Raw genomic sequence first — 72,089 nt, forward strand, 5'->3', positions numbered from 1 at the left:
CAGCCAAATAATGTGAGCATTTTCATAAATTAAATTTCTTCACATCTCATCGAATACCTATCACAACATGACCACTTAATTAAATTTCGATAATAGCGCATAGAGTTGATGGGCAATGCTCCTAAACAAATCATCCAACGAAGATGTTGAACCTTTATCTAAGTTTTTGTCCTCCAAATCTAAGCATACTTAGGTTCAATCCTCAGAATTGACTCCCAACGAATGGTAACTAGAAGATGCGTTATACTTACCATTAACATTATCACCCCAAACTAGTGAAAATGGGAATAGGTTGGGCAACAATCAGGTTCAGCACATCCACGAACATAGGAGTATAGTATACACGAATTCCAACAGCAATTGCTCCGGATATCACTGACCTTGAACCAAGTGTCTATAATACGAACATAATCAATCAAATTACAAAGCTTAACTTCTTCCCTTCAATGATCATACCAAGGAGATATTGAGCTTGTACCTATCCTCCATTGCAATCCCTTTTCTAACATATCATTGCCTTAATAATCCCTCTCCGAGTATGAGAACAGTTACTACTAGCAACTTCTGCTTATCTTTAGGATGTGTGGTGTTACGTTCGTATACAAGGTTTGTCCTCATTATTATTTTGATTTAAGTAGCCAATTGCTTAATGAATTAAATTTGTTTTCAATTTTCATTCCTAAATCCCAACAATGGGTGAACAAAACATAAACAAGTTGGGGACAGTGACAAAAAAATTAATTGAATTTTGCCTACCATTAGCATTAGGTGATCATAAATGAAGCACATCTTGTATCCTTCAACCAAGTAATGATAACATGACTCAGTCCATCATGTCTTCTTACCCTTTCAATAAGATCCATACATTTTGACCAACTATAATGATGTGCTTAGCATGTGTTAACAGTATCCCATGTTTTATTTCACCAAAGTCACGAACTCAAATCCCCTCTATTAGAAATTTAAGAACAATTTTCAAAACAACTACCAAAATATGGTACAAACAATTTTAATTTTGGTGAGTTAAAACAAATTTGGTGTGAACATTTATGTTTTCACTCATGATTTTCGAACTACCATGAGTTTCATGAATGAAAGGGTCTTTTAATTACTATGACAAAACAAGTATAACTTCACACACAAAAAAGGTACACATCAAATTAGAGATAATAAACGGGGGGGAAATCTTAACTACTGGTTAACCCCATTTTTAAAATATGCAAGCTGGACAGAAAAGTTACCAAAATATAAAACTCGGGCACTTCAAGTGCATTTTTCAAGCATAAACAAAATTTGAGACATTCAAATCCTCAAAAAAGAAACATAAGCTCATATAACTAGGTCTTCCCACTCAAACAATGGCATTGGCTGCACTAGCAATCCTAGGCCACAAATCAGCACATTCCTTTCCAATAGGACCCGTAATAGCAGAACCTACATTTGAAGGTGAAATAACCAAATTAAGAACGAAATATGAAAAAACAGATAAAATCAGCAATGCAACTCTGAAGTCCAGTGGCAAATATAAGACTGACAAGGGTAGGTTTCATATGATAGAAGGAGAACTGTAATGAACTTGGGGAAAAGTGTACAAGTAAAATAATTAAATAGAACATCAAGTCATAACATCCTACATACACTTAAATTGTATAATATCATTCTAAAGTAGTTACTTTTAAATATTGCAGTCATTCAAAATTATAATCTTAGGAGTCAAAGAGAGATAGTCAAAATATGAATCATATTTAGAGGTTATATAAGAGTCTAAGGAAAGTTAGCTTATTTATTCAAGTGATATCTCTATCCAGCCAGACAGACACTAAGCAAACCTGCTCAAATATGAAGGCAGTGAATAGGCCAACAAAACAAATACAACTTGTATGGATACTTAAAAACTTGGTAGAGAGAAGAACCATTTTTATTTCTTCAACTATGAAGAAAGGATATTTCAAAACAGGAGCAATGAGATTCCCAATGGTGATATCATTTGACAATTTTTTTCTGCAGTGAAGCCCTTTAAGGACTCGCCGGTACTATTTTTGTTGTAGTTCAAATACACTAAGTCACATGGTTAATAATATATTTGTGATCACATATGAACAACTAAACACAGAAAAAGAATTAAAGGATATATGCATTTAACAAATAAAAAAATGCATATGACAGAAGATACCTTTCATTTCACCCTTGGGATTGACAATGACACCAGCATTGTCTGCATAACCCAAATGTCTCAAATCAAAAATTGCTCACGAAAACATATAATACAGAGAAGGCATGAACAAAAAAACCAGATCAAAGAAAAATTAAGCAACAATAGCGACAACATGCCTAACAAGCAGAAAATATAGAATCTCACAAAAGTTAAATTTGAGCATTATTTCAGCTTTAAAACAAAACCAAACAAAATAAACAAACGTGTTATCTTTACACAAAAACACAAACCAAATTGAGATTAACGATGTCATTTTCAGAGTTTTAAACATAAAAATCAGTAGCAACAAGTTAAAATACAAAGGATTAAAAAGATCATGATGTTAAAACCTAGAAATTTATTACCTCCATGTTTCTGAGTATTTATTGAAAATACCAAAACGACACCGAATCCAAACAAAAGATGAACTACATTACCTTCAAAGTACATAAAAACACCGTCCTTTCGGCGCCATGGCTTGCGCTGACGAACGATAACAGCTGGAAGCACCTTCTTCCTGAGATCGGGTTTCCCTTTCTTCACAGTGGCCATCACCATGTCTCCGACACATGCTGAAGGCAAACGGTTCAACCTACCCTTGATTCCCTTCACTGAAATGATGTACAGATTCTTGGCACCGGTGTTGTCGGCGCAGTTTACCGTCGCAGCCACTGGAAGACCCAGTGACATGCGGAACTTGTTGCCGGCAGAGCCTCCCCTTCCTCTCTTCGACATTGTTGCCCACTCTCTCTCTCTCTCTCTCTCTGGTTTCTCACTCTTGTTGTGTTTTTTGTTTATATAGGTAAGGTTTTAGGGTTTACATGGGCTCAAGCTAATATTGTTGGGTCTGAGAACAAATGGGCTTTCTTATGAGGTGGATAGTTTCACTTCAAAATGTGAAATGGATATGTAGAAAGATGAAGATGTATATGCACTTTTACTAATTCCATTAAATGTTTTGAGGCATACGGAGAGAAAAGGTTTAGGGTTATTTTTAATGTTAGATCTTTTGTCTCAAGATATATATTACTCGATATACTCTTCCAGTTTCATTCATTAAAATATATAAAGTTAAAATATATTTTACTTTTTTGACTAATGATAAATAAGAAGTGCATGGAACGGTATAAAATTTGGGATAAAAGATGCAATATCTTTGATTAAATGGTTGGAATTCAAAAAAATATATTTACAAATAATGTAGTCTATTTTACTAAGAAATCATAAATTCCACTTTCATAGGTTATTTTTTAACATATACAAAAAGCATAAAATATGAAACACTTAATTTAATTAAGAATCAATATAGTATACATTTCTTTTAGCATGATTGTTTCATCTGAATGTTAGGATCGACAAATACTAGTCGGAGATTGAGAATGTGATCAATAATTGAACGGATAAGATCTAGTATACACGAGTGTCAAACACCTACCGCAAAATTTTGAAATGTAATAAATCATGATTAGATAATAAGTATACTAAAAAAATTAAGAAAACAAAATATAGTTAATTAAATATATATTTATTAAAATGAGTCGTTTATCATCATGGGCCGTAAACAATCCAGAAAGGCTTCTGCCCTGATAGAGTGGCAATTTGGATTAAAGTATTTGGGTTGCTCGTTCAATAGTATAATTCGATTGTGCTTCATTTTATTAAGATGGGATTAGATGTTTTCATTCATGTTTTACTTGTCCCAAACCAATAATAAAACAAAAATTATAAAAACAAAAATTAATATTTTAATATTATTTTTTGAAGTTTGATTGGTTTGGGACATAAGGAAAAGAAAATTATGGGACAGATCATCTTGGTCCCATTGTATTAGGGTCAAGATTGGTCAAACTGTTCAAGTAGACAAAAACACATTGTTGCTAGACTGAGAAAAATGTGCAATACTATATAGATATGATATGAACAAGCCCCATTTAGCCATGTATGATGCCAAAGAAAGGTATTAAAAAGTAGAAAATGAAAGACTTCATTTATTGTGCCTTACTTGTTGGGACACAATACATCAGATTGTTCGAAGAAAGCTTCTAACACTTCGAACTCTCGCATGTTACTAAAGATCCCACAACTGCTATAGGTCTTTGAACAAGTGAAAGCTAGCCAAAATGTTCCTAAGCCACGGAGTATGGTGTGAAAAGGCTAGCCACCAAGGAATAGAAAAGGATATGGAAGTAACCCCAAAGATTATTTCAGTGAGATCAACATTGGTGAACAAGGTTATGGCTTCTTGTTTTTGCTTGTTGGAGAAATGTTTGATAGTGAGGGTTGAGGAGTTGACTAGATAGAAATTGGCAACTTTGTTATTTTATTTTTATTTATTTTATTGCACATTTTTTCCACTTAAAACTAGTAGGATACCGGTGTATTCGCACGGGTGGTACTGTGTATTGCATGCATTTAATGGAAGAGCGACAATATAACTAGTTAATGAAAATGTTATTGAGGATTACATATTAAAACATAGTTTGTAGTAATTCATTGTTGATGTAAACATGTTGAAATAATGAAATGTTATTGAACATGTAATGTTAAAAAAGAAAATATGTTAGGAAGAAAAGTTTAGAACATAATGTAAAATAAGTTGTAGAATACATGTTAAAGATTTTGAAAAACTTCTTTGTAAACCACATTTGTTATTGATTTGAGTGGTTTACCATCTTTGTCATGTATCAATATTTTCAATCTATTTTTTGTTTGAATTCTTGAAATAGATACATACAACTGATCATGACTGAATACTAGTCTTGGTAAATACAATCTCACACTTTCTAATGTCTGACCTTAAGATTTATTAATTGTCACTTCATACGAAACAATTATACGGAATTGTATTCTCATAAGCGTGAAAGGTCATGGAGATTGTGATGGAAACATTGATAGCCGATGAATATATATAATATTTCTAATGTTCTTTCCAGATATGATCTTCGCTTCAAGTATATGATTTGTCATCTTAGTAACCACCAACCTTGTACCATTACATAATCATTCAGACTGATCTAAATTCATTAAAAGCATTACCGGAGTTCTCACTTTCAACTTAATCTTATGATTTGGAAGAAGTCCTGATGTTGCAAGTGAATTTAGAAATTATGGAATTAGTATGTTAAATGTTTTACTTTAATTAGCATTAGACATATCAACTAAATCTGAACTCAGGTATTCCTTTTCGTCACCTATAAATATAGAATAGAACATTTATTAATATCAATATAATAAATCTATTATCTTTAAGATAATGATTATTAAAAGAGAACTGAATAAAATTTACCTAGAATTTTACTCAAAATATACTCATTGATTTCATCAACAATCTCAATTGTAGATTGTTGATGCAAGTGCTCTACTTTGAAGAAATTGTCCATCATTCTAATGATTTTGTAAGTTTGGGTAGGTGCTAGATACTATGGCATCAATCGGGTTATCATAATCTAGAATTAGAAGTTCTTCTGGAATATCAACTTCAACGCAACCATCATTAGACTCATATAATTTTTCATCTCTCATCTTTAGTATCCATTCAGAGAATTGTCTGATATCGGTTGCATTGTTATGATTTTGTAGACGCATGTTCTGTGTAAAAGTAAGTATTGTACATTGATATCAAAGATAAGATGCATTAATTTTTGCATGTACTATATATGAACGACACCCTCTTGGAATCACTTGTAAGATTTGTCTAAAATCACCTCCAAATACTACAACCTTTACTCCAACCAAAATTGAGTCATTTTTTGTTATACCTATTACTACGCCAGAATAGCAAAACAATAGCGCTTAAAATTGTCATTTAACAGCGTTTTTGTGGCGCTTTCTATGTGAGCGTAGTAATACATAAGGTTATATTCAACAGCATTTTTTATAGCGATGTAGAAAGAAGCAAGCGCGGTTAAATGTCTACTTTCTAAATAAGACAATATATCTACCAAACATTCTATCAAAAACATGACAATCATGTCCAACTCCACCATATTTACAATATATTTGTTAAATCACCAACAACTTCAACTACATTCAACCTTAGCAGATTCCAATATTATAAAATAACATATGAGTAATGAGATCTTACGCAAATTGTTCATTTTTTCTCCTCCAATGTTCTAGAACTTCATAGCTGCATAACTTCACAACAAATAAAGATCACACTATTAGTGAATAGAGAAATAAATGAGCTAAAATAAGATAACGATTTACCTTATGCTTGAAGAGAAAAACCAAAAATTAATAACTTCACCGTAGCTGCATAACTTCACAACAAATAAATATCACACTATTAGTAAAGAGATAAATAAATGAGCTAAAATAAGATAAGGATTTACCTCATGCTTGAAGAGAAAAACCAAAAATTGATAACTTGTTTGAAAAGAAAAACTAAAAACAAAAGAGGAAAAAAATGTAACTTATGGAGAAGAAGAAAAGTATGAGAAATAACAAACTCATTGATACGTATTATTGTGTGAGGTTTTGTTTTTGAATTTGAAATATTCTCGCTCACTAAAACAAACGTTTAACCATGCTTATCAAAGAAGTGTTATTAAATATACAAAGCTTTAACAATGTTTGCTTCAATAAACACCGTTAAAGATAACACCTTTAACAACGCTTATTGAAGGAATGTTGTTAAATATATGAAGTATGACCTTTAACAACGCTTGCTTCAATAAGCGTTATTAAATATAACACTTTTAACATCGCTTTCTTCAATAAGTATTGTTAATGATAACAATTATAACAGCGCTTATTGAAGAAGTGTTGTTAAAGCTCATACTACATATATTTAACAACGTTTTCTTCAATAAACATTGTTAAAGATAACACATTTAACAATGTTTTCTTCAATAAGCGCTGTTAATTCTCTTCCATATTACATTTAACAGCATTCAACATATAAGTGTTGTTGAATGGACGTTGTTAAATATAAATTCTAGCGTAGGGCATTATGTCTCCAAGACTTTTATAAAGTGCCTCAAAGCAATACTTATGTGACATTAGGGTTTCATCCTATATAATTAACTTTGTTTGTTTCAATAGGTCTGCAAGTTCAGACCCTTGATGAATGTTGTAAACAAAGTTGTCAAAAGTGGGTACATGTATTTTGAATTTAGAGTGTGTTGTCCTACCTACAGGTAATAAGAGAGAAGTATATCACTTAAAGCTACATTTAATACAATATGCTTTTGAGATCTTAATGCAAAAGTTAGAGTTCGTCACATATGCGTTTTTTCAGTTCCTCTATAACTAAATAAGAAAAACATGCGACCTTGTTGGTGGTTAAGAGCTTGAGTGATATTGTGTAATATCTTATATTGTTCTTCTACATAATATGAAATGAATATGTAAACATTCATCTTATTAGTAGATATAGATTAATTAAAAATAAGAATTAAATATATAAATAACTAACAAAATAGAATTACATGTTGTAGAGTTAAAAAGAATATTGAATTTCTCTTCAATTCATCTGTATCATGGTTAAGTTCTTCATATATAAGTATATTGCTTAATTGACTTATTATATATCAATTTGGGTATGATATTGAAGGATAGTCTTTCAAACTTCTTCGATTTACTTCAAGTAGTTTTTCAATCTTCAATAAAGTTAGATTTTATACTTGTTCATCTATAAGCACCAACCCTAAAAAATGAAAAAAAAAAGTCATGACATGATATAAAATATTTACATTATGGTGGAATTTTAATAATGTATTGTAATGTGATTATTCTATACCTTGATTATTGGAGATAGTTCTTTGGTTGTAAAGAATTCCATCAAATAACCATTGCTATGTTTCCTCCCAAACATGCTTTGGTTTGTTCATGGATGTTGATAAGATCATTGTGACAAATAATTTCCTCAAGTAGTATCCAGAACCCCAATTATTTGCCTCTCTTAAAGCTTCAATATATACTATGTCATCCTTAAGCAAACCCGTAGCAAAACATGCATGCCTAAATGTTGGATATTCAACATTTGAAACAGTTCTAATATCTTCATAACATGTTGGTCCTTTAACCACTATCAACATCATCATAAGATAATACAGTTCACTACTGCATAGAGAAACCCAAATTAGTCTACCAATTGTATAACCTGATTTTATTGGTTTCCAACACCTTTTTTTCTTGACATAAACAAAATTTGAGACATATTGGGCATAACCTAGAGTTCTACCTTCTGGATATTGTTTATTAGTTTTCATCAAGGATGTAAATATTGATTCTGATACTGTTGGTCTTGAAAGAACATTATCAAAGTCCTCGTGATCATTAAAGTATTTTGGTTGCTCTCTTGGAAGATGAAAGTACAATCGTTCAACTGCAGGTTGTCTCTCATGAATTGGAAATTTAAAAACTCTCCAACATGCTTCTGATGGTGATACATATCTACAATCAAGATATTGTTTAAACTCATCAATGTTTCCTCGAGTTTGTGACCCACCATCTTCTGTTGGTTCAATAACAATGGTGATCCTATCATAGCCTTTGTTTATATACTTGAATAAGTACTTAACTAAAGTAATTTGGTTACACCATTCCATATTAATGTGAGCTTGATATTTTCTTAATAGTTGTGGGTTGTAAGGAACAACATAATGATTGTCAAGAGAAATACCATTTTTTCAACAATGTTTCCACCATCTCTTCTCTTATAAACTGGATAGTCGTCTTGATCAACAATTATAGATTGTTGGAAGTGCTTATGAAAATACCATGAACATTTACCATCCTTCATACATGGAGAAGACATGTTGCAAGAACCACATGGACCACGAATCATATGTGATTTCACCAACTTGTATAATTCAAGATCATCATTCTCACATGGAATTTAAGTAGGGATAATTTTATCAATATCATTTGAAGATGGATATTTGTACATGGATGTAAGAAAATAAGCAAGTAGTGTACATATCTGAAACATTAAATGAAAAAGGATTATAAGCATGCATATTTAATTAAATAGTAAAATATAAGAGATCATTTAAAAATTATATGGAAAATATACTTACACGCAATTACTTTACCCAAAACATGCATTTTCTTCAAATCATGAAGTAATTCTTCAAACTTAATTTTGATAACCCTTGAGATGATATCTAGCTTATCATGTAGCTTCAAGCCAATAGGGTTAAGAAATATTACAATTTTTGGCCAATTAGGATTGCATGTCATTTCAAGAACAAATCAAGAAATTCCAATGAACTACAAATAGTCATCCAATTAAAGTATAATTGATCCATGTATCTGCGACTACCAACAAATGTTGAAGGTAATATTACTCTCTTTCCAATATTTGATCCTTGACTTTGGTCATTTGTTTGAGATTCATTCAAATTTCTGTATTTATCAACCCTTAGCTTTGTTCAAGTTGTTTCCTATAAATGTAACAAAATTGGTTCAAAATAACACACAAAATTTATGTAAAGATAACATAAATTTACTTCAGCTGATGTTCGAGCAGTAATTTCAGACATAATGTTCACCTCAGATTTATACATAAATCGGTCATCATCAGATAAGTTAGTATATTGTGATCATTGGTTGTTACCTTGGTTCAATGAGTCACGAGAAAGACTGATGGTAGAAAAGCTACAAAAAAAAATTATTCGGCGGATTTCAGTATGATACCAAAAACACAATTGTTATTTTAGGTCTAATTTCATTGTACATATCTTTATATTTTTGAATGTTAGAAATGTCTTCACCAGTCAATATTTTTTATCCACACCATAAATTGTGGATACTTCCCTACAAAAAAACAATGTAAATTAAAAAAATGTAATTATGAATTTATAATACATAATAAGTAATGCTTAAAAGATAAAAACTACATTGTCCTTCCTTGACTCTAGCATGAGTTAAAAGTATGATCATGGATTGACCGGTAGGTTGGTTATTATAGTAGTTAAAAAACTTTATGGCATGGGATTCCCATAGGGTACGCGTAATAACATCAACACTAATTAAAAATTCCAAGTGCAAGAATTGTGTCAAAAATGTAATTCAATCTTCACATACATAAAATACAAAAAACACAATTGACTCACATAAAATCTGTCACATTAAAAATAACTTTCTTCAAATTTGCTTGTGTCTACGAGAAAAACAGTTTGTCAACCGCTCCAATGACATCTAATTCAATCATATAAAAAAGATGATTCAATAATATAATTGAAATAAAAAATATGGATATTACATCTATGCTAAAAAACTAACCTGCTAACAAATTAGGTTGAAAGTTCCCAACAAGTATTTCACCAAATTTCTTAAAATCATATTCAAATTGAGGAATATCAGGAAAGTCTCTCTTTTAGGGTTGTACTTGCATGAACTGTATTTTGTACCATGATCACATGTCTTAAATTGTAGATCATTATGCATCACATTGAGATTGTGCATCACATAGGTGTTATTCTCCACCAACTTTTCTCTACAATCATTGAACTCGTCCCTTTTAACATACACTTGAATTTTTTCCCCCTAAATTCATTTAAAAATATAAAATTAATATGCAAACAAATATGTTTTTACATAAAATATATATTATTACCTTATAATCCATCAATATCATTTCTAGATGTCTGGTTTTAGGTGGTAATTATACCTACCAAATTTTATTAACTCTAACAACAATCTTCCACAAGTGTTTTAAAACATTCAAATCTTTTAACAGGTCGAACGAGCGTGTTATTAACATTATGCTGGTTAATTGTATTATGACTAATTTATATTAACAAAATTGAAGAAAAATACTTTATTAAGTTATAGAGAAAATGGAATTTTTTTTTTTTTGTTTCCCACAGGTATCCTCGCACTAGAGGCAATCCTGTCCGAGCCGGGCACATCCACAGGTAAGTGGGGCTAACTCTCCCAACGGATATTTTTTCCATCCACAAGACTCGAACCCGGGTTCTTGCTTAAGGGGAATCAAGCATGTACCACTTGAACGAACGCCCGTTGATAGAGAAAATGGAATTAGACATAAATTAAGCAAATATTGAGTAAAAAATGAATATAAGTAATATATGTTACCAAATTTGAATTCAATCATATAAGATCATTGAGAAAATGAAAGAAGGCTATTGAACTTACATTATATGTTAAGGCCATTTTTCAGTGGTGAATTAATAAGTAAACTCCCATATAATATGAAGACCTTGTTTTTATTTTTGAAGACATGACTCTCTCCGTAAGACTCAACTATATTCATCACCAAGAATGGTTTTTAAAAAATTGGGAAATAAAAGTATTTACAGAATACCATAAAAAAAATTGAAGCATAAATGATAATATCGGTGGAATAACAAACTTATCCTCAATAAAAGTAAACCTACAAAATTGAATATAGTAAATTATAGACATTAATTATTAAGAATATCATATAGTAGATGTAATGAAACAATATACATTGGAAGAATATAACAAATGATAAACAATGCTTGTATAGCTTTCATTAATTATTATACACATTGCAGAACTTGATTAGCCAAACAAATAAGACAATTATAAGGAGCTATATACAATTCAAGAATATAACAAATACAAAAAAATAAACACAATATATCATGAAAAAAGTAAAGAAACATTATTAAAGTAAACAAAATATTGCAGAACTTTATTCACCAAATAAAAAAGTCAACCAACACAATATGCAAAAAAAACATGGACAACTTGAAGATAGTCTTTTAAAAATAAATACCAAGCGATGGTGGACATGCAAAGAGTCAACTTCAAATATGTTAGCCCCATGACACTTCAACATTCACATACTGACCATAATAACTCAATAACTCAATAAAAAAATATTTAGCTAAGATAAGAAATTAGTAAGCTCAAAAATTATAAAATGAGCTCTAAAATGTAAAACTGATCATGCAAAGAATAAGGTAGTAAGGAAATAAAATTAAAGTTATAATAATGTAAGTCAGTAAGGAGAACATAAATGACAGATTATCACTGTAAACAGTAAAGATGATAAGACAACAATTTTGAAGACAACATTATACATAAAATGAAATTTCATAAACCTTGCATATGTTATTCAAGTGTAATCATAAAAGGCATATTGTTTTATCTGTAAGTGCAATCTTTTAGAATGATAGATAGTAGAACAGTGAGAACTGTGTAGAAAGGCATATTATTTTATCTGTAAGTAAAATAACATTTATAACCTGTATTTTAATGTATTTCAACAAGTAATAGTAAAAGTAATAATAAAATTGTTATCACTACAACAAGTAATAATAAACGTTTATTTCTATAGCAAGTAATAATAAATTTGTATTAGCAAGTAATAAACATGTAGTTTATTTCTTTAGCAAGTAATAAACATGTGTATACAATTAAAGTTATTATTGTTTAATATAATTATTAGCTTAATATAAGTATTAGCTTGTATAGGGATTGTGTATATACACTTAAATATAAGTGTTAGCTTGTAATGTTACAAGTATCTTGTTTAGTGATTTGAGAAACTGCATCACATAAATATTCATCATTTCATTGTCTATATACACTTAAAGTTGTGATTATTTAATGAGAATAATGTATCTCCTCATATCATGAGATAATTTGTCTCCTCTAACTAGTAAAAATGTGACATGTGTGCTATTTAGTTTATTTTTAAAAATATTTTTACAGAAAATTATGAAACATGATACATGTCATGATTTCACTGGCAGAAGGAGATAACTTATCTCCTTATATCAGGAGATACTCACTAATTTCATTGGCAGGATCTACTTATTTACTCCTCATCTTAACCATTAATTCTAGGGGCATTTAATGGTTTAGATTTACTCACTAATTCAAACCATTGGATTTCCCTAGAATTGATGGTCAGAGTGAAGAGTAAATTTAAAAAACTTACACTTAGATTAAGTAGATCCCTCCTCTATAAGCAGTGGCGGATCTTGACCATAATTTTAGAGGGGGCAGCATTATGATTTATACATAAATAACATATGAAATAGTAGAATATATATAAATTTTTAATGTAAAAATGAGTTATTCTTTCATGTTTAAATTTCCAAGAAACATGATAAAAATATAACATAACAAATCTATGAAGAAATTCCAAATATTCCTAAGCACAAATAAGTTCATTATCTCTTATAAACATTATATGTATTTTAAACTCAGAAGAATCGAGCATAAAGTTAGTTTTTCAATCCTTTCAAATAGAGAATCAAAATAATGTATGCTTGAGATTGATACAAATAATTTTTTAAGTGAAAAATATATAAAGATAGAAATAACGAAATCAAGAATATCACACATAGCAATAGAATAACCCAACTAAAATTAATTAATAAAAAAATAGTTCACTAACAAAGAATAACAACGTCCATGAATAAAATTTGATGTAAGAAACAAAGAAATCATAAGTAATCACATGAAAAAAGCAATTGAAGAAAACTGATTTATAAAGAGCAAATATGACATTTTTAAGGTGAAAAAATAAATGGGTTTGAGTTGGAGAGTTATCTAAAGAGATATTAGGAGAGAGGAATATGTCATGTGATACTAAAGAGAGTGAAACTTCATAAAGGGTGAGAGTTTTGAAGAGAATGTTGAATTTTTTTATTGTCCAATAAGTCATGTAGAAGTATTATTCTATGAGAGAAGAATATATGCACTAACAATGTATGAATTTTATATTTTTTCACTTGATCACCTACCATTCATATTCAATCTTTATTAACTCTTTAAAAAAATTAATCTTTGAATGATGAATGATGTAGTGAATGTGTATAAATATTACACTCTTATCCTTAAATTTTGTTGTTAAATTTTAAAATATACCAAAAACAATATCTCTATAATATTTTTTTTAAACATTTGAGGGGGGCAACTGCCCCCACCTATCCTAGAGAAGATCCGCCCCTGCCTATAAGTATTAGCTTAAATATAAGTATTTGCTTATATAGGGATTGTGTATATACACTTAAATATAAGTATTAGCTTGTAACGTTACACAGTAACTTTTTTGGTGATTTGAGAAAATGCATCACACAAAGATTTATCATTTCATTGTGTATATACACTTAAAGTTGTTACATAGTACCTTTCTGGACAGTGTATATACATAATTTTATTGTATTTTTAATAACTAAAAAAATGAAAAATAGCAAACTAAAAATCAAGAGGAAGAAGAAAATGTTGCATTTTTAACCAAAAAAAAACTCAAAGCATGCAACCACAAACCCAAAAAAACCCTCATCCTAAAACATAAAGTTAAAGCCATGAAAAAGTAAAAAAAAAAATGTTGTATTTTTAACAACCATAAAACAAAAACCAGCATCTGGAAATCAAGAGGGAGAATAAATTGTTGCATTTTTAACAAATAAAATTTAAGCATGCAACCACAAATCTGGAAAAATATTAACAAAAATGTGAAGTCAAAACCATGAAAAATTAGAAAAGTGTTGTATTTTTAACAACCATAAAAGAAAAAATAGTAAATGACAATCAAGAGGAAGAAGAAAATGTTGCATTTTTAACAAAAAATTAAAACATGCAACCAGAAACCCTCAAACTTGTTTTTAGCCATAAAACAAAAGTGGAACCATGCTGAAAGATGGATTACTTTCAGCAAATATGAATACTGAGGAATTATAGTAAAGATAAATTTCGGTAATGAATAAATATTGATACCTTAAAACTATGTGAGGAAGAGGAAAATAATAGTTTGATAGAGAGTATAAGAAGTGAAGATAAAGGGAGAGATAAAATCTTAATATGAATGTAAAGTGGAAAAAGGAACTTTGAACCCTGTAATACGAATGCAAAGGAACTTTGAACTGTATAATGAAAAGTAAAAAGTGGGAAAAGATGGGAACATGTAATAATGACTTGAAGTAAAAATACATTTATAACCTGTATTTCAAAAGTCTTAAGTTCGAACACTATATGCAATTTGGTAATATACACAATGTTGTAAAAAGAAACGTTAAAGTAAATTATGTTAGAAATCAGAAGAAGAAGAAGTCAAGAAAGAGAATAAGATGAAAACAGAGAGTGAATAGAAGATGAGTGTTTGTATGTGTGAGAATGAATGGAATCAATGAATAAATTTTTCTTACTTCAATAATGCCTCAATCATAGCTTTCATACAAGTTTCTATATTTGGTTAACCAACTTAACCAACTATCTATAGTTAGAAACTTCTAACTACTCTTAACTAACTTCTTGATTACTCATTTTAACATCCTCCCTTAATCAATAAGCTACTTCATTTCTAAGTAAATGAAAAGAAACAGAAACAGAAACAAAACTTATACAACAAAGAAAAATTCATTCATTGATTCCATTCATTCTCACACACACAAACACTCATCTTCTATTCACTCTCTGTTTTTACCTTCTTCTCTTTCTCGACTTCTTCTTCTGATTTCTGACATCATTTAGAAACTAAAGACATTCAACATGTCTCTTAACTTCCTACATCTATCACTCTTCATAGCATTTGTCAATACATCATCTTTTTTAATTTCTGTTGAGCAATGCACCATCTTCACTTTTCATTTTTCAACTTGATCTCTCAAGAAGTGAAACATTGTTTCTATGTGTTTGCTCCTTCCATGGTTTATAGGATTCTTTTCCAAGTTTATTGCTGACTTATTGTCCACTCTTAATTCGAAGTTATCAAACTCCCCATACCTTAGTTCTATCATCAAATATATCAGCCAAAGTCCTTGGCATGTAGCATTACAAGCTGCAATATACTCTACTTCACAGGTTGAAAGAGCTACCACATCTTGCTTCCTTGAGCTCCAAGATATAGGTGCACCAAAGATAGTGAACAGATACCTGAAGTACTCATCATATCCTCCTTATCTCCGTGTCTAAATAGCCCATGAAAATCGACTAACACTTCTGCTTCTGATTTGAAAATATCACCCCATAACATAAGGTTCCTTTCAAATATCTAATAATTCTCTTTGTTACAATCATGTGTGATTGTGTAGGATTAACCATGTGTTTTCTTATCATCCCTACTCCATAGGTTATTTCAGACCTGCTGTGGCAAATGAACCTAAGGCAGCCAATAATTTCTCTAAAAGATGTTGCATCTGTAGGGTTTTCCTCACCTGTGTTGCTCAATTTCTGGTTTCCTTCAACTGGTGTTGATGCAAGCTTGCAACTCAGCATTTGAAACCTATCTAGTACTTTTGTTATGTACTTCTTTTGATGCATCATTATTCCTTTTTCTGTCTTTATAAATTCTATGTCAAGGAAATATGCTAATTCTCCAAGATCAGTCATGTCAAACTCAGCCTTGAGCTTTCCTTTCAACCTTAGAATTTCAGTTTCACTACTCCATGTGATGACTAAGTCATCCACATAGAGACAGATTAGGATTAGATCACCTATGCAAGTAAGATTCACATACACACCATGTTCTAACTTGCACTTGGTAAAACCAATGGATTTTACGAATGAATCAATCCTTCTATTCCAAGCTCTTGGAGCTTGTTTCAGGCCATACAATGCTTTCTTCAGTCTTAGCACTTTGGTTTCATCTGTTGAAGTCTCAAATCCAGGAGGTTGAGTTATGTAGACTTCTTCTTCAAGAGGTCCATTGAGGAAGACACTCTTGACATCAAGTTGTCGTAGCTTTCAACCATTCTAACTAGCAATGGCAACAATCAATCTAACTGTCTCAAATCTGGTCATTGGTGTAAAGACTTCATCATAGTCATATCATTCCCTTTGCATGAACCCCTTAGCCATGAGCCTAGCTTTGTGCTTAGAGATACTTCCATCAGGTTTTAACTTGACCTTATACACCCATTTGACTATTATAGGCTTCTTATCTTCAGGTAATTCAGCATCTTCCCAGGTGTCATTCTTTTTTATGGCTTTGAGTTCTTCCTCCATTGCTTTGAACCACACGTCCTCCTTTAGTGCCTCCTGGAAGGTGATTGATTCAGTTTCTCCTAAGAGTGCTAGGTGAATCAAGTCACCTTCATCTGTTATTACATCATCAACAAACATCTTAAACTCACTAAGCCTCAATGGTAGATGTCGTGCTCTTGTAGGTCTAGTTTCAGCAACCTTGATCTCATGACTCCTTGTTCTTGGATCATGATTCAATTCTTCTGTGACTTCCTGATCTTCTTGTATTGGTACTAGAGTCACTGACCTATTTTTCTCAAGCTTACTAAGAAGATCCTTCCATGAGCTCATTTCATCAAAGTAGACATCCCTGCTAAATGCCACTTGTTTAGTTGTAGGATTCAAGAGTTTGTATGATCCTGTTGAATTATAGCCCACAAGAATCATTAGTTCACTCTTGTCATCCGATTTCTTTCTCACTTGGTTTGGAATATGCTTGTAGCAGGCTGAACCAAACACCCTCAGATGCTTCACTGATTGTTTCTTTCGAGTCCAAACCTCTTCAGGAACTTGTTTGTCAAGAGCTTGAGTTGGACATCTATTGAGAACATAAGTTGTTGTGGTCACAGCCTCACCCTAGAGATTATGAGGCAAGCCTTTGCACTTCAACATACATCTTACCATATTCATAACAATCATATTTCTCCTCTCAACCACTCCATTGTGTTGTGGAGTATATGGAGCAGTGACTTCATGAATTATGCCATACTCCACACAGAAATCTTCAAGCTCTCTTGAGGTAAACTCACCCCCTCCATCAGTTCTGAGAATTTTAAAAAGCCTTCCTGATTGTCTTTCTGCCAAGGCCTTAAACTTACATAGGTGATCAAATACTTCACTCTTTGCTTTGATGAGATATATCAATATCTTCTTGCTATACTCATCAATGAAGGATACAAAATACTTGTTTCCTCCTAGTGAAGGAACCTCAAAAGGCCCACATACATCTGAATATACAACATGTAGTAAGTCAGTAGCCCTAGTTTGAGTATGATTACTGAATGAATTCCTGGCTTGTTTACTAGCTAGACAACTATCACAAACTAAGTTTTGTGGTTTTATTTATGGCAGACCTATGACAATTTCCTTAGTGCTTAGCAATCTAAGATCCCTATAATTGAGACGATCATACTTACGTGCCAAAGCCAAGACTCATTTGAGGTTGTTTCTGCATTCAAGCATTAAGAGTCCAGAATTCCCAACTTGACTTGGAATGTCTTGTTGCTTGATAGTGGAGCTTACAGGATTCTCCTCTTTGAAGTGTCATAGACTTCCATAACTTCATTATTCAACTCCATACAGAAACCTCTTTCATGTAACTGGCCAAGACTGATGAGATTTGTTTTCATTTCAGGGACAAATAACACATCAGTTATGTATGTTTTTCAGCCATTCTTATTGGCCAAGACTGATGAGATTTGTTTTCATTTCAGGGACAAATAACACATCAGTTATGTATGTTTTTCAGCCATTCTTCATCTTGAGAGGAATATCTCTTATCAATTCTAGGCAAATATAATATTTTAAATCTATTAACTAATTCAAACCATTAGATTTTCCTAGAATTGATGACTAAAACGTGGAATAAATTTAAATTTACTCATAAAGTAAGTGGATCTTGTTACAGAAAGAAGTCCACATTTACCCAATTTCTTATAATAGTTAGGGTTTAGAGCAAAATTTTATTTATTTTGTATATCAAAACATAATAATGCTTACAATATCCACCTCCTTTGATGTTAAAATGGTATGAGGCATTGACAAGTCTTTTTGATGAATAAGAAAAATGAGATATTTATGAATGAGAAAGACAAGAAAAGCTTAAAGCTTGGAGGAGGAGGAGGAGGAGGAGGAGGAATGGAATTAATGAATGAATTTTTCTTACTTCAATAATGCCTCAATCATATCTTTTATACAAGTTTCTATAATTGGTTAACCAACTTAACCAACTATCTATAGTTAAAAACTTCTAGCTACTCTTAACTAACTTCTTGATTACACATTTTAACAAATTACCACCTTTTTTGTTGTTCAGAACCTGCCATAAATTTTGTTCAATGCAGTTCAGAACATGACATAAATTACCATCTTTTTTGCTGGAGCATATATAATAATAATATATTAATAATATAATAGAAATAGTAAAAAAGTTGTTGTTACAATTTTAACCCTGATAAATTCAAGTGTCATGTATGGAAGATGTCTATTTTGATAATATCATAAAGTTTATTGCATTTTCTTATATTAAAAAAATAAGATAATAGATATCATTCATTCTCTTTACTTATTAATAAATGAACGTTATAAGGAATGACACATCACTACTAATGCACTTCTGTAGTGTTGCACTAAAGAAATTGTACACCAAGGATGCTCCAATAGAGATTGTAACATGTGGCACAATAAATATCTAATATATAATAGTCACAATTTGTTTAGTAAAATAATTTTTATATTTAATAAATATTGGAGTCATTGAATCTATGCATTCTGTCTAGTTTGCATACGGAAGAAGATGATGTAAGAAATTTTGAGTCATACATATAATGTTTAAGTATGTTTAGGGTCATTATTTTATGTAACTAAATTAAAGTGATCTAATTTAAGTAAGGTATATGTATATAGACATAATTGTCATAAAAATTATAGTGTGGATATTAAAAGTCTTATTTCTATTTTATGATGAACAAAATTGGAATAAGAGAATGAAATATCATCACTTTTCATGGAAAGTTAAGCACTTTTTATAAATATGAGGTTATCATTCCTAAATGTAGACCAACACCACACAACAACATGAACCACAACATGAGAGTTCATTCTCTTTATCCCATTAGAGGAAAAACTAAGACTAAGATCTACAATTGGAAGACCAAATAATCTAGTGTTCTACTATGAACATACATTTGCACACAATAGCAAAGGACATGGAGTTGATAGATACATGATAAAGGATGATATAATGTTCATTTCACCATATTTTCTAACGTTTCCGCTCTAATTTTGTATTTCTTCTTAATGATTTTACATGAAAAATCTTGACTATATATGTTAATAGTGTTTATCATCATTAGCATATATTATATATCTTTAATTATAAAGTCTTTCACCCCAATTAAAGTCTCTATTAATTTTTTTTTACTAAATATGCGAGCCACCCAAGTAAATTTGCATAGTATCCTCAATTCGTACGTCCACCAAAAAAATAATTCAATGAACATGGTACTTGGCAAGATAACTCGCCCAAGCCCAATTTAAACTTTTACGAGATATGAAAATTGTTTCAAAGATAACTCACTTGGGAAAGAGGACGATGAACAGGTTACTATGAATATAGATTTTTTATTTATAAATAAGCATTTATCAAAAAAGCTTCCTAATTGTTGAGGAGCGGGAGCAGGGAAGTAATGCTTTTTATCTTTATTTTTTTTTGTAAGAAATAGTTGATGTGCATCATCTGCATGTTCTTAAAGTGGAAACACTGGCAGATCCTTTAAACACAAAAAGAATTTCCAATTGTTGAGCTTTAATGGATGTTGTTCTATTCCGGTCATAAGATCGTAACCTACATCTCTCCAATCCATTCTTACAGTCCATCAGCTTGGTTATCCCCGACCAACCTGGTAGATTGGGGGCAACTATTCCATCCCAGTCATAACCAGACAATTGACTATGGGTCCTGAGCATAACGTTCATTGCCCCGCATAACCTTCATTGTCCGCCTTAAGTAGGCTCCCCATGGGAGAAACTATAAGAGTCCCCAACATAGCATTTAATGCTCCTGACAGAACATTTAATGCTCACGGTATAGCATTTAATGCTCACGGCATAGTATTTAATGCGCTGCTGACCCACCTTCTGTGTTAGATAACAGACCTCATGTCAGGCCGCCTGCACATTATGCCTTTCCCAGACAATTCGACCAGAGTAGATTCGTAGGACAAGAAAGGACGATCTGAGTATGTTCCTTATGCCCGTTAGATGCTGACCAATGACCATATGTCAACTCCGCATTCACAACACTCTATAAATAGGAGACCACACATGAAGTATAATTAATTCTCATTTTCTATCATTCATTGCTACACTTATTACTCTAACCTCTCTCTTATTTACCTCTCTTCTCTCTCTAGAATACATTACTGACTTGATCGTCGGAGAACCTTTATAGGTACCTCCCCTGACAGGTCCAGACGATCATCTGACCAAGTCTCCTGCTCTCCCACACTTTCTCGTTCATTCATCATCAGCTCCCGACCATTCGTCCTCAATTCCCGATCTTCCAGCAAAGAACATTGGCGTCATTTGTAGCTTACCTACAACATGGTGACCACCCGTAACCAAGTTCAACCACTTAGCCATGCAGAACCACTCAACCCGAATCATGATACCCTTTCCATTGAACCTCCAGCACCAGTGCAACCATCTCACCAGGCCAGCCAAAGTCATCTCCCAAACACCATTCCGGAAGCACCCACCACCCAACAACTCCTCCACATGATACAGACCCAAGGCCAAATTATCCAGCAACAGGCCCAACTACTAGCCGAGTTGTGCAAACATCGACCATAACCCAGTAATGGACCTTCGTGGCCAGTTGTCGATGAGCACTCTGCTGAATCTGTTGAAGCCTCTAGACTAGTAGCTCCCTCAAACACGAAAACCACTAAGATAACTCACCCCCCCCCCCCAAACACGACCACAGCTCTCCACGAGCAAGACATCCCTTCATCGACACAATTATGTCCTCACCACTCCCAAAACATCTTACCCGACCAAGCAACATCGAACAATACGATGGAACAAGTGACCCACATGATCATCTGGATGCCTTTGAAACCTTAATATTGTTCCATGGGGCCACTAACCCCATCATGTGTCGGGCATTCCCCTTTCTCTGAAACGGGTTGCTCTGTTGTGGTTTACCCGGCTCGCATCAAACAGCATCGACCAATGGGCCACTCTCGCCAACGGATTCAACATCCGCTTCACAGCAAGCAAAGAGCAACCTCGCTCTTCTTACACCTTGTCTGGTATACGGCATGAGTCACATGAACCCCTTCGAGCTTACCTAGACAGATTCAACTCGGCGGCCATGAAGGTTCGCACTCTGAGCCCGGAGGTGGCGGTACATATCTTGGTGACAGGATGGCCTCTTCAGGCAAGAATTGGCTAAATATTCAAACTCACAATGGAAGAACTCTGATCTAAGGCTCAACAATTCATCAATCTAGAAGAAATCCATCCTAACTACCCACCCATCAACCATAGAGAATACCAACCCCCTCACAGGAAACCAAACGCCCAAAAACATACTAACACCCTCGAGATGATCCACCCCGACAACCCAAAAAACCCCAAATACTCCTCTTACACCCCCTTCAATGCTAGCAGAACTAAAATTTTGCAAGAAGTTATTGCCACCCACTTAGCCCAGCTCCCCAAACCCAATCCAAGCAGGAGATTAGGGACCCAAGACCCCTCCAAATATTGTGACTTCCACACCCTCTTTGGCCATGTAACAGAGGAATGTACACAGCTGAGGGAAACTATCGAAGACCTGATACAAGTCGGACATCTACGAAAATTTATAGATCGGGCCCGCCAAGAACGATCATCACCTCTACGTCGATCCAGTCCTCCTGAAAGATGTTCCCCCCAAATCATCATCAGGAACGCCTTCCGAATAGAGACCGGAGAGACCAGTATCGCTCCAACAATAGGCGACAACAGAGCCCAAAGGACATCAACACCATATCCGGTGGATTCGCTGCCGATGGTACATCCAGGTCAGCTCAGAAAAGATATGTCCGGGAGATAATGCAATCAATTGTCCAAAAACCCCACCAATATCAGGGCCACCAGGAAACACCCCCAATCTCCTTTGACGATCGTGATTATTAAGGCGTCTTCTGCGGTCATGACGATCCCCTAGTCATCACCGCTAAAATGAATAATAAAAAGGTGGGACGCTTATTTGTTGACCAAGGTAGTTTGACGGACATCATGTTTCAAGACCTGTTCACAAAAATGGAACTCAAAGACAGATACTTCTTGCCATATGAAGGACAACTTGTCGGTTTCAGTGGACAAGGAATCACCCCCGGGGCTATGTTAATATATGGCTGACTGTCGGGGAACACCCTCTGACCCGGACAATTCAAATAAAGTTCCTGGTCATCGACTATGTTTCGGCCTACGCCATACTCGGTCGACCAACACTCAACCATCTCGAAGCAATAGTCTCCACTCCACACTTCTGCATGAAGTTTCTCTCCTCTAACCTCTGAGTATGCACAGTTAGGGGAGATCAACATAGCGCAAGAAGTTGTTATCAGATGAGCCTTCGACCAAATCAAAATTCAACACGAACACCACCCCCTAAGGAAAAACAGTGAGGCGTGCACTTGGAGGAGTTAGATGTCAGGGCAGATATAGAAGACCTACGACCTCAGCCAGAAGGAGATAAAACCTCCCTTCAACTCGGCCCCTTGAAAGAAAATCTGGTGTATATCGACTCAACTCTCAACGAAGCTCGGAGATCAAAACTGATCAAATGCCTGAAGACCAACAAAGATCTTTTTGCCTGGTCCGTTGCGGATATGCTCGGAATAGATCCCTTTGTTGCATGCCACCACCTGACGGCAAACCCAGGAGCAAGATCGGTGGCTCAAAAGAAAAGAAATATGGGCGCCGACGAAGTAACCGAGGTTACTCAAAAGATCTTAGAATTACTATAGGTGGGCTTCATCTGAGAAATAACATATACGACTTGGCTGTCAAACGTCGTGCTGGTCAAAAAATCATCTAGGAAGTGGCGGATGTGTGTAGTCTACACAGACTTGAACAAAGTGTGCCCAAAGAATCCATACCCCTCCGAATATCGATCATCTCGTTAACAATTCTTCTGGGTATCAGTTCCTGTCATTTATGGATGCTTATTTAGGGTATAACCAGATTCCCATGTACCCCCCAGACTAAGACAAGACCACCTTCATTACACACAAGGTGACTTACTATTATACGGTCATGTCGTTCCATTTGAAAAATGCGGGGGCTACATACTAGAGGATGATGAACACCATTTTTGGAGATCAGATTGGGAAGAACATGGAAGTCTACATGGACAATATGATCACCAAGAGTCTGCCAACGGAGGATCATGTGAGTATCCTAAATGTCGTCTTCGACCGACTGCATAAGTTTAATTTATGCCTCAACCCGGAAAAATGTACATTTGGAGTCGAAGCCGACAAGTTTTTAGGATTTTTGTTAACAAGCCGGGGTATTTAAGCCAACCCAACAAAATGTCAAGCAGTCATCAACATGCGCAACCCAAGATCGGTTAAGGAAGTTCAGCAACTTAATGGGCAATTGGCAGCCTTGGCCAGATTCCTTCCAGCATCCGCCAAGCATTCCCTTCCACTATTCCAACTTCTCAAAAAAAGCAATAACTTTACTTGGTCGGAAGATTGCGAATCAGCTTTCCAAATTTTCAAACAATATCTAGCTACCACTCCCGTGCTTTCAAAGCATGTACCTGCCGAAACACTATACGTCTACTTGGCAATAACAGACGGGAGCGTAGCACCACCCTAATCAGAGAAAGTGAAGATGGTCAGCACCTAGTGTACTTCACCAGCAAAGCATTACAAGGCCCAAAGCTCAGGTATCAGAAGTTATAAAAGGTCGCTTACGCCCTCTTGGTGGCAACAAGACGGTTGCGACAATATTTTCAATCCCATCCGGTGGTGGTCAGAACCAATCAACCTATCCGCCAAATTTTGCACAAGCCTGAGCTGGTCGGACGGATCATCTCCTGGCCTATTGAACTAACCCAATTAGATATACGACACGAACCCAGGACGGCTATCAAAAGCCAAGTCATGTTCGACTTCATTGCCAAATTGATCACACAACTAGGTAATTTCGAGCAAATATGGACCATATATGTTGACGGTTCATCCAATCCCCAAGGCAGTGGAGTAGGGGTTTTATTGGATAACAGCCAGGGGATGACCATCGAACACTCGTTGACCTTCACCTTTCCCGCATCAATTAACTAAGTAGAATATGAAGCATGCATTGCCTATTTGGAGTTGACCAGGGAAGTCAGGGCTGAGAAAGTCTCCATTTGTAGTGATTCCCAACTCGCAGTCTCTCAGATTATACAGGTCTATCAGACAAAGGATGTGTTACTCGGAAAGTACCTAGCCAAGGTTAAGGAGTTCATGGGCAAGTTTGAAACGGCTTCCATACAACATGTCCCAAGGGAGCAGAATATCTAGGCTGACATCCTGTCCAAACTAGCAAGCACGAAGAGCCTGGGTAACAACAGATTAGTAATTCAAGGGACAATCCTACAGTCCAGTGTCATGGCTATCGAGCAAGCACAGATCCCGATCGACTCGAACGTCCCGATCATCAGGTACTTAACCAATGGCGACCTACCAGCAGATCAGAAAGACAGGCAGAGATTCCTCATGTTCACCATGGTACAGGGTTGTTTGTATCGTCAGGGCTTTTCTACTCTCATGCTCAAATGCCTCGGCCCCGATAGGGCTCAGTACGTTCTTTAAGAAATCCACGAGGGAAGTTGTGGTCAAGACCTCGGCACGACATCACTCACCAAAACGATACTCCGAACTGGGTATTATTGGTCGACCATGGACAAAGACGCCTCCGAATTCACTAAGAAGTGTACACCCTACCAATTGTTTGCCGACCTCCACAAGGCTCCCCCCGAAGAGCTCACAACAACAATGACCCCATGGCCCTTCTGCATATGGGGTATGGATATTTTGGGACAATTCCCACCAGCAATCGGACAACTTAAATTTATGATAGTGGTGGTCGACTACTTCACTAAATGGATTGAAGTTGAACCCATGTCCAACATCACGGCAGCCAACATGTGGAAGTTCACTTGGAGAAATATCATAACAAGGTTCGGGATACCCGTCGCGGCAGTCACTGACAATGGAACTCAGTTTTCTGACCGGAATTTTAGAGAACTGTTGACAGACCTCCACATCAAACAACATTTCACTTCAGTTGACCATCCTCAAACAAATGGTCAGGCAGAAGCAGCCAACAAATTCCTCCTCAGTGAGATAAAAAGAAGATTGCAAGAAGCTAATGGAGCCTGGTCGGAACAGTTGCATCATGTCCTTTAGGCTTATCGTACAACTCCTCACTCCACTACCAAGGAATCTCCTTTCAACCTTACTTACGGGTCTGAGGCTATGATCCTAGTAGAGATCGGCGAACCCACATGGTGAACAGCACACTTCGATGAAGCCGCCAATTCGACCATCTTAAAGTACGACTTAGACTAGATCGAAGAGAAGAAAGACCGAGCCAAAATTAGAGAAACCACCGTCGAACAGAGAGCCACCTAGAAATACAACTGAGCAGTAGTACAACGAGACTTTAAAACAGACAGTTTAGTACTCAGGAGAGCTGACGTCGGAAAAACAAAGGGCAAACTTGCACCCAATTGGGAAGGACCGTACCGGGTAAGTAGCAAGATTGACAAAGGGGCCTACAAGCTCGAAGACCAAGCAGGGAAGGAAATCCCCCATACTTGGAACGCAACAAATCTTCGAAAATTTTATGCTTGACAATGTAAACCCCGTGCCAGACCTTTATACGACTGAGCAAAATGATGTAACTGAATCCCACTTATATGTTAACGAGGTGTTATTCAGACGTCTTTCTAAATCCTCCTAGTCACCAGCAACACACCCCTCGGAGGCGTGGGCCAGTCCCCCGCTGATGGCGGTTCAAATTCGCCAACCCAAGCCAAGACCGAGTCTTCTGGGTCGCTATCAATATACCCCTCGAAGGCATGGGCAAGTCCCCCTTTGATGGCGGTTAAATTCATAAACCCAAGACAGGGCCAAGTCCTCTGGGTCGCCATCAGTATACCCTTCGGAGGCATGGGCTAGTCCCCCTTCGATGGCGATTAAATTCATAAACCCAACACACGACCAAGTCCTATGGGTCGCCATCAGTATACCTCTTGGAGGCATGGGCCAGTCCCCCTTCGATGGCGGTTAAATTCGTAAACTCAAGACAAGACCAAATCCTCTAGGTTGCCATCAACAAACCCTGCAAAAATATGAATCGAAACGATGGTAACCAGGTCATTAAGTCGATTACCCGGTCAATCCAGCCTTGTCAATTGATTAACAGTTTTAAGTCCATTAGGTTGGTTACCCGGTCAATCCAGCCTTGTTAATTGATTAAAAGTTTCAAGTCCATTAGGTTGGTTACCCGGTCAATTCAGCCTTGTTAATTGATTAAAAGTTTCAAGTCCATTACGTTGGTTACCCGGTCAATCCAGTCTTGTTAATTGATTAACAGTTTCAAGTCCCTTAGGTTGGTTACCCGGTCAATCCAGACGTGTTAGTTGATTAACAGTTTCAAGTCCATTAGGTTGGTTACTCGGTCAATCCAGCCTTGTTAATTGATTAACAGTTTCAAGTCTATTAGGTTGGTTACCCGGTCAATCCAGCCTTGTTAATTTGATTAACAGTTTCAAGTCCATTAGGTTGGTTACCCAGTCAATCCATCCTTGTTGGTTGTTAAACAGTTGCAAGTTCATTAGGTTGATTACCCGGTCAATTCAGCCTTGTTAATTAAACAGTGGCAAGTTCATTAAGTCAATTACCTGGTCAATCAAGTTTTGTTAACTGATTAACAGTTTCAAGTCAATTAGGTTAATTACCCGGTCAGTCCAATCTTGTTAATTGATTAACAGTTTCAAGTCCATTAGGTTAATTACTCGGTCAGTCCAGCCTTGATAATTATTAGACAGTTTCAAGTTTATTAAGCAGATAGTACAGACGACCAAAGGCAATATGTAAACAGGACAAGCGGGGATAGTATAGATAACTAAAAACATTACATTTTCAATGCATTAAACCCATAATCATCGCCCGCTAAGTCCTACCCGGGACCGGAAGCTTCATCGGGCCTTCACCATCATCGGCAACCAACTCCCCCCCAAGAGTAACTGACGCATCAATCTGGGTCCAAGACTAGTCATGATCCGGAAGAACCAACCGTGCCTGAGCAAATGCATTATCCCATCCTGCATTCGTTGCAGCAACGACATCTTCCTCCAAGTCCTGATAAGACGCCTTCAATTGGGCCAACTTTTCGGTTAACCGAACAATGTCCCCCTTGTTCATCTCATCCTGCTCGTCGGCCAGCTGCAACTTCGTCTCTAGATGGTGCATATCCCTTCAGCTCGGTCAAGACGACCACATAGGTCCCCGATTTTCCGTTGGACAGATACCATGTCGGCCTGAGCTTGCAGCGCAACATCCAGAGCCTCTTGAAGTTGGAGGGTCATCGCTGACAGCTGCTCACCAACAGTCAGGTTCTGCTCACCTTGAACCTTCAGCACCTGAAGGTACTTTTTCTCCACATCATGGAGTTCATCTGAGTGCTGCTCTTGGAGCTTGGCCAAAGTATCCTCATCGACCTAGGTAGCCAACACTCCATCACCTTTGAGATACTTGGTCATGGAAGCAGCCAAGACCCCGACCTCCCAAACCTTCCTTAGAAGGTCTAACAAGGGCAGAGAATCCATCTTCTCCACTACCCCGGGGTTGGGTAGCCCAGTCTCCACCGCCTTAGGAACCCGATACAGGAAAGAAACCCTTTACCACTACCAGGGATCTTCCCCCTAGTATGCCCCTCCGAGCTAGGATCAAGGGCCCCCTCGAGCACAGTTTCTTCCCCAGTAAGGTCAACCTGGTAGACATCAACCGGAGTAAGCACGGCCACCGCCTCGGGCTTAGAAGGAGGCACAAAAATCATCGGTACAGATGACTCCCCGTGAGAAGATTCAACATTGGTAGGTGAGTAAAACCTCGCATTTTTAGTGATCTATGCACTCTTCCTCTTCAAGGCAGCCCTCCTCAGCAGACTTGACCGGTCAGATTGATCACACATAGCAGTTGTTGAAAGGAAGATAAAAGGACATTAAAATCGGACAAACAATGTAAAATATGAGATGATATATGCACCCTACATTCGTAAACCCAGATGCTCACCAACTTCAGCCTAAAAAATATGATCCCCTAGACGCCGGTTTCTGATGGATTCCCATATTCCAAGACAAAGGGAATCGGGTTTGCCTGTTGGGACCATATGCCCACGAGTGTTGTTCGCCTACAACCTTTACCCGGAAGAACCCAAATTTCCACCCTTTGACTGATCCCTCGAACGCCTAGAAGAAAGCATGCCTATTTGCAGATTGAAGCGAGGTCCACCCGCGCCAGCCTGCGTCACTCTCGTCTTTATTGGAACTGTGTCCCACTCGGAACATCTAGAAGAAAAGACGGAGCGTGCACGGACGCTCCATGACCTCGCAAAAAATCTTGAAAGCCCATATGAACCCACAGGAATTAGGATGAAGTTGGGAAGGGGCCACTTGAAGGTGCTGCAACACATGGGTTGACTAGTCATCGAAAGGAACCTTCACCCCAATATGACGGCAGAAGTACTCGTACATATAGAAACTATGGCGGTCATTGTACTCCAGGAAAATATCCTGACAAACGCACTCATTCTTCGTTGGACTACGCCATCTGATGCCCTCGGTAGGGTAGGCCAACAACTCAACCTGGGGTTGCTTATCCGATGTATAGAAGGAAGGGCTCCCTATGACCTCTCGGTCAACCACCAATAAGGAGATTTTGAACCCGTCATCTCAGGTGGAAGTGTATATTGGTCAGCACGGTCGGCGAAATTCCTCCCCATAGATAACCTATCATCAGAAGAAGTGTCAGACTCCGAGTTGGATATAGCATCCAAGATCGGACCCCACTTCTTACAAAAGGCTGCCCAGTCCAGGACGATAGCCTCGCTCCTATTACCTCCCACCATCACGTCACGCAAGAGGGCGGATAAAGATAACCGTCGAGGTTGCCCTCGTGTAGACCAATGCCTTTGATGATGGAGACTCGGGGACGTAAAGATCGACGGGGGACCATGCAAGATCTCCAAATCATCGGAGCTAGATTCTCCGCCAGTCATAATTAAAAGAAAAATGAAGAAAAGAAGAGGAATTACCGATTAAAAAAGCTTGGATGAAAGAAGACTTCTAGATAGAAAAGATGCGCCTGGATTCAATAGTTGGTTGAAAGGTTGGCAAGAAGATACAATGAAGAATACGGGAAGAAGAAACCCTTATTTATAGGGAAGACCCAAGCCCAAGTCTCCCTAGAGGCCCAACTCGAAACGCAAATTCGCCCGTCCAAAGTCACTTAAGAACAATCTAACGTTAGCGTAGAAACTCAAACGACAAAACTGAAACGAGCTGACACAACGATTGAGTATCCATTATCATCACAAGGAACGCCATTAATACTCCACATGTCAACCTAGAAACGGATAACTATCATGACCTACCCCTAGTCCCTAAGCCATTCCCAGACATAGCCTATATCTTCTACTCACCCGTATAGTCCACAAGCTCAACCATCCCTGGCTCGACCTCGTCGACTAGGGGCAACTATTCTATTCCAGTCATAAGGTCGTAACCTACATCTCTCCAACCCATTCTTATAGTCCACCAGCTCGATCATCCCCGACTAACCTGGTAGACTGGGGGCAATTGTTCCATCCCGGTCAGAGAACCTATTCAGGTACCTCCCCCGACGGGTCCAGATGATCATCCGACCAAGTCTCATGCTCTCCCACACTTTCCCGTTCATTCATCATTAGTTCCCGACCATCTGTCCTCAATTCCCAATCTTCCAGCAAAGAACATATGTCATCTGTAAGACATTTTCAGGCATTGTCGCTGCTTGAAAAGAGAGTCACATCCAAATTTCTCTCTTTTTTCCAAAAGATTTATGGTGTCTTCATTTGAAGAAAGCTTTTCTTGATGAAGATTATTGGTTCTTTAGGTCGATGCACACAAGTCTAACTAACAATGTGTTGCATGAGATATAAGCACAAGTTACTTGAGAGAAGGACGAATTTACTTGGAGAGTAGGAGGGCAAGACCAATAACTTGGAGAACATGGCCAGTTACATGGAGTGGAAGTCAATAGGTTTAGAGTGGAACTCAAGAAAGCTCTACAACAATGCAACCTGCCTAGTGCCTATGAACAGAGCTCCTCGGTGAGAGCAAATTACACCAAACTCCAAGTTTTAGGTTTTGTTTAAGAGTGTGGTTTCGGAAGGGACGGGAAGAGATGACTTTCAAAAGCCTTCCTCATGCTTGGGAGTTGGATGAAGGAGATGGAAACGTTTTGGAAGGTTTCTCAAACCCTCTATAACCATTTATGTGTCTATTTTTAAAGTTCCATCAATTTATGATTTTTTTGGCGATAAAATGTTAGAATACTTAAATATTTTTTAGTAATATTATATTATTATATATTATTGTTCATTTCTCATTGTTAATTACATTTTTAAAGGAAAATAAAAAATATTCTTACATTATCATTATTAGTTTACTATCTCTCATCTAAATTTCATACTCCAAAACAAGGGAGAGTTGAAGATTTTGGAGGGTTTCTCAAACCCTCTACAACCTTCCATGTGTCTATTTTATAGTTCCCCCAATTTGGATTTTTGTGGCGACAAAATGTTAAAAAAAACCTACATATTTTAGTAAAATTATATAATTATATATTATTTTTTATTTCTTATTGTTAATTACATTTTTAAAGGAAAAATAAAAATATTCTAACATATCATCAGTTTACTCTCCCCTATCTAAAATTCACACTCCCAAGCAACGGAGAGAATTGTCTTCCTAATGAGATAGTAGAAAGATATCCATCCTATTTGGATGAGTTTAGTTTTAGAACATGGTAAGACTTATGTCCCTTATATTATATATACTACAAGGGAGAGATATCTTCCTTTCCCCTTCTCTTCCTCCTCCTTCCTAGCTATTTGATCTCTCCTTCCATTTCTATCATAACTCCCAAACATATACATGTATGTACCAAATCACATTTCCAAATAAAAGTGTCTCTCATAAATAACTATTATGGCCTAATATTGCAAGTCCTATTGCTTTATGGTACGTTTGTGAGTTGAGTTTTAGAACATGGTAAAACTTATGTCTCTTATATTATATACTACAAGTGAGAGAGTTGTCTTCATTTCCCCTTCCCTTTCTCCCCATTCCTAGCCTTTTGATCTCTCTCTTTCCTTTTCTCTCATAACTCCAAAACATAACCTTAGAGCAACAAAGCCCATGAGAGACAAATCCTAATGAGATAGTAGAAAGATATCCATCCTAGTTGGATGAGAATGTGTTCCAAATACTAGAACCTCATAGTAAGATAGTTCTCTTTCATGGAAACATTTTATGAATTAGGTGTCATGGTTTCTTACTTCTCAGTAGGGAAAGTTTACCACGTAAAAATCTTCTCTATTACTTCCGCAAGTGCTCATTTTTCATCCACATACTAGGGAAAATTAATCCTATTATTTTCCTAATGGGATGTCAAAAATGCTTGATGGCAAAATTTGGAAGCGTTATATATTAGGTTGTATCTCAAAACTAATGGGGAATAAGTAAAATAATCTAACATGTATTTAAACTACTACTGAGCTAATAAGATAAGCTATATGAGACTAACTTTCCAACATTATCTCAATCGGTTCAGGGGCGTTGGCTAGTGGCGGATGATTTTAATGATATTGCAAATCAGAGTGAGAAGAAAGTTGGGGTTCCAACCAAACTCGAGGAGGTGTGGACTTTATCTACAAAATTAACAGGTGCAAACTAATGGATATGGGTTTTCCGTGCAATTTTGAACATTTGGATCGTGTTTTATGCCACAAGGATAGGAGAGTTCGAATTACTTGGGCAACAATTAAGGTTATCCCTACAGCGTGATTATCTTATCAGCGTCCTTTAATAACTATGTTAAATGATGAGTAAGATAGGGGTTGTCACTACCTTTTAGATTTGGGTGCGAGGCCAACACATTGCATGTTTAAGGAGGAGTAAGGGATGTTGGTTTACATCTTTGCAATGCGCCTAAAATTGTTACAATGGAGGGTGGTAATGTAAGTGGAATGCTAACACCTTTAGACACATTCAGAGAAGGAAGAAGAATATCCTAGCAAGACTTGTAGGTGCTCAATGGAAGATTCAGCATTGTCGCTCTATAATTGCATTTATTTCTTGTCTTAAGGATCTTCAGGATGATTAGGCTGCTACTTCGTCTTAAGGATCTTTATCAAAATTTTCTTACGGCAAATGAGGATGAGCATCCTGAGTATCAAACAAATTACCCTTATCCTTTGTTGGACATTATGTCATCAGAGAGAGGTTGGGCAGTCCTGTCTCTGATTTGGAGGTAAAATGCTACTTTTGTATGGGGTCATGAAAAGTGCCTGTTCTAGATGATTTCCCATTCTATTCTTATCAGGGCATGAGGGATGCCATGGCTAAGAGTCTCTGTGGTCTCTCACTTAAATCTCTGAAGCTATAGATGAGGGTAAGTGGAGGCATGTGGAAGATGGGCAGAACTGGTTTAGAAGTGTCTCATTTTATGTTTATGTTTGTTGATGATCTTTCCTTAATTGATCATGTTAGGAATTTCAATAATGAACGCAAAGAGAAAAAAAAAATTTAAAGGAATTCATCCAAAGGCACATGAGAAAGAGCTTGGACTATGTTTTGTATTCTGAGCCTTATCACAAATTGTGAATCCTTATGTTTTTTATCACAAACCTTCAATCCTTGTGTTCTTCATCATGCTCTATGCAACCTTTGTGAATCTCGGTGGCTTGTCAATCAGAGTACAGACTCATAATACCTCCAAGTTGTGTCAATGATACTCTCGTTTTTCACAATGCTAATAAAAGGGAAATCAACAGAAACTCGGAAATAGGAATAAACTATATGATACAGGTAAGAGGGTGTTATAGATGCCTACTAAGCTCATCATCAAAAGGGCAATACACTCCCATAACTGGAGGGAGGACATAGTAATTGGTTTACTATAGCTAGATAGAATATAAAGGGGAACAAATGGATCCTACAATTTCACCCAAATATCACATACGAAGCATCGTGACAGCATCTGAAAACAAAATCAGATGGGAAGCTTTGTGACAGCATTGGAAAACAGTTTGGACGTGCCTTAGCCATTTAATCTTTTATAATGAATGTACAGTATCCAAATTCCACCATGATCCTTAAACTTTTAAAGCAAAACAAATGAGTGATCAGTAATTATAGAGTCGCCCCTAGTTTAAAATGATCATTGAAGATTACTATCAATTGATTCAACCCAACACTCTAGTTTATGTTTCTGTGTATAGCAAAAGAATTTAACAGCACTAGAGCGCTCCAAGTCAATAAAAAACAAAATTGAGCTCATCATGTCTAAATGTGACAAGTCTCTAGTCTCTCATCTTTCATTTCTGAATTAAACCCCAATGCCAAGCATTTAGTTAGAGCTACTCGTAAAAGTTGCAAACAGAAAGATTAAGCACAAACATAAACAGCGGGTAAATTATTCCCACTTTATACTTTGGACATCAATTTGGTCCTTCATTGCCTAACATACTAGAACCTCTGAGTAAGACAGGCCTCTTTCAGTGGAAACATTTTATGCATTAGGTGTCATGGTTTTTTACTTTCAAGTTGGGAAAGTTTTTCTACGTTAAAAGTTTCTCTATTGCTTCTGTAAGTGCTCACTTTTTATTCACATACTAGGGAAAACTAATCCTATTATTTTCCTAATTTGGAAGTGATTAATGGCAAAATTTGGAATTGTTATCTATTAAGGTTGTATCTCAAAACCAATGGGCAATAAGTAAAATAATCTAACATGTAATTAAACCACTCCTGAGCCACTAAGATAAGCAATACGAGACTTACTTCCCAATATTATATCAATCTGTTCAGGGGCATGGGCTACTGGTGGGTGATTTTAATGATATTGCAAATCAGAGTGAGAAGAAAGCTGGGGTTCCAACCAAACTTAGGAGGTGTGGACTTTATCAACAAAATTAACAAGTGCAAACTAATGGATATGGTTTCGTGCAATTTTGAACATTTGGATCATGCTTTATGCAACAACTATAGGAGAGTTAGATTTACTTAGGCAACAATTAAGGTTATTTCTACATCGTGATTCTCTTATCAGCATCATTCAATAACAATGTTAAGTGATGAGTAAGATAGGGGTTGTACCCGACCTTTTAGATTTGGGTGTGTGGCTAACATATGGCATGTTTAAGGAGGAGTAAGAGATGTTGGTCAACATCTTTGCAATTAGCCTATAAAATAGTTACAATGGAGAGTGTGTTGTGAGTGGAATGCTAACACCTTTTGACACATTCGGAGAAGGAAGAAGAATACCCTAGCAGGACTTGTAGGTGTTCAATGGAAAGTTCAGCATTGCCATTCTATAAGTGGATTTCTTTCTCGTCTGAAGGATATTCAGGATGATTTGACTGCTACTTTGTACTGAGAAGAGCTTTTGTGGTATATAAAAATCTCATTCTAAATGGATTAATCATGGTGACAGTAATATTTATTATATTACTATCACTTGAAAGTCATCAATATAAGGAGAAATAAGATTATTATGATATGTAACTCTGATGGAGATTAGAGAGACGACAAACAGCAACTCCAGAAAACGATAAAAGATTTTTATCAAAATGTTCTTCAGGCAGATGAGGATGAGCATCCTGAGTATCAAAGAAATTACTCTTATCCTTTGTTGGACATTATGTCATTAGAGAGAGGTTGGGCAGTCCTACCTAATAAAAGGGAAACCAACAGAAACTCAGAAATAGGAATAAACTATATGATACAGGTAAGAGGGTGTACTAAGCCCATCATAATAAGGGCAACACACTCCCATAACTGGAGGACATAGTAATTGGTTTACCAAGGCTAGATAGAATATAAGGGGAAACAAATGGATCCTGCAATTTCACCCAAATATCAGATACGAAGCATTGTGACAGCATCTGAAAACAAAGCCAGATGGGAAACTTTGTGACAGCATACGAAAACAGTCTGGACAAGACTTAGCCATTTATAATGAATGTACATATCCAAATTCCACCATGATCATTAAACTTTTAAAGCAAAACCAATGAGTGGTCAGTAATTATAGAGTTGCCCATAGTTTCAGATGATCACTGAAGTTTACTATCAATTGATTCAACCCAACACGCTAGTTTATGTTTCTGTGTATAGCAAAAGAATTGAACAGCACTAGAATGCTCCAAGAGTCCAAGTCAATAAAAAAAAATTGAGCTCATCATGCCTAAATGTGACAAGTCTCTACTCTCTCAGCTTTCCTTTCTGAATTAAACACCAATTCCAAGCATTGTAGTTAGAGCTGATCGTAAAAGTTGCAAATAGAGAGATTAAGCACAAACATAAACAAAGGGTAAATTATTCTCACTTTATAATTTGGACATCAATTTGGCCCTTCATCGTCTAACATGGGCATCAATTAGGCACTCATTGTTTACACTGAATTACTAAATTGACGTCCAAAACCTTTAGATGTCCAATTTGATTATTTACTCCACCTCCTAAACAGAAAAGACACAGTTCCATTCCAGATAACACCTAATTACAAAAACAGAACACGAGGGATTCAGCTTCATTTTCAATGTGAAACTGGTGCAACTAGTCAAAACCCTTAATAACTGTAGTTCAATAAGGGCATTATAGCAAACATGATCAATCCAAAAATGACAGGGCTAACACCATATAACAATAATAATCATTATGTCATCATGCCACTTCTCATGTTCAAAATGAACAATAAAGTGAAACGCAGAGCTAAATTAAATAAAATTTATTAATAAAATACACAAAACTAAATGGAAACAAAGTTCCACCAATGTGATACCACTAACATAAAATTATTATAATCCGAAACCCTAGAACAGAACCAGAGCTAAATCATTCACTCTCCGACTCAAAATCACATACATATACGAGATACCAATCAATTGAGGCAATATGAGCTGACCTGAGGTTTCACTTAGCGGATTGTGGCGCCGCGATGGCAGCTGTACCAAGAATACTGGCCTGCTGGAGCTCGATTTCATTGAACTGCTGCTCGCGGTCCATCTCAATGATCAGAGGGACGACGAGGATAAGGAAGGTGGTTCCGGCAATCCATGCGGCCTTTCCGGTGCTTTTGAGGAGCTTTTTGGCGACGAAGGAGGCGTCGCCGGCGGCTTGTTTGCCGCGAGAAACGATGGGAGAACGGGTGATTTTGGTGATGAGAGAGAGTGATTGGTCGCTCTTTGAATGGTTTGGTCTTTCTGGGAGAGAGACTCCGCCTCTTCTGGCTTGCGACGCCATGGGAGAGAGTTGAAGAGGAAAGTGTAAGAGGATTTGTGATGTGTTTCGGTTGCAGTTAGGTTTGGGAATTTTGGTTGCAGTTAGGTTTGGGAAGTTTGGTTTGAAGTGTTTAACACAGTACCTACGGGCTTTGGTTAAAGTGGTACATGCTTGATTCCCCTTAAGATAAGCAAGGTCTCGGGTTCGAGTCCTGTGGACGGAAAAGTATCTGCAGGGAGAGTTAGCTTCACATACTTGTGGATATTTCCGGCTCGAACATGATTGTCTCTAGTGCGAGGATACGTGTGGGATACTTGTGGATGTTTCCGGTTCGAACATGATTGTCTCTAGTGCGAGGATACTTGTGGGAATCAAACATGTACTACTTGAACCAACGCCCGTTAGTAAGACTCAAGTTGTTAGTTAAACATAAACATGTATTAATTTAATAATACAATATAAATATTAAAGTTGTAGCACTTGTATGAGTTGAAACAACAAATAGTCATGTAAGTCAAAATAATTATAATATAAAAGCAAAAAATAAATGTAAATGAACAATTTAAAGTAATAAATCTTAACGACATAACTAACATTTTTTATGTTGAATCTCAATAAATTAAACTTCAGTTCAAAATTTTTGTTTCTACATAATTGTTTGTAATTCATTACATGTGAGTAATTTGAATAATAAAGAGATTAGTGCGAAAATTCTCAACAACTGCCAATGTAAAAATAACAAATTTAAGGAACATAAATGAATACACAAACAAAGTTTATGATATACACAACAACAAAATCTACCATGGATTTGTAAATCATGATGGCAAATTAGTTGTTGTGTTTTGGATTACAGACTCTACTATTAAAGTACACCATCATTACATTTCAAGATGTACTTCTATGTGATTTTTCATATGGGTGAGTAGGTTTATATGGGTCAATTAACTTTGTTGAAGAAAGTGCTGAGAATTTGATAAAGTACTTGAAGGAAGTTATTTTGTGTGAACAAATTTATTTTGTAGTCTATCATTATGCATTGAGATCTTTTTGACAATAATTAAAAGAAAGTTATTATGCCTGAAATTTTTTATATGATCTTAAAATTATTACAATAGTTCTTGCAAAAACCAATATCTTGAGCCTAGGTTTTTTACTTGTTTTCTTTCTTCATGAATTCCATTTTAGTTGCAAATATTATTGAATAACTTTACGTATTTATTTAATAGACTAAGATAGAATGACTTTGTTGTTACCTAGTTAGTGGAAGCTTGAAAGGTGACTTATTCTCCTTGATATGATAATAGTTTAATTTAGTTGTTCCTGGTGGCTACAATAGTCCAACATCAAAGTAATTGATTAGTTTTTAGACATTGATGGTTGAGAGTAAACTTCAACAGAGTCGGTTCGCTTCTCTTTTTATCAGTGTTATGAGAATCAGACTAGACTTGACCGTTAGACTAGTCTGACCGCTGATCGGACTTAAAAACGACTTTGATTTGCAGTCTTGACCAAATGAAGGTTGAACCGCTTTGAACCGGGGAAATTCTGGTTCGATTGTGTTAAACCTGGTTCAACCGCATTAACTTGAGAAGTAAACCGAAAGGTTCAATTAAAAAACATGAAGATATGTTAATTTAATATCCTTATACATGATTATTAATTATATAAGACTTTACATTTACACATAATTATATTTTTTAAGATAAAATTATTAATTATGTATAAAATAATTCGGTCAGACCATATGGTTTAACTGTTTAAACCGGTTAAACTTAATATGAGACCTCTTCTGATTTAACATCTGACTCAACTTTTCCAACATTGCTTTTACACATACATAACATGATATAGTTAGTAGTATCCTATTAATTAAAAAAAATAATCAATAACTTTATAATTTCATTATTTGATTCTAAAATAATATTAGTATAAAAATACATATTATTAGTATTTGACTCTATAATAACTATAAGCAATATGTTATGATTCATATTATTACTATTTTAATATTGCTATATTAACATTATATTTTAATATTGCATAGGTAACCATATTCTTTTTATTTTTAAATAGTTATCCACATTTTTTTTTATTTTATAATTTCATCCTTATGCATTATAAAATTATCAAAATCAATTCAACTAAAAAATAAGATGAAGCTATTGATTAAGGAAAATCAATTCCAACAATATATAAAATAACGATAAAGCTATTGATTAAGGAAAAAAAAATTTATAATTTTATATTGTTATTGTCCCATAATGTCAATGATATATTGTGATTTATCAACAATATATAAATCATAATATACATTTACTTATTTGATGAGTATGAAATTAATTAATATATTTGACCATTTAATTTAATTAATTAACTGTATATAATAACATTTTTTAACTGATCTAGAAAATTTGTACTATTCTATTTCTTTAACACGTTAAAAATAGAATTATTTATCTATTTCTTTATCAATATAATTGTAAATGTATATTAAGTTTGTAATGTTAAAGTAATTGTGTAACGTGCTCAATAAATCATATACGTTATAAAGTTGACGTGTTATATCATCATCTTATTATATCTGATCATTTAACTTAATTGATTAATTGTGTATGATGTCATTTTTGTAATTGGTCCATAAAATTTGAGTTTTTAAATTTCTTTATGACATTAAAATATAATTATTTAATTATTTATTTATCAATATAATTATAATTGTGCATTAAGTTCCTAATGTTAAATAATTGTTAATATGCTCAATTAATCATGCACATTATGCAATTCAATGAATCAGAACAAATTCTTGATTAATGAATCCAAATATGAACAAATTATTGGAAATGATGTAAAACATTAATAAGTAGATATTACTCAATTAATATTCCACAAATTTATTAATTATAATACTACAAATTTATATTTCATTTTTGTAACTGATCCATAAATTCAAACAAAAAATAGAATATAAATTGAATTAAACATTAATATTCGAAAAATTTATTATTTACGATTCAGAAACTTTATATCCATAATGAACATTGCTTAAAATTAGTAATTATAAATAATTTAATTGAAATATAAATCAAATCAATTGATTATCACAATCAAATCAAATTGCTTTAATATTTTTAATGTCACATCCTATTAAAGATTAAAGAGAAATTCAATCTAAAAACGCAATCAAGAATCAAATTACAAAACTAATTTTGAGAACAATTATTTAATTTTTAGATAATGAAATAAAAGATGTTCAAAGGCATTCATGACTAATAATTTTGGCTTCTAAAGTGTAACTAACAATTAGCTAATTATGTAATAATATCATTTTTGTAACTGACTAAATTTTTTTGAACTTTTATGTTTCTTTATGATATTATTATTTAATTATTTCTTTATCAATATAATTATAAATATGCATTTAGTTTCCAATGTTAAAGTAACCATGTAATATGCTCAATTAATCATGCATGTTATGGAATTCAATGAATCAAGACAAATTACATATAAATATAAATTGATCCATAAATTTAAATTTTGTAATTGATCCATAAATTCATACAATTATGCAAATTTATATCCATAAAGAACATTGCTTAAAATTAGTGAATCATAATTAATTAGTCAAAATATAAATCAAATCAATTAATTATCATAATCAAATGAAATTGTTTTAATATTTTGATTATTACATTTTATTAAAGTGAAATTCAATCAAAAAAACACAATAAAAAATCAAATAACAAAACTAATTGTAGGAGACAATTATTTAGTTTTTAGATAACGAAGCAAAATACATTCAAAGACAATCATGCTTAATAATTTTGGTTTCTAAAGTGTTATTACTCAATTAATACATTCAAAGATATTAATGAGTAAATATTACTCAATTAATATTCCACAAATTTATTAGTTATAATTATGCAAATTTATATTACTTTTTTGTAACTGATCCATAAATTCAAACAAAATAGAATATAAACGGAATTAAATATTAATATTTTACAAAATTATTAGTTATAGAGTAGAATATAAATGAAATTAAATTGTCTTTAGTGATTATGACTGATATGATGACTACATTTACTAAGATTAATTAGATAAAATATACATGTTCAACAATTAAACATGTCAAATTATTTATGATGAGAATAAAAAAGATTAAATATTATTCTTACTAATATAAGGTCGACACAGATAATGAATGCAACATTTAATCGTTGTATTCTAGGATGTGAGGTTTCTCTTCTGCAAATGCCTAAACAAAGAATATGGTCAATTTGTATTTCCTGCTTTAGAAAAATAACCACATATGAAAAAATATTTTAACAAATATCATGTGAGAAAAAATAATCAAATTCATTTGTTGTGCAAAGGAGAATAAAATTAAAGATTTTAGTAAGATAAGGACACGGAGACATAACACTAACATGTAGATATGCTTTAAGTGAGAGTCAAACTGCAAATGAAGAGATAAGATGAAAAAGGTGAGATAAGATGATAAAGGCGAGATACGATGAGAAGATAAATAAATTTATAAAAACAAACAAATAAATACAATATTGTACTTGTAACTAAATGTGTGTGTGTATATATATAAATGGATATCGAGTACATAACATAGTTATTGAGGGTTTGGTCATTGTTAAGGATGAAATCCTTGTAAATCAGACACTAAGAAATATGATTATTAAAAGAACAAATCTACAAAATAATAAAATCAATAATACCACATATACAAAATAAACAAATCAATGAAATATTAAACAACAAAATCAAAGAAAAAATAAGAATATACATACATAATAAACAAAAAATCAATTAAAAGATCTAGAAAATAAGAACATATCTAAAAATAAACAAATGAATTAAAAAAATCAATAAAAATGCATTTTAAACAACATATTTAAAAATTAAGAACAAATCTACAATGATGAAGATTGAGTAGCTGGATATAGAAGTCATCATATTAGGTTAATGAATGAAAAAATCAATAAAAATGTACTTTAAACAACATATTTATAAAATAAGAACAAATCTACAATAATGAAGATTGAGTAGCGGGATACAGAAACTATCATATTAGATTTAAATGAAGTGAAGATTGAGGAATGAAATATTGGATTGTAGACATGAGAGAGAAGAAGAGAGAGAAGAAGAGAGAGAAGAAGAGAGAAATATGAAACAAAAGAGGAGTAGATGATGGAGATATGAAATGATAATGGAGAGAGAAGTAATTCAAATGTGAAAAGGGATTTATTCAATCCCCTATATTGTGAGATGCAATTTCTTCATAGAATAAAAAACAAATGGACTCATTAATCATTAGAATTAAAATGGACAATGTACAAAAAGGGAAGATACAATGTTGAAAGGTACATATGAATAACATAGACATGTTTTGGAGGGAAAGTTTTGATTGAGAGATTGATACATGTCATGAGGGACTTGAGAGATTGACACATATCATGATGGACCTTTTTTTGTTATGTAGGTAATAGATAGATAGATAGCTTTCTTTAGAGCATCCTCCATGCACCCCTCTTTTCGTCTTACTAATTATTTTATATTTGTTTACACATTTTAATAATTTAGCTAATTCACTACTACAAATAAATGAGTTAAACACAGTAAATTAGCCACACTACTATAACCAAGGCAAAATTAATTATCAAGCCCATTCCCTTGCCACTTTATTGGGTCCGTGCCAAAAAAAAAGCAAAAGAAACCCGCTCAATTCCTTACTGGATAAAACCATTGTTTCTTCAAGTCCTAATAAAACCGAAACCCAGAAGCCACAAATTCTTTCTTCAATTTTTGCAACAAATTCTTCAAATTTTTATCAATGTCACTTCATCTTTTCAACCATAGTTCATCTAATTGCTTAAATCCTTCGTTTTTTCTTCAACCAATAATCGAATCAGAGAAAATTGAAGCATCGAATCGTGATGAGGATGTGGATGCTACTTAGTGCTCTCTTTTTCTTCTCCCTTCTCATTCTCATTGCAGATCAAGGTCGAAAGTTTGAAGCGAATGCAGAGAGTGATTCGGAAGAGGTTGTAGATTTACCTAAGGTGGAGGACAAGATCGGTGCAGTTCCATCTGGTCTTTCAACGGATTCAAATGTGGTTAAGAGGTATTTGATTTAATTTTATCTATTTTTTTTTGTATATTTAAATGTTATGATTCATGATTTATTGTGGTTGAATTAGAGAGGTTGAGTCGATCTCAAAGAAATCGCTTCACAGCAATGCGGAGAAGTTTGAGTTCCAAGCTGAAGTGTCGCATCTTATGGATAATATCCTAAATTCTCTCTATAGTAACAAAGACATTTTCCTTAGAGAGTTGATCTCCAATTCAATTGATGGATGAGTGTCATCAACTTTGCTACACAGGTAAATGGAAATCCAAATTTGCAGCTTCTACTTTTCAGTTTTGTCCAATTGTTTCTAATTTTTACATGTCTAGTTTTATATCTCTCACTCCCTAATCTTGTACCAATAATCCAAAACAAGTATGGTTGATAATCGAGAAGTATTGGTTTAAGTTCTGAAGGTTAGTGTCTTTGCAATATGTGATTTTGACTTTATAATATATGTTAGTAAGATAAATAAATTTGTTTTTACTCTCTTTCATGTTGTATATTTTCCATTTTGCATTTGTGATGTATAGGTTGTAACTTGAAAGCTTAGATTATTCTATGAAATTTGAATAAATTGGAGTCTTTTTTTGTCCATTTGAGTCATGCGGAAAGTATCATGTTTTGAGAATTTAGATTTTCCTGGTCACTCATGGATATGCAATATGGTGCATAAATATTCAATTAAACATCCAAATTGTACAATTTTAAGAATTCCTTAAAAACTTATGAACTAAAGTCCAGGTTGAACCTGTATGGTTTATGACTATTGTTCAAGAAGACATGAATAATAGCACAAGTAGTGGTGGTGATGGAAATGATAATAGTAGAGATGCTAATGTTCAAATGAGAGACTCTGCACCTCAGCATATTAGTGATAAATAATCAGCAACAATAATTTGTTATTTAGAACGTGTGTTTTGAATTAGTCTTGTTGTTCTTTAACTGATAGCATAATAGGTTGTTATGGAGATATTCTAGGAATCATTTGTTAGCATATATCTCTTCCTATTCAGTTGTGCTAAGCTTGTATATATATCACTTTCCAATACATAAAAGATACACCATTCATCTATACAACAAGCTCCTGGAACTAATGGTGAGTTGTCTCTAACATATTTCATCTTGAATGATCTATATTCAATTTGTGATTAATAAGCTTAGCATATACATTTGTTTAATTAATGTCTTGCGAAAAATGTAGCAGAAGAATCTAACCCCAACCAAAGAAACTTGTTATAAGTGATGAATATTATCAAAAAGTTACTAGGGCCCTTATCATGTGTCTTAGACAGCATGATATGAAGATGTTTGGTTTTCCAATGGTTGGAAAGAATTTGCATAATACTTGTCATTGGAAGTGTCACAGTTTCTGGTGTTTCAATATGAAGGAAAATCTCAATTTCATGTTAATATATTTGGAAAAGGTGCATTATAAATAATGTACCCTTTACTAGAAGATGAAGTAGTTAGCAATGTTTTTCCTTTTTATATTGTTTATTTCCCCCCATGTGGCTGGTATTGCCTCATCTCTTCAACTAATTCTTCAAAATTTTATCCAGTTTTATCACTTCAACTATTCAAATTCTTCAATTGCTTAAATCATTCACTCTTCAACATCGTCATCAACTCTATTACACAGGTAATGAAAATCCAATTTTGCAGATTCTTTTCAATTTTATCATATTTCTAATATTTGCATGTTTAATTAGATATCTCTCAATCCTTAATCTTATATTAGTAAACCAAAGTAATATTGATCACAAAGAAGCAGTTGTTTAGTCCATGTAAAATATATAACTATATTTCACTCTCTTTAATCTTGTATATGTTGCATCTTGAATGTGTGATGTATAGGTTATGAGCATTAGATTACTTTGTGAAATTTGAATAAAGAATGTCAAGATATATTATGTTTTTGACATGAAGGGAATGTTTGAAAAGCTTTATTACTATATGCATTAGAAAACTGTAAAATTCTTTTTGTTTAACCATTGGTTCTAATGTCCATTACTTGTGTGTTATAGTAATCTGATTTACTGTTATTCAGTGTTCTATACTTGGTTTTATGATTATTATTATTGCTTGAGTTCATATTCATTGTTTCACTATTTTGATTGCTTTTTCTAATCTATTGGTTGTTGAAAGTGTTGTATGATTAATGATCATTGAAAGTGTTCCATACTTGGTTGTTTAATCTGTTATCATACAGAAACTTATTCATAAGTGACTCTCCTCTTTTCAAACGCATCAAAGTGTCCTGCTTGTGTAGAATAATATTATAGTAGAGTACAAAACAATAACTAAACCTTAATATTATTGTTTAGTGACTACTTTCTAACTGAACCCTTTTGATTGCCAGTGTTATAAATGACTAGTTTAAATTTTGAATTTAGAACTTGCAAATTTTGGAGTTAGAGTTCCTAATGTTTTATGGCCCTTTTGTGTTTGAGGAGGTTGCTTTACTTATCGTGACTGACAAATTTGCTCAATTTTGTTAATTGTTACAAAGGTTAGAAGACTTGTGCTTGTTGAAACTGGGAGCAAGCCTATAGAAGAGATTATTTCCTTAAGTTATATGTGTTCAAATTCTTGTTTGAAATTGGGTAGCTGGGATATTCATATTTATGAAGGGACTCATTTGTTATATAAATTAGCACTATGTTATATGTACTAATATACTCCTTCCTATTTACATGGACCTCCTTATTTATTTATCTTGCTTTCTTTTATGATAGAAAGAAATATGAAAGGAGATAATATATTCTATAAATTGAGAATCAATTTTAGCTTGTAAATATTTAATTTTAATTATAAATTTATCATCATATTATAGAATATAATGATTGTTAGAGGATCAGGAGAGGAATATGTGTGAAAATAATTGAATAAATGTTAGCCACAGTTAAAATGTGGTTAAAATAATGGTATATATTAGCTACGGGTGTAGTTCACATTAGCCACGATCGAAACTGTGGTTGAAGAAATGTTACCACACTTCATAAAGGCGTGGCTATATCATAAATAGACTGTGGCTATATTTTTGCAACGCCAGTATTTGCTTGGGTAAACGAAACCGTGGCTGCTGAATTTTGCCACGGTTTTATGCTCAAATAGCCACGGTTTTAACCGTGGCTAACTGGATATTTTTTTGTAGTGATTCAAGCCAAAATTACTTCCAATGATACAACTCTATTTTCATTCTTAAATGGACCACATAAACTTACCCCACATTTATCTTTTTCTTCACTTTACTTTATTTTATTTAATATTGATTTTTTCTCTCTTCTAACATTTTTTCATTTTTTAATGTTGTCTCAACTATAAGAATCGTGTTTTGTTCACTGTCGTGAAATAAACACAAGAACGGTTCTTCTTCAATAGTGAAATTGGAAGATAACGTTCTTATTTGGCTATTAACTGAGTTTTTTCACCACTGTGGGTGCTCTTAGCCATAGTAGGAACTCTTATTCGGATTTGTTGGGAGAGACAAACACATATGAGACTACTTCATTAAGGTGGAGTTACCCTTGCTATTAAGAAAAAATATCTTTCGTGTTTTTTCAGGACAATTATTTGTTAGGAAGTTAGATTTTAAAATTTGAATCACTTAGTTTTATATATTTGGTATATCATTCTATTAAATTCTCCTATAAATTCATACTATATGCTTACATCTTTCTCCCTCAGTCCACTTTTCTTGATGGTTCTCTTTTTACCTTCTTTTTTCTAAAACTACTTGTTAGACTTAGTATTATTGATATTGCTGACATTATAATTCTGCTATAGTATTGATACAATAAACGGTATAACATGTGGTATAAGATTGTTGCTTACTTTATTATAATTTCACGAGTTGAAATTCTAAAAATAGTTGTTCCACCTGCAGAAATAAAGCTATAAATAAACTTTCTCTGTATCTATTAAATATGAGTCTTGTGTGATGAATCACCATTTTTATAACAAATTTATAATATTATTATTTATAACATACAATCTAATTATTGAAATGGTCCAATTGTATTCTTATTACAAACAATTACATTGTTCAAATTCTTCTCATGTTGTTTTGAAGATATGATTTTTTTTTCATGCACAAATTGGTTTTGATCAATATGATGCGAATTGACTTTTTCTAATTGAATATTTTCTAATTTTAATTGCTTTAGTTGTGTGCCCCGAATGATTGTCATATTCTGGTATGAAGTCTGATTAATTGGTTTGACGATTGAACTAGTTGATACAACATTGACAACTATTCCAAGTATGTATAATTAGCATGCATATTCGAATGAACTAAGTTGAAAACATAACTTTTTTTTTACTTTGAAGTACACCAATATTTTTTTTACACTAATAAATACCCTTTGTAATGTATTTAGAAAATACAATCCATGCATATATCTCCAATGATGAATTTTAAAACACTTGTAGCTATTAGAATATCTTTAAAAACCATTTAAAAAAATGTGCAAGCACCTTTTTGGTTGAAGTGGATTTGTTAATGGATATATTTATGTATATTAGAGGTGAGTATGAGCCGAATAAGGTTGATTTATTACTCAACCTTAACACTATGTTTGGTTGGGGGAGGAAAAATTGAGGAAAGAAAAGTTGAGAGGGAAAACGAGTAGAAAATGTGATGAATTTTTAGTTGTTTAGTATGGTAGAAAATCGAAAGAAAGTGGAGAGAAAAATATAATTATAATTATTAATGAAAATCACATATGTATTTGTTTGCTTTTATGGGTCGATACAAATATTATGATACTCACTCCGTAGATAGGCGTGTAATTATAAATTTATTTTTTAATTATATATTCAAGATATTATAATATTGTCATTCTTTAAAATTATATATTGTATATATTTTATTATTTAATAATAAATTTTAATTATTCAACATTTCTTATTATCTACCTAATAATTATTTTTATATATATTGTAATTATAAAATATATAATTATATTACTAAACTTGAAAACTCTATCCACAAATAGCTGCTACTCTTATTGGTACCACAAAAGGTGCTAGTAGTATGAGTACAGAAAAACACTATACGCATTCTGTGTGTCCTATTACCATCCATATTTGTTTTTTCACTATAATAACAAAGTTGTAATTTGATATAAGAAATTAATTAATTATTTTAACAAGGTTGTAATTTAATTCACACTATATTTAGTTTAAGAAGAAAAAATGAGTAGAATAAAAGTTCAAAAAAATAAAAATCAATAAAAAAATGATTCTTTAATTATATGATATCAAAGAAATAAAAATGAAAATAATGAATTAAGAAATGTTCAAAAACAATAAAAAAAACAAGTCTTATTAATTTTAAGCTAAAGTTTTCCTTCCATTTTCACTTGAGAAGAAAAAAATTTAGTGGGCCCCATTGCTCTTTTTTCTTTCCTTCCTTTATTTTCATTCCAACCAAATGATGGAAAAAAACTTTTCCTCTATTTTTCTCTCCTCATCTTTTCTTTCCTTCTATTTTTATTACAATCAAACATAGCCTAAATGTCGATCGAGTCTGTATTTGAACCTGAACCTGACCCTGGATCAGATTAAATATAATTCATATCCCTTTAGATAAATTTTCTCAATATTATTTATTATTATGAATATGTAATTTAACATATGAGATGATATATCTATATATATATTGTTAATCATGTACACATGACGAAAATATTAGAGAATAATGATATTTTCTACAAAATATCATTACTTTGTATATAGTTGGGAAAGTAACCATGAAATGGGTCTGGACCGTGTCCGGACTGGGTTATGTTTGTCCTATATCTTACCCTAAATATTGATCAGGTCTAATTTTTAGGATTTAGGGCCTAAATATTGATCGAACCCGACTCTAAACCTGGTAAAACATGATCATGATCAGGTCAAGTTGAATGATTTGGTAGGGTTGTCGATCCTAATAAATATATATATATATACAAAATCACATTTATTGATAAAGTGTCTCTCAAGAATAACTATTATGACCTGCTGCTACTGCAAGTCCTATTGCTCTAGAAAAATAAATCATTTCAATTAGTATATGTTTTTGAACATGGTAAGACTGTCCTTTATATTATATTATATATATATAAATAAAGGTAAGTGTACCAATATTATATATATATGTATAAAGGTAAGTGTACCAACTCTTTTCTCAAATTAATATATCATTATACCATGTTTCTTTGAGAAATAAAAAGTTGAAAACAATATCTTGAAATTTGTATAATTTTTACAAACTATATATGAAACTTTACCACAAATGTTCAGAAAAAATGAAGGCCTTCATGAATTCTGAGGATATATTGTATGTTTTCTTTTTTGTTTTGTTGTTAATTTGTTATTGCCCATTGAAAACTTAAAGGTTTAAACGACAATAAATTCATCGATTCAATCAATTCTGTGGTGTTAAATGAAGATCAAACAACTTAGATATCAATTTGTTTACTTTTGAATTTCATACATGTGCTGTCTAATTTTCTATTTAATGAATCAAAATTATTAAAGTCATCCAAATCACTATATTTATTTTCCATTAAAACAAAACTAGTAATAGTAATGTATTTAGTTTCTTTTGAGTTCATTTCATCATAGAATGTCCACAATCACCATGTTATTTATTATTAGGGCCCGATCATAATCTGGGCTAGGTACAACCCAGGTAGAAAGAAACAAATATTTGTAAATAAAAATATAGGTTATGTCTGATAAAAATAACTTATAGGTGTGAGTTTGTAGTTTTTAGCTATGAGCTTGTAGCTGATAGATGTGAGTTTGTAGATGATAGATGTAAGCTTGTAGTTGGAAAGGTAATTAGAAGTTTGTAGTTGTAAGGGTAACTAAAAGCTTGTATGTATGAAGATAGTTTATTAAACTAGAACTGTTCAACTAGATATGTAACTAACTGAAATTTTAAAAATAAATAAAAGGACATACATTATTTATTTATTTTGTTATTTATTAAAATAATCAATTCTTTTAATATTTTTGCTATAATTGGATACATAACTTTTTATTTATTTGTTTATTTTATTTTAATATTCTTTTGTTTTAAATATTTCCCCCAAAAAATGCAATTAAGTTACAGATAAGGTACAAGTGACAGATAATATTGAGGGCATGTCATGTAATTTGTTAAAATAAGTAAAATTGGAAAACAAAATATTAAAAATTAGTTTCACTTTCTAAACACTGCTTGAAGTAGCTTTCAAACAATACAAACTCGTTTTTTAAAAGCTACAAGCTACTTTCAAATTTTATTTACTAAACGTCTCTAATAATTTTTTGACTGACTCAAAAAGCTACAAACTACTTTAAAGGTTTGCCTAAGAATGACATAATGTATTTATAATGAATATGTCACTCAAAACAAAAAGTAAATGTCCATAATATTTATGTAATCTATTATATTAACTATATAATAAAAAAATATTTGTCATATTATCATGGACACATGTCAATATCTTATTTACTTTTTCCCTCCAAAATTTCCTACGGTGGTCTCTCACACTATATTTCATCTTTTACTATCTATGTGTGAATTGAAAGGACCGATGAAAATAATAAACTAAACACTCTATACCTGTGATAATTATATAAAGAAGAGACTATTTTCGTCAAATAAATCTAAAATTTTAAAAGTCATTTCCCTTATTCATGTCATACAATACTATGTATGTTAGAATTAATAAAAAACAAATATGTGATCTGAAATGTAAGGACTATAATAATGATTAAAAAAATAAATTTGAAATTGAAGTTTTTTTGTGACTTTTAAATATTTTTTTAATTAAAAAACTAATATAATAACCTATATGTTCTTACCCATATGAATGTATATGTAATATATATATTCTTAATCATGAAACAAAAAAAATACTACGGGTGTATTTCCATGTAACTTGCTAGTGGTATTATAAAAAATTATACACAAAATAATATTTGAATATGAATGAGAAAAATGATGTAATATGAATGATAATGTCACCATCAGTATGAATTTTGTTTTTAAAGTAAAGTTGATGGCATCATATTCTGAGTCATACAGAGAGTCAACTTGGAATCCACTAAAGAAACACCATCCGTAGATTTTATTGAGTAGAAAAGAATCTGATCCGTCGAAGCTTGAATGAAACCTTTCAAATTTCAAATAACACCCTAAATCCAAGGGCTGAGATCATTCCTCCGCAATAAAGATCCACACCAATCCTTTCACTCCGTTCCTCTCACTCTATACATTCTCTTTCTCTGCGCTCATCAATTTCTTACTTAGATTCGGTATTGTGTTTCTCTCTCCAATTTTTGTTTTTTTCTCTAATCAAAAACACTTTTTTATTGATTCTTCATAAGACCCACTAATCTATTTTATTTCCAAAATTTAGGGTTTTTGTTCAACACTTCTGAACTGAAGATTAGTACCAAAAGGGAGCTCAAAATGGCTGTTGGTGCTGCCCAGGTATTATTATTATTAATTAATTAATTAATATTATTGTTGATATAAGAATTTAAATTTAAGTTTTTGATGTGAATGAATGATTGTTTTTTGTTGTGTGTGTTTGTGGCAGGTGGGTTCATATTTTGTTGGACAGTACTATCAAGTTCTTCCACAACACCCTCATCTTGTTCATCAGTTTTACTCTGAAAAAAGTTCAATGATTCGTGTTGATGGAGATTCCATTCAAACTGCTCATGATCTTTTGGTTGGTTGCTACCTTATTCTTTTTGTTTCAATCATTTTCTTATCTTATATGTTGTTTTTATATGATCCCATGAAATTTTTGAAATATTTGTTTGTAGTATTTAGTAAATACCCAATTATGAGTGCATTTGTTTGGAACTAGAAGAAACATTAGCTTATGTTTGGATAAGATTATTTTTTAATAATTAGAATATCACAGTGATCTGATTCCTGATTATAATTAGAAGCTACTCAAAGGCTTCAAATTAACATGAGTATCTTTTAAAGTAACAAGTGATTATTTGATTTTAAAATAAACTATGTTTTACATAAAAATCTATAATAAGGTAATAGTTTTTTGCACTATCAGAAAATCACTTATTTATAAGCTTAAGTGCTTAACTCATGGGCCCTGTATCTCATGTTTTATGAGTCATGCTCTCCAAGGTACTACATCCACACTTTCCACCAAAAGAGAAAACTTGCCTCTTGCATCTTGTGTTAGCCCCCATAAATTACTTTTCTTTCATATACATTTGGTACATATTCGTTAAATTAGCTACCAGATAACTGATCAGGTTATTTTTCTCCATTGCAGCAAGTTCATGAACTGGTCATGTCACTGAATTTTGTTTCGATAGAGATCAAGACAATCAATTCTCTTGATTCTTGGGATGGAGGTTTGGTTGTAATGGTTTCAGGTTTTGTCAAGATCAAGGATATTAGCGGGAGGCGAAAGTTTGTCCAGTCCTTCTTTCTCGCTCCTCAGGAGAAGGGTTATTTTGTACTGAATGATATTTTTCATCTCATTGACGATGAATTAACATACCCAAATGTGGGATCAGTAGCATCGGAGAAGTATGGCACACAACCCCATCCTTCTAATTCTGTTGCAGAGCCACATGGTAATTTCACTGCTGTATTATTTTTCATGATATTTGTTGGTGGACTAGTTCTAGCAGGAGGCTTGTGTTCTGATAAGGTCATAGTATGTAGGTCCAGTAGCCTTCTGCTCTGTAATGAATTTCCCCAAATACTTAGGCACATGGTTGTCAAATCTGGATTCAAATAATGAATCCAAATGTCAGAAGACCCATTTTCTAAATCTGGAATCGAATTCTATCGTTAAGTTTAAGATTTGTGTTTAATAATTGAAGATAACATAAACTATTTAATTTTTTACATCGTGGAACATTATAATCATTTAGATATTAGTATTTAATAGTTCATTATACCCCAAACAAAGTGAATTATAAACTTAAGAAAAACCATAATAGTCAAATAACGAAAGGAATTCGACAGATCCAGGCTCAAACTCTAAAAAAGATAAGAAAAAATACCTAAAAATACAATAATATTCATAAATAAATGAAGAAAAGTTCCCCAGTATCCATTTAATGACAAGTGTTTTGATGCAATCCTACAGAGAAGTAACAGAGAGTAGGCAACAAATAAATAACCATGTAATAGAGGGTGGGGAACCTGTAATCTAGACTAGCAGATGACACGAGAATGGTTAAGTATGTGGAGTGAGGTAGGAGCAGTGGGTGGGGGAAGAGATTAAGGTTGTTTTGTATGAATATTTTGACTAGGTAAGATTAGGATTAGATTTTTGAAGTTTCAGTCCACCCTCACACCAAAACCTTGCAAAAAAACTTAAAAAAGAAGGGTTTTCCAAGACAAGTCACAGTCGATCTAACCCGGATTATTGTACGACCAGCTGTGCGAAAATTGTACGACCCAACTGTGCGAAAATTGCACAATACATCTCAGAACCGTAATTCATCCCAATCTTCTGAAATTCATGAGACATGTGATTCTGGTGCAGAAATGAAACACTCAGTGATTCACATTTCCGCTTCTTCGACTCATCGAATCAATGAATCTAGTTGTGATTCATGCAATTGTGATGAGTGATGACAATGGTTAGACATACATAATACTTTACCCAGTGACAATGTATAAGAAAATTTTCAAGAGTTAGGCTAAGATTATAGCTTTCCTGTGGCAATTATAGAAACAAAGATTTATGTGTACTTCTTTCTTTCTATTTATTACAATTTGCTTTAAGTTGCTTTATTTTTAATTTATAAAAATGGGTTTTCATCAACTCCGTTGGCATTGATTCATCCATGAAGTCAACTTGACCTACTGTGGAGTAAGAACTGGTTGTTCTTGTTGTTTATAAAGGATGATCACTTATGTGCCAAAAGTTGAATTTTTTAAGTCATTCATCTTTTTCACTCAAGGACTAAAGTATTAATGCTTATGTGCCTCATTTTGGTCAAAAAAGAGTATTGCCTCTGTCTGGGTCCTTCATTTGCTATTTTATCAGCTTCAGATTATGGCTTGGAGGATGAGGCTAGGGAATATGTTGACTCGGTTCATATAGAAGATGATCCAGTGGACAAGTATAGTCTTCCAGAGCACCAGCAGCTAGAGCAAGATTTTGAAACTGAAGTTGTGGTGGTTGAAACACCTGTAGAGGAGACATCTCCACCAATTTCAAGTGCTGTTCACACCATCCATGACCCCCCAGTTGCACTTGTGGAGGAACCTTTGAAAGAGCCTCCTAAGAAAACTTGGGCATCTATTGTATGTACATCTTTCCTCTTTTGGCATATGTTTCTTCTTTGGAAGACTTTTTCTTTTGAGTCTATAATTGATCCACTAGAAGTGGATACCCTGTCATAGAAGGTGTTGCATCACTGGAGTAGTAAATTTTACTTGCAACAGATATTTTAGCTTAATTTTGAACATGTGGCATTATATGGTTCTCTAGCAGCATAGGTTCTTTACCTTGTCAATGGATCTAAGTCAAGACCTACTTTTTTGGGCCGTCCTCTTATATAATGTTTGTTAAAGTGTGCATTAGCACCATTGCATTTTACCCTTATTTACATTTCACATTTCAATTTTATTTCTTTCAAATGTTTGCAAACTTTACTTTCAGTACAAACATTTTTCAAAATTTCAAAATCCTTTTCCCCTCCTTATGTCTTTTCTCCATTTAATTATGTTTCTTTGAACATATAGGTACAAGTGTCAAAAGGGCAACCCGTGTCATCTGCTGCTCTGCAATCATCTGTTAAAAGCGCCCGCGCTACAACAGAATTAGATCACGTAGCACAGCCTGCTGTTCAGCAGTCAAGCTCTCCATCTACGTTTTCTCCTGAGTACGGGGTTGATGCCGCAGAGGATGGCTATGGTGCAGTGGAAGAAGGTTTAATTTTTCTTACTTGCTTCCTTATGTTTACAGTCTTTACTCTTCGCACCATTTTGGCAAGTATTTATTAGATATTTTAGCTGACTGATATGATTTATTTCTTGGCACATTTGGTGTAATTTGAATACTTATTGTATATATGTTGATGTTATGTGGCTAGTTTTTTGTGTTCTATCTTCGAGAGAGGTCATTTGTCCCAGATTTTGTTACGAACAATAAGTGACAATTGTTCAATTTTAAAAAATGTACTGCTTATAAAAAATTCTTAGAGGGTGAGCCTTGGCGCAACATTTAGGACCTTGAAGTCACGAGTTCAAATCCTGAAAATTTCCTCTCTGCTTTTGAGGCAAGACTGCATACATTTACTCTCCTAGACCTCATAAGGTTGGACCTCTTTCATTGGGATGCCCCGTCGGAGGAAATTTTTAGGTTAAAGTAGTGGTTTAGGCATAAAGTTTTGGTCTAGAAAATTTGAGAAAAAAATTTCTAATAACTTGCGGTACACTACATGTTTTGCTTTTCCACCAATTTGCAAAATAATTAAGATCCTCTAATCTGAGTTTGTAACATAACAAGGTCATGTGATGAGAGGTAAATACAAGTATGGTACCTGACAAATAATGGTGGGTCAGCTATTCTCGCTGTTGTATTTCTCTTATAAGTCTAACATGATTACTCACCAAGTGCTAGCGTGGAAGGATCCACATTCTTTGGGAACCACATTTTTGTGAATGTTTCATCTTAGTATTGTTCGAGCGTTCCCAGTCTTGAATCATCAAGTTGATACTTGATCTGTAATTCTTCCAGGTGAAGTAAAATCTGTCTATGTGAGAAACTTGCCTGCTACTGTTACTGAAGCTGAAATTGAGCAGGAATTTAAGAACTTTGGCAGAATAAAGCCTGATGGAGTATTCATCAGGGTCCGGCAGGTAAAATTCTTCAATTGTATCAAAATTTAATGACGATATCCAATATTGAATAAAAAGGCTAAATAGAAATTTATGTATATAGGATATTGGCGTTTGCTATGCTTTTGTGGATTTTGAAGACATTCTTGGAGTCCATAATTCGCTTCAGGTTTGAACTTATCTTATTTTTTGGTTTCTCATTATACTTAATCTGTTGAACTGGGACCTGAAATGCTGAAGGTTCAAATTATGGGAACAATCTCCTGCTTCTAGGTAGGGGTAGATGGATACAGGCCATACTACCTATCAAAGGCCTATACCTAGTCTATAACAGGTCATACCAAACCAGACTTTAGGTCCATCTAAAAGGCATATGAAGCTTAACAGACTGACCTATTTAGTTAGATTATTTATTTATATTATACTATTTTAATATTATTAATATTATATATATGATATTTTAATATAAAAATTATACAAATTATAATTTAATTGATAATATTAGATGGACTTAATTAAAAGAAGACATGTTAGCCTATTTAAAGGTAGACCTGTTGGTCTACTTAAAGGCTTTATAACATAATAGTCTTTTAATTAAGCTAACATCTCATTTTTTAAACAGGCTAGGCCTAGGCTTTAAAGTTTTTTAGATAGGTAAACATGCCAGGTCCAAGCTGTTATATGTTATATATGCTCGACCACGGAAAGGTTCTCTTTAATTACTCTCCATAGACCCCAGTGGCTGGAAGCCTTGTCACATGCTGCATTTTTTATTAGACTTAATCTATGTTATCTAATTATTCAATTCCTTAATAAAAAAATAAACATGTATAAGGTTTTTATGTTCTATTCATTGTTGATTTGCTTGTTACTGCCTGCTGTTATTTATATGGAGTCAAATTATTGTACTTCCATTTTGTTTTCTTAGACTTGTGCTTCAAATTCCTTGTCATTATTATTACTTTATTCTGTTCTAGAAAGTATGAATGTAGTTTTTCATTACCAGGAATTAAGGTTGGAATGCATGCAAAGACAAGTATTATTATCTAATGTTTTGTACTTCTCACCTATGTGCACACATGTTCTCAAGTATTATTATCCAATGTTTTGTAGTTCACAGACACACCCACGTGCACACTGCTGGCTTATCTTGTTTTCTGTATAAACCTGTCTTCATGTTAAAACATTGTACTTGCAGGCTTCTCCCATACAATTGGCTGGAAGACAAGTATACATAGAGGAGCGGAGACCAAACAGTGGCATTGCATCTCGGGGAGGAAGTAATGTCCCATTTTCTTTCTTAGTTTATCTCATATTATTTAAAAAGCATCAATAATCTTGTAGCTTCCTAAGTTCGGACTTGTTATGGTTCTACTTTTACCTATTACTATTATTAGCTAGTTAGCTTATGAGAATGATTTGAAAGAAGTAAGTTAATCTCTTTGCATAAAGCACCAAGTGCATCTAACAAGTAGGTGTGCTGTATAATAGTAATTAGAGTAGACTTATGACCATATAAGCTAGCTACACTGGTTGTTGGTCACTTGACTAAGAGTGGAGCAAGAATTTTGTGTGTAGGGCTCTGATTTAGTTTTGGTAATGGAATCATGAAACTCAACCGTAAAAGGGTTTACATAGAATATAGTGGTTTTCTTAGGAAGATATCATTTTGTAAGTCCCACGTAAACTTTATATCTAAGTTGAAGCTTTGTCTAATTTCTTTTAAACTAATAGTGAGTGGAAGCATATATGTGACATTATCCTGCCCCCTTGAATTGAATAGAATATGATGACTATAGGATCACACTTACTCATGCAATTATTTAACAATAATCTAAAATTTCACATTTCTGATATTAATTAATATTTGAGGGTGAGCTTGGCACAATGGTAAGGTTTTAGTAACCATGAGGTCACATGTTCAAATTCTGGAAACAATTTCTCCGCTTGCGGGGTGTAATGTTGCGTACGTCTACCCTCCATAGACCCTAATAAGTGGGAGTGTCATGCAGTAGATCACTTTGTTTTTTTAATTTGATTAATATTATCTGAAAAAGATGGTCATGTGATTTGTTATGGTTTCTGCTTAGTGACCACGAGGTCGCGAGTTCAAATTCTAGAAACAATCTCTCCGCTTGTAGGGGTAATAGTTCATATGTCTACCATAGACTCTACTAACTAGGAATCTCATGCAGTTACTCACTATTTTTAATTTGATTAATATTATCTGAAAAAGATGGTCATATGTGATTTGCTATAATAATTGATAGGATTGTTTTATCATCTCTTTGACTATATGCCTGATGTTTATTTGAAGGGTTGACTTTCTTTTATGTGCTGCAATTTAATACTTTTGTTGCAGACTATATATTATCTTACAATTCTCCTCTTTACTTGTACATTTTGTTTTTTCCCTTAATTAAATCTTCTATGTAGTATAAGACTGGAATTCCTAGTTTGTGGTATGAAGTTTTGTTATCTGTTTTAGTTTTGTATGTACAGTAATAACAGTATTTTGTCATTTATCTTTCTTATGGAAATAAAAATGAAGAAGCTTAACTTAATATTAATATCTACTTTTATTGTAATACTCAGGAGGAAGGGGAAGAGGCAGAAGCAGTTATCAAACTGATGCTCCAAGGGGGCGTTTTGGTGGCAGGGGCTCGGGCAGGGGAAGTTATCAGGATACTGCTGACTATAACAGACCAAGAGGAGATGGTTATTCTCAGCGCGGTGCACGATAGTAAAATGGCTTGAAAAAGCATGCATGAAGATGCTATTCTAGAGCTCAAACAATTTCTAAAATCTGATCTTAGTCATTTGTGTTTTTGTTGCTGAACATTTTCCTGCTGTGGTTTCGTAATAAGTTCTTATGTTTCAGGTGTGTCTTCTGATATTTATAAGTCATTGAGATTTTTTTAGCTTTTGTTGCAAGTATAGATCACTTTGTTCCCCTTGAATGCTTTTTAATATGCTATTCAGGGCGGAAATTTTGGGCATTTATGTAACCTCAACGTGAGAGATTGTGATGCTTTTTCAATAGCTGAATGAAAGATGTGTTAAGCGGGGGTAATAGGGTTGAGACATTCATTATTGATGTGCTGAATTTTCACATGTTCTACGCATTGTTGTGCCTTTACCCCTCTAGGAATGATAATATATAATGATCCTGTGGGTATCTGCCCGACCGAATTTGGCAGGGAAACCCCATTTTAATTGGTTTCGGGTTTATTGTTCAACCCTGAAATTCATACTGTCTGGAACCCGCCCCTTACTTTTTAGTAACAGTAGGGCTATATATAGGATTTTATGATACTACTTTTATGTACTCTGGTTGAGGAGAGAAGTGTGGTAGAGTTCGAAACCCCACTGGGGGGGGATAGACTTCATTTTTTCAACCTCGAACGGATTGGGAAGGTAAAATCCGAAACCAACTTAGGTAAAATCCGAACCCAACTTTACTCATTGCCTTTGCTAAAGTTATGATGACATGTTTAAGTAGTGACATCTAAATGTTTTAATTTTTATTTTCTCCTAGTGTTGATTGCATTGCTGAACATGGGGATCACCTTAACACTTTTTTTCATTATAAAGTAAATACTGAAAACCAATAAAATGAATATTTGATATAATTAGCAAACTACAAATTTAGATTATGTTTTTTTCTTTAATCAATGTAGAAGAAAAAGAAAAATATTGACTTAGATGTTGGGGACCTGTTCGATTCTTGAGGACATCTTGCCTTGAGAAAGATGTGTATTTCCGAACTGCTTCTTAGGCTATGGCACACAATAATACTCGGTTTCTTGTCCATTTCACAAGATTTGAAAATCATCAAATCTTTAATCAAATTTTAGGTAAGATTATTTTTAATTATTAAGACTTTATTTATGAGTTGATTTTTGTAAAAGAAAAATGGAAGACTTGGAAGAAGTCTCATAGAATTGCATTTGAGCATTTCATAGTTATGAAGTTTTTCTTGAAATAAATTTACAAACAAACCCCAAAGAAACAATATGTAATAGGAAAAAAATGTGATCAAAGTAGTCACATCCATTAGGTAATAAAACCTCCCTAGCTGTACGAACGTTTTTAGGCTACTAAATTTAAAATAATAAGATAATTGTAATAATGCTATTGTTATAATAACTCATTTGAAGAATTGGAAATAACTCAGAATCAAATAAGGTGATCCCAATCTAGAATTAGTATATCATTAAAGTGATACAGAACACATATAACCAACCAATGCCAACTATATGTAAATGATGTATGAAGTTGGTGTCATATACATTAAAATATTCAAATCTACGATTAACATATCTTTCATGTAATGCTTATGTATATCAGTTAATCAATCTACCTAGTTGGAAAACAACCGAGAATACAAATTTCCTTAACAGCCTTCAAATACCTAAATTCATGGGAGCACATCTGCTGTCCCACTCCATGTACCATGAGCGTATGATTGGTCAGAAAATTTTTTAATAATTAAATTTTAACTTAAATATATTTTTTCTGACCAATCACATGTCTATGGGACATGGAATGGCACAAAGTGTGGGACAGCAGATGTGTACCCCATATTCATATATCTTATATCACTTCAGCCTTGTACCACGACACTTCATATGAACCTTACTTTGAAATCCTAGTGTCAATAGTATGTATATTTTTCGTGTGGACTGAATCGTGTTACATTAATGCTATGTAATTGTTAAGTATGTCATGTTTCTGTATGTCTAGGAGTTAGCCACAAAAGTCTAATGATTTATCCCAACATTAAATGGTGACCATGAAGCCAAAATATTGTCTGAACCTCGGGCAATAGGACCCGAAAACTATAACATAATATGTTGATAAATGTTAAAGAGGGATCCACGTCATCAATTTTAGGGAAATCTAATGGTTTGAATGAGTGATGAGATCTAAACCATCATATTATCCTAAAATTAATGACTAAGATGTGAAGTAAGTTTTTTAAACTTACTCTTGGAGTAAGAGCAGCTTGCTGAGACCTCAAAGTATGCTCAATTGACCTCTAGAATGACTAAGATTATTATGAACCTTGAATTTACATGAAGCTAACTTTTAATATGTTCTTTATGTGTTTATCACTTGTACCTGAAGCTCTTAAGCATGTACATAGTTCAAGAGCGAATTAGGACCCTGAGGGCCAATTCTAATCAAATTTTGTCCAACATGTGTCAATGCCATTTTTATTGTGTGACTGAAATTCTATATACTTATATGTTTCAGGCTCTAGGTTCACTCCATTGAATTTATGACAATATCTAAAATTATTATTTTTTATGGTTTAAACTTTTATCAGGTACGCGGATTTAAGGCTTGTGGTGGTGATTGTGTTTGTTGATTTTGAGATATAGGCATGGTGAGAAAATGTCAAGTATATAAGCTTAGAAAGGATGTTACAAAATACAAATAGTCGTGTATTCTAAGTTAGACCTTAAGTAGTTTTACCTGAATACCAATTTTGCAGTTCCAAATGAATGGGTATTGAAGCTTATTCATTCATTTATGTTGATTTTCATGTTGATTGTGCATGTGTTGATTGAATACATTATATGTTTGGCTGAATTTGCACTTATCAGTTAGGTTACTATCCATTTCAGCAAACAATTAGGATTTAATTAGCTAAATTATCAGCTCTAAACTTTGAGATATTGTCTTATAAGATATCATGTAGCTTCTAAGCCTTCAATGGCTAGTTTTGTCAAACAAACCATTAGTAGAATGAGATAAAGTGAAATGTTTGTCTTACATTTGTGAAACTGACCATAAGATAAAATATGGAGTGAAATGTTTGTCTTACACTCAGAAATGAAAATTGCATCCAAATGTAAATTGATTATTGAATTTAAACATAATCTATGTTACATTTGAGGTTACCCATCTTAACGCAAAATCCTTGCACACACGTTCATCATGTTATCATGATGGTGCACACCAAAATACCGTTAATTCAAGGAACTGGTGATGAGACAACACTAGGTGTGAGCGTAACTAGATCAAGGAATGGAACAAATAGCATACCCATTTTCAGGGTTGATCAACCCTCATATTTTGATTCTTCCGGTGGCCTTGGCAATATCACCTATATGATGTGGATAAGGAAGGGGTTATTCGGTAAGTTGATGTCAATGCTAAATTTGGCAATGGACACTTAAGCCAAGTATATAACGCTGACTCCAAGGGAGAGGAACAGATTCATGGGGATACTCTAATGCAAATGGTTTGCAATTCATCAGAAAATGAGTTAGTGTGATAACTTTCCCCATCTATTCTTTTTGCCTTTGGTCTTGTAAGTTTGTTTTCTGTATTTGAGTCAGATAAAACTAGAATGATAACTTGCTTATGCTAAATCGCCTGTCCCTACAATTCACATACAAATATCTATTCCAAGATTTTGTTAATTTTGTTTGTCCTGCTGTTGTTTAGTTCCCAAGTAATTGCTTCTTATAGACAAGTTGGAAAGGTCATTGTTTACTAATGGACAGGAGTAGCTAAGAGATGTATTTGCACCATTTTATATCAGAATGCATATTCTCATCTCAAGGAAAAAATGAAGCAAATAAGACAGTTTTGATAGTACTTGGTAATTAGATAATGATTATACAAGATTTTGTTTGTTAAATAATTATATAAAAAAACATTTACTCAAATTAAAATTTATCAAAATAAAAAATCTAACATTGAAATGTGTTAGCCACACATTTTCATGCAGCGTATCAGCACAGGCCAAATGATGTTTCAAGTGAGGATACCCGAGACTTCAATGGATTGAAGTTTACCATTAACAGTAATAAATTTGTTTATATATTCTATATGAATCAAAAGAACAAAAATATTACACCAAAGATATTATTAAACCTTACCTTGTAAAAAGCATTCTAGGAACCACTAAGGAAAATACATATGCAGTAATCAGAAAATCCTACATAACAAAAACGTGGAAAGTAAAGAATAAGTCAGTGTCTTCAATGAAGAAGCCCACTCAAAATGCAAGGGACACAGGTTCTGCAAAAAGTTCACAGCAATAGTCTGAAAATCTTCCATAATCCAAGGAAAGCATTTGGATTCTGCATTAAACATCACTTCATAAGACTGCAGAGTTCTTTTTATGAATGGATTCCTTGCTCATTCTTCCAAGAATTTTTTGCAGCTTCAGCAGAGGAGTCACTTGAATCTCCATTACCATCTTTTGGTTTTGAGAAGAAAGGATCCCATTCATGGGGTCCTACTTCGTGCTTTCCCTCATCCAATAAAGCGTATTTCCAACTGTTCTCCTCAATGAAGTTTTCATCTGTATGACCTTCAATGATATCCTTCCTCAAATTTGTAACCTTGTCGATTATTGCTTGTACAGAGACATCAAATGCATCTTTAAGAGTTTCTAATTTAGAGCGAGGATCAGCATACACTAGTCTTGGAATGAGACTAATGACCTCTTCTCTCATAATTTTCACTTGCTCCGGCGATATCTGACTAAGCCTTTCCTCTATGCTGATTTTCCCCTTAAGAATATCATTCTCCGGAATAAAAACAGAATACTTGGTATAATTCTTAGGAAGATGCCAAGTATATTGTGTATAAGCTGAACCTGGATGGAAGAACACAGGTATACAACCAGCCAACATTGAATCAAAAGCAGATCTTCGAGTGTATGAATCACCCTGGGGCTGCAGGCAGAAATGTGAGCTTTGAAACATCTGCATTATGCTGCTGGGAGAATGGCATTTGCTTTCGCCAAAGTCACATTCCAACAGCTTACCAACCTGTGAACTTCTGCATTGATCAATTAACTGCCCCCTGATTGATTTAGGGTTGCCAGGACGAGGAGCTCCAGCAAAGGAGAAAAGCCACTTCCTCTCCAGTCGCCGCATTCTATCTTGCCAATTGAACACGTCTGCATCTTTTGCGGGGTGGAAGTATGTAGGATATGGAATCCCAAAATCATTGGCATTCCATGGGCTGGACTCAACCACAAGCATAGACATATTCTTCGCTGCAGGTAAAAACAGAAGCTTACTCCCCCAATCTGACTCTTCCTCAGATAGTCTCCGGAAATCCCATGTTATCCTTCCGGCAACAAGAAAGTGGTCTCTGCCATTCATTAAGTTCCACTCTGGTCTCTTCATAAGCCAATCAACCAGCTCAAGGGAGGCTGCATCCCTCATTGAAATATTATAACCCCAAAGATAACGCGCAATGTCAAACCCAGCATAAAAGGGTACGAAAATCGCAGCAGCCATAGACGAATCCTGTGTCAAGCATTCATACTGCTTCATCCGGTTGCTGAATATGACATCAACAGCAAACTGATTCGTAGCATACCAGCCAGTATCAGAGAACACCCCTTCAACATTCTCCAATGGCGGACCAAGGCCAGCATTGGTGGTGAACTTACACATATTGGTCCAAAGACTCAAACTCTTGCACTCCTTCAACATATCCTCATTAAACCGCGAAGGAAGGTCGTGAACATAGATGTACCTCCCCCCACATGGATCACTCTCGTTGTCAGCAGTCCTCAACGCTCTCTCAAAAGGGAAAGTCTTCTTCTCAATGGGAGAGGTGCGAGTGTGAATGCCATGGTCATGATGATCATCACCCTTCTCGATGGGAGAGGTGCGAGTGTGAATGTCATGGTCATGATCATCATCACTCTTTTCAAAGGGATAAGTGCGCATGTGAATATCATGGTCATGATCATCATCGCTCTTCTCAATGGGAGAGGCGTGAGTGTGAATGTCACGATCATGATCATCATCACTCTTCTCAATGGGAGAGGCGCGAGTGTGAATATCATGGTCATGATCATCATCACTCTTCTCAATGGAATGAGTACGAGTGTCATGATCATGATCATCACTCTTTGGGAAAGCAAACTTTCTAGGAGGGGTTTGTAATTGAGGGATATCAAGTGTTTTATTTATATGAATAAGAGTGGATTCATGATTCACCGTTGACTGAACAAGATCATAACTATTATTACTATTATGATTATCTGCAAGAACAACAAAATGAAAGTACAACAACAAAAACCAGAAGAAAGCAGATAAAGAAGCTAAACAACAAATTCGAGAATTCTGAATCTTTGATGCATTCTTCTCCATTAGGTCAGGAAGAGCACCCCCCATAGGGCGCCGTCTCATTCCAATTCCTAATTCAAAACCCAATTCACAAAATCATGAAATTTCATAAATTCATAAGTGATAGCTGTAAATAGTAATTTCACAGGGACAATGAAATTGAAAGAATATGCACACAGCTAAACCCTAATTTGTAAGATTGTGATGAATCTAAGGTAGAAGGTGAATAAAAATATAGTATTTAAGAGGTTTTTAGGATCAGATTAAGAACGAGAGTGTGATTGATCAGTTGAATCTAATGATATTTGAGAAAACGAAGATGATATAATTAGCAGAGAAAAGAGACTTACGATGAGAGAGAGAGAGAGAATCTAGAAAGTGAAGGACTGAATTTTGCAGAGAGAGAGAGAGATTGATAATGAAGAGAAACAATGGAGACGGAGGAGCACGTTAGCAACGTGCGCCGGCAGTTGTCTTTTATGTCGGTGTCCTGTTGGATTGTGACACGTGCTTAGATCGCAGTGCATCAAATTATATATATTCATGATGCCACCAGAGAGGAATCTTTTGATTAATAAATGAATAAAAAGAAATAAATGTATACATTTTTATCATCTTAGAATATAATGTAATTCTATATTTAGGTCAATCGATAAAAAATATACACCAATAATGTAAGAGATATTTATATTGTTATTGTATTATCATTATTTGACTCTTTTTTGTATAATCAAATGTATTTTCTCATTTTTTATGGACTTAATATGTATACGCTGACAGTGTAAGTGTTTGTACTATCAACAAATTATGTATAGTTGATTTATTAAATATCAAACAAAAGTAATACAAATCAGTAATGAATGATGTGCTGACAATGTAAAAAACTTTACACTGTCAGTGCATAGATTTTAAACTCTTTTTTTTATAAGAAATTAATCTATTTCAACGTATGTGGTTGTCCCTCCAAACAATTGTCGCTCCCAAGAATCAAACTCTTGATATTTTTGTTATCTTGGAATCTAACATAGTCTTACACCATTAGACGAACACATTGACTCTTCTTAAATAAACATAATATAAATAAATAATGAAATATACATTAATTATCTACAAGTATTTACACTATAATTATATAGATATTATATTTACTAGGGTGGCGACATACACTTCGTGCTTGCCGGCCTATATTTTTACTTTTTCATATCAAATATTTAAGTTTTATATATTTTATTCTAGTGAATCAGAATATATTTTTTAAATATAATTTATATTATAATTTTTATTTAGTGCAATTTATATTATATCTCTTTATATTTATTTTAATCGTCAAAGTAAGGTAAGGGAATGATTAATATGTGTGGTTGTTAAATATGGTAATATTTTTTTTTTATAGAAATTAAAAATGATTAAGTGTAAAATAGGAAAGAGAAAATTATATCATGATGATAATTATTGTAGAAGAATATAAAAACTGAAACATGATTATATAATTTTTGTTGTGAAAATAAAAATATGTGAAGAGCAAAATAAAAAAATACAATTACACTATAATATGGGTGATTATTTTGTATTTTCTCTTTATTAAATAGTATAGATAAACAAAAGGTTACATTTGTTTAATATCAACGATTTTTTAAACTGTTATTCAATTTCTCTTATGTTATGTACTAATTTTTTCTTCTTATGTTATGTTTATTTTTTTTTCCAGGTTATTAAAAAAATTATTTTTATCTTTTCATAAAATGCAATAATACGGTGGGGTATAATAAAAAAATTAACTAGGGACCTTCTTAAAAGATGGTATCCATTTGTATGAGAAAGTGAAGAAGAGGATAGAAAACATAGAAGAAGAAAAATTGGACTTGCTAAAGAAGATGAAGCACAAAAATCTTTTGTGAATAATACCTCATTAATTTCTTATTGAATGAATGAATCAGAGTTATATATGCAAACTATTATATAACAAGAGAAGATGATCAACTAACTAAATAGAAAAAAACTAACTGTTTCTATAAACAGAAACCAGAAAATAAAAAAACTAACTAACACTTACTAAAGCTAGAAAGTTCTAATTCTATTCTTGAAACTCTTCTTTTTCTTTAGTGATTGATAAGAAATTGGTTTGTTTTATCATCCCTCGCAAGTTTGGAGGTGGATATTGCACGTTCCCAACTTGGATATCAGATGGTGAAAGGGAACATTGGGCAAGGCTTTTGTAAGACAATCAACAATTTGATTTTTGGTAGAAATTGGAATAAGATGAACAACTCATTCTTGAACCCTTTCACGAATGGAATGGCAATCAATCTCAATATGTTTGGTTCTCTTATGAAAAACCGGGTTTGCAGCAATATAAAGTGCAGACTGGTTGTCATAGTAAATGATAATAGGAGTGGCATTATAAACTTGGAGATCAGGAAGGATAAAACTCAACCATCTGGCTTCACATCCAACTAAAGATAAGGCACAATATTCAGCTTCTGCAGATGATCTTGATACTGTCTTTTGTCTTTTGCTTTTCCAAGAGATTATGGAGTCTCCTATGAAAAAACAGAATCCAGTAATAGATCTTCTTGTGTTAACACAAGAACCCCAATCAGAGTCACTAAATCCTGTGACTTTCGGGTGGTTCTGAGAAGAAAAGAATAGGCCTTTACCAGGAGCATTTTTGAGATACTTAATCACTCTCAATGCTGCTTGATAATGAGTATTAGTTGGATTAGCTAGAAATTGACTTAGATGACCAACTGAAAAGGCTATATCTAGCCTTGTGTGAGTTAGATAGATTAGCTTTTCAACTAATCTTCTGTATTTGGTAGGATCCTTCAGCAATTCTCCACAATTTCCAAACATTTTGACATTAGGGTCCATAGGGACAGCAGATGGCTTAGTACCAAGGAGTCCAATCTCTTGTAGTAGGTCCAAAGTGTATTTTCTTTGGCATAAGTTGATTCTTGATGCTGTTCTAGCTACTTCCATGTCAAGGAAGTATTTCAATTCTCCTAGATCCTTGATGCTGAATTCCTTATTGAGAAGTGATTTCAGGAGATTGATTTCTGTTATGTCATTTCTTGCTACAATTGAATCATCAACTTAAACAAGCGCTGCAATAAAAGTATCATTAGTTGATTTAGTAAACAATGAATAATCTGCTTTAGATTGAGAATACCCGAATTGATTGAGAACAACAGTGAGCTTTGCATTCTATTGTCTACTGGCATGCTTTAATCCATAGAGAGATTTCTGCAATTTACAAACAAAAGATGGGCCAGGAACTTGCAGACCTGGTGGAGGTTTCATGTAAACCTCTTCCAATAGATCCCCATGCAAGAAAGCTGTATTAACATCCATTTGATGGATGTGCCATTTGTTGATGGCAGTTAAGGCTAATAGAATTCTAATGGTTGTCATTTTTACAACAGGGCTAAAAGTTTCAAAATAATCAAGACCAGAAGTTTGCTTATACCCTTTTGCAACTAATCTAGCCTTATATCTATCTATAGTTCCATCAGAGTTGTGCTTAATTTTAAAAATCCATTTACAACCAATAGCTCTTTTGTTATCAGGGAGTTTAGTGAACATCCAAGTGTTAGTATCCACAAGGGCTTTGAATTCACTATTAATGGCCTTTTTCCAAGAATTATGTTGCAGAGCTTCTGCAAATGATGAAGGCTCAGTATGAGAGTTAATGTTTAGGATGAAATGTTTGTATTTAGATGAGAGTCTCTTATAGGACAAGTAACCGCTTATAGGGTACTTAGTATTGGAGTTGTTTAGAGAAGATGTGGTCAAAGATACAAGACGGTGGCAGTCTTGGAGATGAGAGGGAGGATCCTTAATTCTTGTGGATCTTCTAAGGTTTGTGGTATCCTGAATAGCATGAGTAGGTTCATTCTCTAGGACAGGCTCATCTTGAACTTCTTGTGTTGTGTTCTTTTCATTGGTTGTTGTGTGAGTAGGGTAGTCAAGAAAATGATCATTATCACTAAAAGAGTTTGTAGGAAATGCATGATTATCTTGTTCTTTATTAGAAATAGATTTTGTGCAGAAGGGAAATGAGTTTTCATAAAAACTCACATTTGTAGACATAAAGGTTTCTCTATTTTTCAAATCAAAGACTATGTATCCTTTTGTACCCCCTTTAAATCCAATAAAAACACACTTCTTGGATCTTGGATCAAGTTTCTTCATGTGACCAACAAGAGTAGATGAAAAATATAAACATCCAAAAACTTTAAGAACCATGAGATTAGGATCATGTTTGAACAAAGTTTGATATGGTGATTTATGAGATAGATAAACACTAGGCTGCCTATTAATTAAGTAAACAACATGACATACAACATAATTCCAAAAACATTTTGGGAGGAAAGATTGGAAAATTAAAGATCTAGCTACTCCTAATATGTGTTGATGCTTCATCTCAACTATACCATTTTGTTGATGAGTTTCTACACAAGTAGTTTGGTGAATGATATCTTTAGAGGCATATAATGTACTCAATTTAAACTCAAGACCATTTCTTACACATTTAACTTTGATGCCAAACTAATTTTCCACAAAAACAATAAAGTCTCTTAATAGAGTTGAGGATTCAGATTTCAGTTTCATAAGGTGGATCCATGTGTATCTAGATTTGTTATCTACAATGGTTAGAAAATATCTATGTCCTAATATAGAGGGGATGGACAGGGGTCCCCATATATCAACATGTATTATATCAAACATATTTAGGGATTCAAATGCACTAGACTGAGAGGGCAACCTTTTCTGTTTAGCAAAGTAACAAACATCACAAGGATCTTTATTAGCCTTTGATTGTATAAAAGGAAACTGTTTATTCATAGTTACTAGTTTGACATGAGATAAATGGCCTAACCTCTTATGTCATACATCATTATAGTAGCCATTAAAGTGATTTATACAAGTAGGTGTGCCAATTGTCAAGCTAGAATTATTTACAGCATATAGCCCTTTCCTAATTTCAGCTGCACCAATCATCTTCAAGGTATTCTGCTCCTGAATCAAGCATTTGTGTTTTGAAAATATTAATTTGCAATCAAGAGCAGTAGTGAGTTTAGAAACAAATATTATGTTGAAGTTAAAACTAGGTATATAGAGAACATTAGATAGATAAAGATGATTGGAAAATAAGACAGTTCCTGAAATTGAAGTTAGGGCAATCCTTCCATCAGATAGCTTCACATTAATAGGTTGTATTTGTCTAAAAGATTGGAATTCTGACATTGAGTAACACACATGATCAGTGGCTCCAATGTCAAGAATCCAATCTTTTCACTTTACAAAGCAGAAGGGATTTGGATATTTACTTGAAGGATTTGTGCTCATTTGATTAGTAGTGTGGAGTGGTTGCTGTATATTTTGCTTCATGATGTTCAGGATAGCTTGTTGTTGATCCATTGTGAATGGCATGGAATGAGAATTACTTGCTTCTTCTTGCATCTTGTCATTGTTGTGTTGACTCTTCTCATCACTATCATTGTCACCAACTTATAGGGTATTAATTTTTCCAGTTTCAGGTGTAGATCTTGGGGGAAATCCATGTTTCCTATAACACACATCAACTGTGTGCCCTGTTCTATTACAGTATGTGCAAAACTTGGCAGTGTTTCCTATCCCAAAATTGGTTCTTCCCCTTCCTGAAGAACTAGGATTAAAACTTTTAAAACTTCTTAATCTTCCTCTGCTATTTGGATCTTCTATGTTGTTAACAAGAATTTCGGATTCTTCAAAAGAAATTGCCATTTGTCTTTCTTGTTGTGTGAGGAGAGCATAGGCTTTGTTTATGTTAGGTAGGAGTTCCATGAGCATAATTTGGGATCTCACAGGGGAATATTGCTCATTTAATTCCTTTAAAAACCTAATAACATAACATTCTCTCTATATGATCTAATTATTGGGATCAAAGTGCAGTGGCATTTGATTTCACACAAACAAGTTAGTATAGGTCTGAAATTGTCAAGTTCTTCCCATACCCTCTTTAATTGAGTGTGATATGCATTGATTGAAAGATTACCTTGCTTAATGCTGTAAAGTTCCTCTTGTAGTTCATCAATTCTGAACACATCCCCTTGGTAGAATCTTTCTTTGAGATCATTCCAGATTTCATAAGCTGTCTCAAGCCAGAGGACAGATTGAGCAATTGAAGAATGTAAAGATTGACTTATCCAGGAAACCACAAGTGTGTTACATCTGTCCCAAACATCAAAGAGGGGCTCATTGGGTAAATGTTTAGGTAATCGTCCATCAATGAATTCTAATTTGTTTTTAGTTTTCAGGGCTCTCCACATGGCTCTAGACCAAGAAAGGTAGTTTTCCTCAATTAGAAGAACAGATACTAGTGTTGCCCCTGGATTTTCGTTAGGGTATATGAAAAAAGGACTAGATGGATCTGATAAGGGATTGGTGGCCATTGAAGATGAGAAGAAGAACAAATTGATAAAAAAAGGAGAAGGAATCTTGAAATATGGAATGCGCAGCGGAGCTTTTATTTAAGCTCTGATACCATCTTTTAAGATGGTATCCATCTGTATGAGAAAGTGAAGAAGAGG

General features: G+C 33.8%; 5 protein-coding genes across 9 annotated transcripts in view; 2 read left to right on the top strand and 3 right to left on the bottom strand.

Annotated features, from left to right (window-relative positions):
- Positions 1–2,986, bottom strand: part of LOC109361105 (60S ribosomal protein L23) — an 8,549-nt gene extending 5,563 nt beyond the window's left edge. The window contains exons 1-3 of one of the 2 annotated variants that reach the window (XR_002109260.1): positions 2,632–2,986; positions 2,174–2,215; positions 1,263–1,434 (exon numbers count right to left, since the gene is read on the bottom strand). Coding sequence is in view for 1 of the 2 variants with exons in the window: in XM_019606425.1 (XP_019461970.1) it covers positions 1,352–1,434; positions 2,174–2,215; positions 2,632–2,929 (423 nt within the window). In the remaining variant the exon portion in view is untranslated. Of the gene's footprint in view, positions 1–1,246; positions 1,435–2,173; positions 2,216–2,631 lie in introns of those variants that run through there. The other variant, XM_019606425.1, reaches the window with a different exon arrangement.
- LOC109361384 (endoplasmin homolog) lies at positions 25,086–43,820 on the top strand. Of its 2 annotated transcripts, XR_002109292.1 has the most exons (4): positions 25,086–25,095; positions 34,454–34,461; positions 43,405–43,569; positions 43,646–43,756. XR_002109292.1 is itself a non-coding variant. In XM_019606884.1 (3 exons), exons 1-3 carry the CDS (start codon positions 43,279–43,281, stop codon positions 43,803–43,805), a joined length of 312 nt encoding a protein of 103 aa, XP_019462429.1. In that variant the 5' UTR covers positions 43,184–43,278; the 3' UTR covers positions 43,806–43,820. The 2 variants fall into 2 exon arrangements, 1 of the variants encoding a protein (XP_019462429.1); XM_019606884.1 differs by lacking the exons at positions 25,086–25,095; positions 34,454–34,461 and adding an exon at positions 43,184–43,303 and having other exon boundaries at positions 43,443–43,569; positions 43,646–43,820.
- On the bottom strand, positions 36,824–37,536 carry LOC109361383 (mitochondrial import receptor subunit TOM9-2-like). The gene has a single exon (XM_019606883.1). It carries the CDS (start codon positions 37,452–37,454, stop codon positions 37,125–37,127), a length of 330 nt encoding a protein of 109 aa, XP_019462428.1. The 5' UTR covers positions 37,455–37,536; the 3' UTR covers positions 36,824–37,124.
- LOC109361079 (putative G3BP-like protein) lies at positions 51,742–59,522 on the top strand. 2 transcript variants are annotated; one of them, XM_019606395.1, is made up of 10 exons: positions 51,742–51,870; positions 51,975–52,048; positions 52,158–52,292; positions 52,869–53,175; positions 54,606–54,865; positions 55,307–55,493; positions 56,304–56,425; positions 56,508–56,573; positions 57,603–57,684; positions 59,000–59,522. In XM_019606395.1, the coding sequence occupies exons 2-10, from the start codon at positions 52,028–52,030 to the stop codon at positions 59,146–59,148; spliced, it is 1,329 nt and encodes a 442-aa protein (XP_019461940.1). In that variant the 5' UTR covers positions 51,742–51,870; positions 51,975–52,027; the 3' UTR covers positions 59,149–59,522. The 2 variants fall into 2 exon arrangements, with proteins under 2 accessions (XP_019461940.1, XP_019461941.1); XM_019606396.1 differs by having other exon boundaries at positions 54,612–54,865.
- On the bottom strand, positions 63,169–65,941 carry LOC109361067 (xyloglucan galactosyltransferase KATAMARI1 homolog). 2 transcript variants are annotated; one of them, XM_019606371.1, is made up of 2 exons: positions 65,122–65,941; positions 63,169–65,067 (listed from the first exon to the last, which is right to left on the bottom strand). In XM_019606371.1, the coding sequence occupies exons 1-2, from the start codon at positions 65,578–65,580 to the stop codon at positions 63,544–63,546; spliced, it is 1,983 nt and encodes a 660-aa protein (XP_019461916.1). In that variant the 5' UTR covers positions 65,581–65,941; the 3' UTR covers positions 63,169–63,543. The 2 variants fall into 2 exon arrangements, with proteins under 2 accessions (XP_019461916.1, XP_019461915.1); XM_019606370.1 differs by having other exon boundaries at positions 63,169–65,941.

The sequence above is a fragment of the Lupinus angustifolius genome, chromosome LG11, assembly GCF_001865875.1.
Source record: "Lupinus angustifolius cultivar Tanjil chromosome LG11, LupAngTanjil_v1.0, whole genome shotgun sequence".
NCBI classification, from domain to species: domain Eukaryota; kingdom Viridiplantae; phylum Streptophyta; class Magnoliopsida; order Fabales; family Fabaceae; genus Lupinus; species Lupinus angustifolius.

What these genes read in the sequence shown, in the direction of transcription:
- LOC109361067 (XM_019606370.1), bottom strand. Translation starts at nt 65,580, where the DNA reads ATGAGACGGCGCCCTATGGGGGGTGCTCTTCCTGACCTAATGGAGAAG.
- LOC109361383 (XM_019606883.1), bottom strand. Translation starts at nt 37,454, where the DNA reads ATGGCGTCGCAAGCCAGAAGAGGCGGAGTCTCTCTCCCAGAAAGACCA.
- LOC109361384 (XM_019606884.1), top strand. Translation starts at nt 43,279, where the DNA reads ATGTCACTTCATCTTTTCAACCATA. An exon ending in ACTTCATCTTTTCAACCATA is followed by an intron (nt 43,304 to 43,442) that starts GTTCATCTAATT and finishes TTCTCATTGCAG; the next exon opens with ATCAAGGTCGAAAGTTTGAA. An exon ending in GATTCAAATGTGGTTAAGAG is followed by an intron (nt 43,570 to 43,645) that starts GTATTTGATTTA and finishes TGGTTGAATTAG; the next exon opens with AGAGGTTGAGTCGATCTCAA.
- LOC109361079 (XM_019606395.1), top strand. Translation starts at nt 52,028, where the DNA reads ATGGCTGTTGGTGCTGCCCAG. An exon ending in TGGCTGTTGGTGCTGCCCAG is followed by an intron (nt 52,049 to 52,157) that starts GTATTATTATTA and finishes TGTTTGTGGCAG; the next exon opens with GTGGGTTCATATTTTGTTGG. An exon ending in TTCTGTTGCAGAGCCACATG is followed by an intron (nt 53,176 to 54,605) that starts GTAATTTCACTG and finishes CTATTTTATCAG; the next exon opens with CTTCAGATTATGGCTTGGAG.